The sequence below is a fragment of the Cebus imitator genome, unplaced genomic scaffold, assembly GCF_001604975.1.
Source record: "Cebus imitator isolate Cc_AM_T3 unplaced genomic scaffold, Cebus_imitator-1.0 Scaffold38, whole genome shotgun sequence".
Lineage (NCBI taxonomy): Eukaryota > Metazoa > Chordata > Mammalia > Primates > Cebidae > Cebus > Cebus imitator.
Window position 1 is genome coordinate 5479784 of NW_016107353.1, and position 72089 is coordinate 5551872.

At 42.4% G+C, this 72089-nt stretch overlaps 1 long non-coding RNA gene across 1 annotated transcript; it reads left to right on the forward strand.

The window, feature by feature from the left end:
- The first annotated feature begins 18543 nt into the window (after nucleotides 1-18543).
- Nucleotides 18544-33298, forward strand: LOC119470701. The gene is made up of 3 exons (XR_005199659.1): nucleotides 18544-18784; nucleotides 19050-19133; nucleotides 32076-33298. It is a non-coding gene; the product is annotated as an uncharacterized LOC119470701 (long non-coding RNA).
- Nucleotides 33299-72089: the final 38791 nt, after the last annotated feature.

Sequence of the window (72089 nt, forward strand, 5' to 3'; positions counted from 1 at the left end):
CATGTCATTGAAGATGTATTATATTGCTAGTCCAGAGGAAATTCAGTGTATTCCAGGAGAGAGAGAGGAAGATTAAGAGTCAAGGGTAACAGGTGGATAAACTGAATTTTATGTATCTTTAAATGTCTCCAGAAACTATTATAATAACATTTCACTTAAAATAGCCTCAGTGCTTGGACATTCTTAATTATGTCTCAAAGGTCTTTTAGCTGCTTAAAAAATATATTTTGAAATACTTCAGGCATAAAAAAGGCTATAAAGAGCAATGTAAGGAACTTATGAACCCTCCATTCACCTTAAGAAATACAACATTACCAAAACAAGTGAAGAGTCCTGTGGCTCTCATTTCTGATCATGACTTCTCCCCTCCCCAATATCTTCAAAGGAAATCCTTATCCGGAGTTTGCTGTTTATTATTCCTGAGCATTTCTTTATAGAAAACGTCTATTTGCACTTATCTCTAAGGGGTATATATATATATTGTTTTACACTTGTGCATGTTTTAAATAAATGGCATCATATTGTGTATCTGCAACTTGGTTTTCTTCCTCAATATTTTTGTGAGATTGATTTTTCCTGACACGTGTAACTTCAGTTTATTAATTTTTACTAATGTGTGGCATTCCATTATATGGATATAACATAATTTATTTATCTTCTCACCTATTGATATTTGCAGTATTTTTCAATTACAAACACTGACACAATAAACATTCTTGTACATGTTACCATGTACACATATGCAAGAAATTATTTATGGTACATACATACTTAGAGGTAAGATTGCTGAGTTGTTGACAAGTGAAAATGCTCAGCTTCAGTAAAGCTAAATTCACAAATTGTTCTTTGGTGTGGTTATTCCTATTTATCAGGTCTGGAAATGTCTCAGCAATTATCTCTGTAAACATTTCCTCTGTCCTTTCTTTCTGGAGCTCCGATTGAATACTGATCAGAACTTCTCAATATATCCTCTACATCTCTTGACTTCTCTTTTATTTTTTCTACCTCTTGAATATCTGAGCTGCATTTTAGCAATTTTTTAATTTCAATTTTTTGTTTCTGAGTCAGAGTCCTATTCTGTTCCCCAGGCTGGAGTGCCATGGCATAATCTACTTTGCTTAGTGCAACTTCTCTCTACTGGGTTCAAGCGATTCTCATGCCTCAGCCTCCTGAGTAGCTGAGTTTACAGGCATGCACCACCATGCCCGGCTAATTTTTACATCTTTAGTAGAGATGAGTTATGTCATGTTGGCCAGGCTGGTCTCAAACCCCTGACCTCATGTGATCCACCTGCCTCAGCCTCCCAAAGTGCTGGCATTACAGGCACGAGCCACTGTACCTGGCCTTCATTTCTGTTTTAATGTTTTATCACTTCTTCACCTTTTGGCTAGGAGCAAGTGTATTATCTATTTTACCATTTACTAATTCAACTAACTATTTCTTCAGTTGCACTTTATTTTAAATCATATATTTTAATTCTAATCTTTGATTTTTATGTTACAAAATACATCACACAGGTAGAGTATTCCAAAACTGGATTGCTTCAAGAGACGTTTATATTTTTAGGGTACAGATAGTTTATCAGTTATATGTTGTAATATCTTCTCCCAGTCTGTCACGTGTCCTTTTTAAACATGATTTCTTTTGCTCTTCAGAAGTTTTAAACTTTAATGTAGCCTAATTCATCAATCTCTTCCTTTATGATTTGTGCCTTTGGTATCTTGTATAAGTTTTTTTCTACACTGTAATCTTAAAGATATCATCCTAGAATTTTATCCAAAAAGCTTAAGTTTTTTACATTTTGTCTTTAATTCTATTGGAATTGATATTGATTTTGTAATGATATTGGTATTCAGTATTACTATTTTACATGAGGCTCACTGGTCCAGCATTAATTAGTTACAGGCATACCTCAGAGACATTGCAGACTTAGTTTCAGACTACTGCAATGAAGCACATAGCTCAATAATTCAAGTGATACAATTTTTTTGGTTTCCCAGTGCATATAAAAGTTATGTTTACCCTATATTATAGTCTATTAAATGTGTAGTAGCATAATGTCTATAAAACCAATGTACATACCTTAATTTTAAAATACTTTACTGCTAAAAGATGCTAATGATCACGTGAGCCCTCAGTGAGTAGTAATCTTTTTGTTGATGGAGGCTCTTGCTTTGATGTTGATGGCTGCTGGGTGGTGGCTGCTGAAGATTAGGATGGCTGTGGCAATTTCTTAAAATAAGACAACAGTGAAGTTCACCACATTGATTGACTCTTGCTTTCATGGAAGATTTCTCTGGAGCATAAGGTGCTGTTTGACAACATTTTACTCACAATAGACCTCCTTTCAAAACTGGAGTCAATGCTGTCAAACCCTGCCACTGCTTTGTCAACTAAGTTTATGTAATATTCTAAATCTTTTGTCGTCATTTCAACAGCGTTCACAGCATGTTCACAAGGAGTAGATTCCATCTCAAGGAACTACCTTCTTTGCTTATCCACAAGAAGCAACTCAACTCATTGTCTGTTAAAGTTTGAGCATGAGATCACAGAAATTCAGTCCCATCTTTAGTCTTCATTTCTAATTCTAGTTCTCTTGTTATTTCCATCACATCTGCAGTTACTTCCTCCACTAAAGTCTTGAACCCTTCAACGTTATCCATGAGGATTAGGATCAACTTCTTCCAAACTCCTGGTAATGTTGATATTTTGACTTCCTCCCATGAGTCACAAATATTCTTAATGGCATCTAGAATGGTGAATCCTTTCCAGAAGGTTTTCAATTCACTTTGCCCAGGTCCCTCAGGGGAATCACGATTTATGGCTGCTATAGGCTTACAAAATTTATAGGCAGCTATAGGCTTACAAAATTACAAGTCATGAAATAATGACTTGAAGGTCAAAATTACTCCTTGATTCATAAGTGGCAGAATAGATCTTATGTTAACAGGCATGAAAAAACATTCATTTTCTTGTACCTCTCCATCAGAGGCCTTGGGTGACTAGGTACATTGTCAATAAGCAGTAATATTTTGAAAGGAATCTTTTTTTTTCCTGAGCAGTGGGTCTCAACAGTGGGTTTAAAATATTCAGTAAAGCATCATGTAAATATATCTGCTGTCATATTTTGGTTTTACTTTTCAGTTTGTAGAGCACAGGGCCCTAAGATTTTCAAAATGGTAAAGAAGCATTGACTTCAGCTTAAAATCGTCAGCTGCATTAGCCCCTAACAAGAGTCAGCCTGTCCTTTGAAGCTCTGAAGTCAGATATTGACTTCTACTTAGCTATAAAAACCCTAGATGGCATTTTCTTTCAATGAATGGCTCTTTCATCTACATTGAAAATATGTTGTTTAGTGTGGCCACTTTCATCAATGATCTCACCCAGAGCTTCTGGATAACTTGCTGCGGCTTCTACATCAGCGCTTGCTGCTTCACTTTGAATATTCATGCTATGGAGATGGCTTCTTTCCTTATACCTTATTACCTCTGCTGGCTTCCAACTTTTCTGCCGCTTCCTCACCTTTCTCAGCCTTCACAGATTTGAAGAAAGTTATAGTCTTATTCTGGATTAAGCTTTGGCATCAGGGAATGTTGTGGCCGGTTTAATCTTCTATTCAAACCACTAAAAGTTTATATGAGCAATAAAGCTGTTTCGCTTTTTTATCATCTGTGTGTTCATTGGAATAACACTTTTATTTCCTTCAAGAACTTTTCCTTTGCATTTACAACTTGGCTGTTTCATGCAAAAGGCCTAGCTTTGGCATTTTTCAGCTTTCAACATGCCTTCCTCTCTAAGCTTAATTATTTCTAGCTTTTTATTTAATGTGAGACATGTGTGACTCTTCCTTTGTACTTAAACATGTAGAGGCCATTATAGGGTAATTAATTGGCCTAATTTCAATATTGTCATATCTCAGTAAATAGGCAGGCTTGGGGAGAGGGAGAGAGAAGGGAGAATGGTCAGTCAGAGAACACACAAGCTGTGTCCCATTTAAGTTCTCTGTCTTTCATAGGCACAGTTCATGGCATCACATCCCCCCAAAATGACATTAGTAACATCAGAGATGACTTATTACAGATCACCACAACAGATATAATAATAATAATAAAGGTTGAAATATTGCAAGAATTTTCAAAATGTGACACAGAGGCAAAGAGTGAGCACATGTTGCTCAACAATGGTGCCAATGAACTTGCTGGACACAAGGTTGCCGTAAACCTTAAATTTGTAAAAAAACCCTTGGTATCTGCAAAGCACAATATGGAGAAACACAATATAGTGAGATGTACCTATCAGAGTCAGTCTTTTCTTTATCAATCTTAAATGTCATTTCAGTGTATGTATGAGTATGTTTCTGGATGCTCTAGTCTATTCCATTCATTTATATTTCTATCCTGTGTCAATATCTCACTATCTCAATTACCATAGCTTCAAAATAAATCTTTGATATATAGATAGTAGTAGCAATCCCTTCGACTCCATCCTTTTTCTTCAAAAATATCTGGACCATCATTGAACTGTCACTCTTTCATATAAATTTTAGAATCAGCTTACCCGGAAAAACCATTATGGCTTTAAAAAATTGTAATTATGGCAAATAAAAAGAATAAACTGGGGACATGGGAGAGTTTTTGATATTAACTCTGTCTATCTATACATGAAAATCATACAGCTAATAGCTAATTATTTAAGTCTTTTTTTTTTTTTTTTTTTGAGATGAAGTCACGCTCTGTCGTCCACGCTGGAGTGCAGTGGTGCCATCTTGGCTCACTGCAACCTCCACCTCTCAGGTTTAAGCTATTCTTCTAGCTCAGCCTCCCCAGTAGCTGAGACCACAGACATGGGCTACCATGCCCATCTAATTTTTGTATTTTTAGCAGCGAAGGGGTATCACCATGTTGGCCAGGCTGGTCTCAAACTCCCGACCTCTGGTGACCTGCCCGCTCAGCCTCCCAAAGTGCAGGGATTGCAAACATGAGCCAAAGGGCCCGGCCTGTTTAAGTCTTTTTTTAATGTCTCAAAACATTTTATAATTTTCTACCCTAAATTAATGTACTTTTGCTGTTAGATTCATTCCTGGGTAACTAATACTTGCCATTACCAATAATATCTAAATAATGTGTTTTGTTCTATAGGAAGAAACCAATTTTTTGTACATTCATACAATCAGCAACTTGCAACTTGGATTTATTTTAAATATAAACAAATGAACTGTGAATATGACAGTTTTATCTCTTCGTTTACATTTAATTATTTATTTTTCTTTTCTTGCTGCACTGGCCAGAACAGAAAGTATCATGTTAAATAGAAGCAATGAATCTGGACCTCTTTGCTCTGTTCTTGATTTTAAAGGAAATATTTTGACATTTCACCAGGAAGAATCATTTTCTTTAAGTTTAGACCAATGGTTCTCAAACTTCTGTGTGTATCAGAATTTCCTTGAGCAGTCAGTCACAACAATCACAGACTGCAGGATCCCAGCCCCAGGATTCCTGATTCAGTAGGTCTAAGGTGGGATTGGAGAATTTTCGTTTCTAACACGTTTCCAGGTGCTACTGATGCTGCTGGCCCAGGACCACATTTTGAGACTCACTGGAATACACCTAATTTTTGTCAGAGACTGACTGCTGTTTTCAATTCTCTTATCTACGCTTCACTTCCCCCTTGGCAATAGAACTCTGATTTTTAGTTGAGAACATTGCAGCGCAGGGAAAAGACTACAATTCCCAGACTTACTTATAGTTAAGTGTTGCCATGTGATTAAGTTTTGGCCAAGAAAATTAAAGCCAAGTGTTGTGTGAGATGTCTGGGAAGACTCATTAAAAGAGAGATGTTCAGGTTATATATTGCTGTGAAGGAAACTGCATAATATCAGAGGCCTAAGACAAACATTTTAGTTTGTTCACAGTTTCATAGATCAGGATCAGAAAGGGTCTGGCTGGATGGTTTATCTGATCCACATGGTATCAGCTGAGATAGCTGGGGCTGGAGCATCCACTTCCAAGACGATTTCTTCACGCTTATGTCTGCCACCTGTATGTTCCTTGATCTCTTTTCATACGACTTCTCTTCCTCCAGGGTCTCTCTATGGGGCTTGGGCTTTTCTCACAGCATGGTGGTCTCAGAGTAGTCACCTTGAGCCTGGCTGCTGAAAGAAAGGAAGCAGTAGCCACGAGTACAGTTAAAGGAGATGCCTGGAATTGGTGCAGTGTCATTTCTGCCACATTTTATTGGTCAAAGCAGAAAATTCTTCTGTATTCATGGGAGTGGAGAAATAACTCCATTATTTGGTGGGAGAATGGAAAGGTCACATTGCAAAAGAACATTTGGGATGAGAGATATTGCTGTGGCCATAGTTGGAAAATAGAAACTGCCACAGGAGGGATGGGAAGCAGATGTACCATGGCTGTCTTGGACCATGAAATTGAAGCCAAGCACTGTGATGGCAAAGTAGAGAGAAGCCAAGGTCCCTGATGATGCAATGGAGTCACTATACCATCACTGGTGTTTGTCTTTGAATGACACATGCATGAGAGAGAAAGGATTTTTCCTCTTGATATTTGAAGGGGATTTCTGTTATGTGCAGATGATTCCAATCCTAATTAACACAACAGTCTTTTTAACATAAAACAGCTTTAACCTTTGTTAATTTTTTTCTAGAATCTATAGTGGTAATCATAATTTTTTTCTTTAATTGGTTAGTATAGAAAATAGTGTTAATACATTTTGTCAATTTTGTGTATGTGTGAGAGAGGGAGGAGAGAGAGAGATCTAAAACATTGCTGGCTGGCTTTGGTTTTCCAGTAGTGTGTGTGTGTGTGTGTGTGTGTGTGTGTGTGTGTGTGTGTGTGTAGACAGAATCTCCCTTTGTTGTCCAGGCTGGAGTGCAGTGGCACCATCTCAGCTCACTGCAACCTCCACCTCCCGGGTTTCAAACGATGTTCCTGCCTCAGCCTCCCAAGTAGCTGGTACTACAGGTGAGTGCCACCATACCTGGCTAATTTTTGCCCTTTTAGTAGAGACAGGGTCTCACCATGTTGGCCAGGCTGGTCTTGAACTCCTGGCCTCAGATGATCTGCCCACCTTGGCCTCCCAATATACTGGGATTACAGGTGTGAGCCACTGGGCCTGGCTGATTTTTTAGTATTTTGTCTTTAATTCTGTATCTCTGCTTATTAATGGGTTGATATGTGATTTTTCTTTCTCTTACTGTCCCAGCATGCTTTTGCTTTAAAGTTCTATTAGTCTGGTAAAATAAGTGGTCAGTATTTCTTCTTTTCTATTATCTGGAACTATTTATATAAATTGGAATTACTTGTTCCTTGACTGTTTAATAGAATGCACCACTAAAATGTCTGAGTCTTGGGTGAGAATGTATCTGCGTGGGTAAATTTTTATCCATTTCTTCAACTTATTTAATAATTATAGCAATATGCAGATGTTCTATTTCTTTTTGAGTCAGTTTAGATGTATGATATTTTCTCTTTGATCTAAGTTTTCAAACTTTAAAGTATGTAATTGTTCATACTAATCTTGATATTTAAAGCTATCTTTGATATCTATAGTTAAGAGTGATTTTTAAATTCAAATATTTATTATTTTCCTTCTTTCTTTTTTAAGAATATCAATCTAGTTATAAGGTGCTATTCTTTAAAATTTCAAAACATCAACTTTTGGCTTTTTTCTCTGTGAGTATTCTGTTGTTCTTTTCATAATTTCTTAAGAAATTTAACTCACTAATTTCCATTCTTTCTTATTTTCTAATATAAATGTTGAAGTCTGTAAAATCGCCACTAATATCACCTTTTCAGTGTTAAACATATTTGGATATGTAGTATTTTATTATAATTTAAGCTTATATTTTTTCCAATTTCCATCTTGCTTTATTCTTCAGTACATGGATTTTTTAAAAGTGTTTTTAAATTGTCAAAAATCTTGGGTTTGTCATTTCTTTACAAAAGCCACTCAGTTCCATTTTGGTCAGAATAGATAGCGTCTGTGATATGATAGCTTTCCAACTTACAGAGACTTGTTAATGACCTAATAATGTATGTTCATAAGTGTTCCGTATATGCTTGAACAGATGTACATTTGCCAATTGGAAGATTCAGAGTGCTAAATATGGCTACTGGAATAAAGGTTAATTACGTCATTTAAATCTACTGGTAGTTGATTGCTTAATCAATCATTTTAATATTGTTATGATTGATTGCATTAAAATCTTTCACTAAGTATGTCGATTTTTATTGTTTTCTTTTCATAGTTCTATCAATTTTTGCTTTATATGTTTGAAACTATATTATTAGATATAGATAGGAATTAAAACTTAATATTTAAGGATCTTAATCGTCAGTAAGCTTCTTGCATTAAAGTCTATCTTGTTCAATGTTAATATAGATACATGAGCTTTTTTTCTATTAGTATTTGCCTGAATTATTAACTTATCTTTTTTGACCTTTCTGCATTTTGACAATGTTCTCTTTTGACATTTATGCATCTTGTGTCTTTACGTGTAAGATGTGTCTTTTGTAAACAGTATAAAGCTGACTTTTTATTTTAATCATCTATATCCTTTAATTGGTAAGTTTTTAGCCTATTTACATTTATTATAATTATTTATTCATTTAGATTTATTTCTACCATTATATTTCATGTTTCATATTTGTCCTACTTTTAAAATTCTTTTTTCTTTATTTCCATTCTTTTAGACAGATCATTTTCTTAATTCAATTTTTTTCCTTATATACTAATTTGGAAGCTTAGTGTTCTATTTCAATTATTTGAGAGGTTAAACTTAAACTTTTAGCAGTATATTAATCTTAACAAAGCCCAAAGTTAATGCCTCCTTTTTTTTTTTTCAAACATTCAAGGATTTTTCCCTTTTGTCTTACATGATACTATATCCCATTAATTGAAATCTATTTTTATTCATTTTCATCAGCAAATATTACTGAGTGCTTGCTATATTCCAACACTGTGATAGTGGCACACAATACATCAGTAAACAAAATCTCCCAAAATAAGCGTTCTTAACCCACACCCTTATGAGGTCAGCCTATCGTTAAGAGTTCTAGGAGAACTTTTTTGTCCCTGCTCCACCCCAGCCCCAAAGTCCAGAAGCAAATAGAAAAATTTTCTTGTGATTTATCTTTATACATAAACTGACAGAAATAGAAGTAGAAATAAACATACAAATATATATACTATGTGTACATGCGCATATCCATGTATGCATATAAACACACACAGAAATAGAAGTAGAAATAAACATACAAATATATATATACCATGTGTACATATGCATATCCATGTATGCATATAAACACACACAGAAATAAAAGTAGAAATAAACATACAAATATATATATGTATATGTGTGCCTATTCATGTATGCATATAAACACACAGAGATTTTATAAAAATATATCCCCATGTAGTTTAAAGACTCCTATTTTTCACAAAGCTGATTATCAAAAATAAAATGAAAAAAAAAAAAACAGAAAAAGAAAAAAAAAGCATACCTTCTCCTCATTTCCATTCTCTACATCAGCCACATTCCTCTCTTTTCACAAATTCTTTTGGCATTTACCTCCATATTTATTTTAAAAACATGCTTACATTACTACTTCCTGATTTTTTTATTTTGGTCATTACAAGTACATTCCCAAGGTTGGCAAAAAGTTTAGCTTTTTGCTTTACCTCTTCCGTTATACCATTCACTCTCCTGCCCTCGTAAGGTTAATTCCAGGAATGACGATACGTGGTTTGTTTTGCACAGTTGTATACTAATACTGATGTGGACAATCTTTATTTCACATTTACTATTTTAAAATTATACAAACTCTATAGGTGAACAAAGTAACTTAAATTTTTTTGCCTTTTTTGAACTATTTTTTATTTTCCCTGCTAATAAACATAGTCTTGAGTTTTTAGTTGGTGTGGGTTTTGTTCATCTATACCTGAGTGCTTGGTAAGTCTTTTGTCTCTGGAAACACAAACCTGCCCATTTGGTGGTGTTAAAAGAAAAACTTTAGACAAATTCAATTTAGCAGAGTTTAGTTAAGCAAGAGCAATTCATGAATCAGGCAGTAGCTAGAATCAATAGAGGTTCAGAGAGCTCCACTCAGCAAAGTGGGCAGGCAGTGTTTATAGACAGAAAGAGGAAGTAACACAAGAGATAGCTTGCTTGGATTCAGCTCTGCATTTGCCTTATTTGAACATGGTCTTATTAGCTGGCAGCCTGTGTCTGTTATTTGTTACAAGAATACACTCTTGAGGTAGGTTGCCATTTGTATACACACTGAGGTTGCAGTTTGCTGTGTAAGAATTCAAAGTACAGAGGCAGCTTAGGCCAAAAATATCTTGAACTATTTTGTTGTCTGGGTATTAGACTTTCTGAACTAGCCCTCTGACTTTATCTTTTCAAGAATATTTTCCATCTTGTGTTTTACTCTATCCTGGGTGATTTTCAACTCTTATTACGTTCTGTTTTCTGAATGTTGTTTCTTTTTTTGTTTTTTTGTTTGTTTGTTTGTTTTTGGTTTAGCATTCCTAGCTTTTCGTGTGTGTGTGATATCTTTTCTTCTCTTATCCCTCTGAGAAAACAAAAGGTATTAATATCTTTCCATATCTCTGTGAGAATATTAATGATAGTTCTTAAAAAAAACTTTTTCTTCTTGCACAGTCCCCATTTTTTCTAAATTGCTTTACCACACTGTTTACATGATTTTTGTTTGGTTTATACGCATCATGATAGAGGCTTTCTTTGATATTTAATGGCCCTTGAGTGTCTGCTCATATTTTCTGTCTATGGGAACACCAGTGACCTGATTGGAAGCTCTGAGAGCGAGGATTTGGGTTGTGGCTGAGACATATCTTGGGGAACCCCTTAGCATCAGTAGCTTTGGATCTTTCCTCGTGTGTTTGTCAGAGGCCCCAGGAAGTTTTCCATTCTCCTGTCTGGGGTGTTTAGTGCTAGCTGCATATGTCCTGGGAACTGGTGAGAAAACGGGCTAAGGATATCAGCATTCAACTGATGGTCTGTTTTCAGAATTATGCACCTGTCCTCAGCAGGGCCTGATGTCTGGCAGTCTAGTGATTTTCTTATATCCTTCAGTAACTAAATCCCTGGTCATTTTACTGCATTTGGGAAGGGACAGTTACTTATGGTATGGGAGAAGAGACAAGGGGGAGGAGGGGTGGAAATGTGGAGATTAACTGCTTCTTAAAATGATCTGCAATCAATTATTTCACTTTTAACGTTAACTTTACCTCCATTTCCTAGAGGTTCCTCCTTCCAGTTCTAAGCTTTTGGGAGATATTGCAATTAAAAGTCTTGTTTTTTGGCTTTCCCCAGTACATTAGGATTCAGCCTTCTACAGATCTTCTAAGTCAGTTACTCTTCTTCCATATGTTTTTAAGCTTCCAATGTTTTACCATTACTGATTCTCTCCTGTACCTACTTATTCTTGTGAATTAAAAATGTTATTTGCTCCCATTTTAGTGGGATTTGAGAAAGGGATAACAGTAAATAATAAAATGATCTGCTGCATGCATCCAGAAGTAGTGTGTATTTTTTTATGATTCTTCTTCAGTGAGTAAGTATGGCCCTATGGTTCCAACAATAGTGCTCTCCAGAGGTCTTGGTTCAGGTCCCATAGAAAAAAGGAATTATTTCTTTTCCTCTTTATTATACTTTAAATCAAAACCTCTATTTGACCAATTGAAAAAATTCCTCTGGACAGCCAGGCATGGAGCACAGATTTATAAATTAGATTTCTTGTTCCTTTAGAGATTTCTTTTACTTTTTAACTTTGTATTTAAAAGGATGTCACTTATATTTTATTTTCTACAGCAAGACATTTAAGGGTATCTATTCAATCCTATGATTGAGGATGGAACTCCTCTTTGGATTTTTAGTCTCTCAGGACTGGCAATGTTTACTTAGGTAGACAACGTCATATTTATCCATTCATTTTATAAGCAGTATTCAACCCTATGTATACCCTGTGCTTGAAGGTATAAGGGGATATGTCCCTATTGTACATGTGCCCAAGAGGACTAGAGAACTGAGCAGAATAAAGCAGCTCTGAGCAGCGTCCCTAACTGAGCACAAGAGGGTCTGTCAACCCAAGAGGTTGGAGGGAACCACGAAGTAACATATAAGGAGGGGCACTCACAGGTGGGGGTCAAAGGAGGCTTGAAAACATGGCAGGAATTGGATCACTGGAAGGAGACATTTTAATTTCACACACACACGCACACACACAAAATGGAGAGTTAATGTTTCCTGAACCTGAAGCTGTTACGATCAGACAGTGTTTCACCAGAGAATTCTGAGAGCTTTATATATTGACCATGGAGACAAGGCGGGACAGGGAAACCAGCTGGGAACAACCACAATAGTCCATTGGCCAACTGTGGCTTTCACACTCTTTTTTTTTTCTTTTTCGGGGAAAGAGAATTTATAAAGTTCTCAACTATTTCAAATGTGTGTGTTGGTTTTTAAAAATTTGATTTAGGATTCCAATTTACTTCAATATCAGAGGACTCTTTGAAGTTGTCTTAGAAATATTATCTAGAGTCATTTGCTTGCCAAATATTTCTAAGTAGCAAGAACAACAAAATTAAATTCTTTGTAGTTAAAAGGCTTTTCTAGATGTGAAAAAGATTTGCTCATAACACCATTTAATTCTGCTTTCTGTCTGAGACCTCAGGCATCCTGAGACATTCAAATCCAATTTATTCTGGAAAATATTTTATATTTTGAAATTTCAGATAGCTACAGCCTATATTTCATTTTTTAATTATTCTTTTTAATTTTAACACAAGAAAATCAAAGAAGCCATCATTATTACAAATAAGAAAAATTTAAAAACCCAACAAATTTCCCCAAATATCACTAAAACAGTCTCAGAAATCTATGTAATAATCCATAAAGATTTCTGACAGGTATAAAGGATTTAAAATGCCAATTACATTTAATTCTCGTTAGTGAGTAGATACAAATACTGTGTTAAAAAATATCATTTAAAAAATATCCAGTACAAATTAGGTTGTCCTTTTACCTGCTTATACACATTTTTAAATTTGTTATCCTTTCTTAAAATGCTTTTTCACTCTCAATTTTCTTTTTAGTTATTGGGCTTTTTATTTCATATACTGTCTTCTCAGGCTTTCCCACTTTTCGAGAAAGTATTTTCATTTAACAATGTGGAGAAGATGATGGTGATAACACACAAGTTTAAACAGCACATCAGGCAATGCAAGCAAGAGAGAAGCCATCTTACAGGCAAAGCAGCTAGATCCACTGCATGGCACCCTACACCCTCCTGCCCAAACTTGTGTTCAAATGATAAGTTTTCACTGGCCCCAGCATGCAGATATTTTATAGCAAGTTTTCAATTAGGATACTGCATGTGGGGTAAAGATGGATGCAAGCCACTGAAGGGAGTATTTGCAGAGTGAGAAGTCGGGTAGTGAGTGGTATCTATACTGTGTTCTTTGCATCCACTGTCTTCTCTAAAAAAACGAGGTGAAAAAAATTTTAATTAACAAAATATATACAAACAAAACACAAAAACACAAAAAGGAAGACAAACCATTATATTCATTTTCTTATGGTTTGCATTCTGTCTTCTGATCAGACAACAAATCCCTTTGTGGAAATGACCTCATTTTACAATTCAGTCCAGCAAATGATGCTGGCCGCCCACATGGTGCCAGGCATGGCGCCAGGCACTGGAGGCAGGGAGCCACTTACAACGCAGACAGAGCACCAAGGCTGGGCTTGTAAGCTTGCACCAGAACGTGTTTGTTACCTCCCAGTTTCCATGTCTGGATGCCTTGTATCTGCCACCAGGTAACTGGGTTATTTCTCCACACCACTCCCCTCTCTGAACAAAAGCTTTCCCCAGCCATAACCAGGAAGAAAATAGCAATCTGGTCATATTCATGTTGATATACACCCCAAACGTGGTCCTCAAAATAAGAGCATAAATTGTTAGGTCATTATTAATGACGTATCGTTGTTTATAATGCTTATATATTTTAGAGCGAAATTTAAAGAAATAAAAACACGGAAGGGCAAATTGAGTATCTATCTCGGATTAAACTTCAACTGTAGTTCTAACCATTTCTTTACCTAACCCGATTTTTCTTACTTAGTAAAAACAACCTTTTAAGTGTCCAGCGCTACAAAGTCCTAGCTTTTCGGAGTTTCAGAAACTAGAGTCTCTTTCTTTCTCTGCTTCAGGACTTCTGATAGTTCTTGGGTCAAAAGCCTGTAGTTATTTACTTATACTTACTAGAGAAAAGGCATTCTATTATACTCTTTGCTGCCCTGAATAGACTCTGACGCATTTGTACTCGCCAGCTAGACTTTCAGAGGAAATCTGGCTTTAAGCTCCGAAGTGACCTTCCTCTTTCATTTTCTTTCATAGTTAGAAGAGGAGGCCAGGCTCTGTGACTCATGCCTGTAATCCCAGCACTTCGGGAGACCGAGGCAGGCCGGATCCGCTTGAGCTCAGGAGTTTGAGACCAGCCTGGGGAACATGGCCAAACCCCGCCTCTACTAAAAACACAAAATAAGCCGAGCGTGGTGGCGCACACCTGTAGTCCCAGCTATTGGGGAGGCTGAGGCAGGAGAATCCCTTGAACCTGGGAGGCGGAGGTTGCAGTGAGCCAAGATCGCGCCACTGCACTCCAGCCTGGGAGACACAGCAAGACTCCACCTCAAAAAAAAAAAAATTACAGGCGTGAGCGACTATGCCAAAAAAAAAAAAAGTTTAAAAACAAAACAAAACAGACTCCACAAAAAAAAAAAAAAAAAGGAAAGAGCAGGAAGACAATGGCAAGCGCCGATAAGCACTTACATACGCACTCAGGGCAAAGCTTTCTTGCAGTAGTCGGCGTATCTGTTACTCACCCAGACTGGCTTCTTCCCTTCCTTGCCCGTGTGACAAAGTCTCCCTCCCAGACTCTGAGACAGAGTCACCCAGGTTGGAGTATGGTGGCGCCATCTCAGCTCACTGCAACCTCCGCCTCCTGAGTTCAAGCCATTCTCCTGCCTCAGCCTCCTGAGTAGCTGGGTTTACAGAGGTGTGCCACCATGCCCGGCTAATTTTTGTATTTTTAGGTAAAGGCGGGGTTTCGCCATGTTAAGCAGACTGGTCTCGACCTCATGAGCTCAAGCGGATCTGGCCCGCCTCGGTCTCCCAAAGTGCAGGGATTACAGGCCTAAGCGCCGCCGCACCCGGCCCCTTCTTGCCTTTTAAAGCCCTTAAGTGCAGTATTTATTGAGGAGGCAATTTGTATATATATAGACTCCCCCAGACCAGTGCTCCCTAGAAATATGTCATGTCACATTTGTCATTTAAAACTTTCTAGTAACCTGATTTTAAAAGTTACCAAAAAAGTGGGGGGAGAGGGGATGGTAGGGGTCGAGCCAAGCGGGTGTGTAACTTGAGGTCAGGAGTTGGAGACCAGCCTGGCCAACAAAGAGAAACCCTGTCTCTACTAAAAATACAAAAATTCACCCGCCTGGTGGCTTGTTTTTAATCCCAGCTACTCAGGTACAGAAGGCTAAGGTGAAGGAATCACTTGAACCTGGGAGGTGGAGGTTGCAGTGTGCCGAGATCACCCCCCACTGCACTCCAGCCTGGGCGACTCTGTCTCAGAGTCGCAGAGTGAAACCCTGTCTCAAAAAAAAAAAAAAAAAAGTTAAAGACAAATTAATTTTAATAATATAACTTAAAATAACTTAATACACTCCAAATACTATCTTTCAATATGTAATCAATCTAAAAATATTTAGATATTTTAGATTTATTTCTCCTTACTAAATGTACACTTACAGCTCACCAAATGCAGATGCTCAATTTTTATGGGAAATAATTGAGTTAAAGTGTATGATTTTATAAAATTTACAGTTGTAAAACTATATTCACATACCTAAGGTGTTCCAAATATACTTACAATGTTTTCCATTAACTGAAAAATCATTCTTTAATATTTGCATCCATATGTACAAAACTGGTTCAGCTTTTTTCTTTTAATCTTAATTGCTTTAAAGTCAATTTAAAGCAAAAGTATCCGTTTCAAAACTATCAAAGTTAATTCACTAACTCTTGTGTGAACTCAGTATTATTAATATCGACTTCCAAATTGTATTGATAGATTGAAAAGCACCTATTTCTAAGTATCTACAATGAGTTCTTCATACTTTTTCTTGCAGTTTTAGTAGCCAATTTAAGTAATGCTATCCATTACAATTAAAATCTTCTGCATATTGACTCATATAAGAAAATGATAAAGATCATTATTATCGATTAAATTATGAAAAGTTTTCATTTCAACTTAAAATCTTGTATCTGTCCAGAGAAGCCACAGATGAGCATTACCTTTTTTTGGACTTTCAAGTTTAGCTCATTTATATGCAGTGTGATGTCAGTGTGAAAACTTAAATCGCACTGCCATTTTTTGTCTTTGATTTTTTAATATTTGGCAATTTTTCTTTATTTTCCAAAAGATATTGAATTGGAATTAGCAGTACAGTAAATCTTTGTAAAACTTTAATGACCCAACCGAAGAGCATGGTCAAAGAAGGCATGAGGTCATTGAACTCATTGTCTTCTATTTCTTTCAACAGTTCTATAAACTTGTAATGATTCATTGTACTTGCATTTATGCACTGAATGATTTTAACAATGTACCCAGGACACATTTCATGGAGTTTGCTTCAGAAAAGGAACATAAATGTTTTTAAGATGTATCATGCAGTGAAACAAAGAAATAAAGAAAACATCAATCCTTTTAAAAAAATTCCAATAAGCCTGATTTTTAGCTTAACTTAGATGGAAAACTGTTTGCTGTGTTAGAAGCTAATTTTTTAAAAATTAGCTGAAATTCTTCCATGGATATAAAATATTGAAAAATACTCATGCCATGAGTTCAATATTTTAGGTCATGAATAGACAATAATTATTAGTAAATTAATAAGTTATTAGGGACAAAATATATCCAAAGCACTAATAGGGCAGTATATTTTATATCTTATGATTTATCGAAAGCTAAAAACAACAACCACAAAACTTGCAGTTTTTCAGATTTTGAATCAGCTTATCTCTGTTGTAGTAAAAAAGATCTTGTATTTTATAAGCAATTTTTTGGTGTCTTAATTGAATTTCTTACTTTTGTGAGATATCTTTTTTGTCTTTATCTCATAATTTTCTTAAAAAATTGTATAACTGAAATAGTTTTTTTTATTACCCTTCTTTCTAAAAACTCTGTGTGTCTGTGTGTGTGTGTGTGAACCAAAGCAAAATAATATTTGGCCAAAATGACAAGCTGGGATCCTGTAAAAAATATTTAGTTCTTTTTTGAATGTTGAGAGAAAATTCATCAAATTCACTATGTAGTTGTCAAAAACATCTCAATATTTTTATACTTTATTACACTTAAACAAATTTTATACAACAGCTTTCTCGTTTTGCACATTAGCAAATTGCAATGCTATTCAATCTCTCTCTTTTTCCAGTCTCTCTCTTTCTCTCTCTCTTTTTTCTGTTCCCATTGTAGTACTAGCTTCTGCACCTCTATGCAATTCTGCATAAATAATATGCCTTCATTTTGAATTTTAAAATGTATACATACTGAGTTTTTAACTAGAAAAATAACTAACATATGTTATAATTACAGTAATAATATTTTCCTTTCATTACCTGCTATGATTTATAGAGGTGTCACTCTGACTTGTGCTGTCTGAATAAAATACTCAAACATATTGCAATGCTACATCGCTATATAGCCAAAAAATTATTTAAACTGAATCAATATGTGGGCATCAACTAGATTAATGATGAGTTTACATGTAATGTTAGAAGCGATGCATGTGCTCTACAGATACACCACAATATTGTAACATCTTATGTGAGAAATAAAGTGAAACGTTATCTTACAAAGGGATCAAGCTATGTTATCGGAAAAATATTTCGGCTTTTAAATATAAATTAATTACAATTATGTCCAATAAAAAATTAGTACCACCGTGGCACTAGACATATTTCAAGTGCTCAGTAGCCATATGGTAGCTAGCGTTTACCATAACGGATACTGCAGCCTCGAATTATGTGGTAACTGGACCTGCTAGACTCCTAGCTCAGTCCAAAAGCTCTTTTTCAAGGGATTTTGATTCCATTTCCTTGAGTGAATATTTAAAAACAAAGGAACAGATATTTTAAAAATATAATTAAACTATAATTTATTGTGACTACTCTAAATAAGGATGTAATAAAATCACAATGTAAACTAAGAATGAAATATCTCAACTTGCAGAAATTTAGCTTTCATACTTTCACATTTTTGTTTATAACATAGTATATTAAATAAGATTTCCATGTAAACCATTAAGCACAATGTCTGGAACATAAGAAGTCACATGCTTGTTTGTTTCTTCCCTATGTCATCTGATTGCTGATGATTTTGAGCCAAAAGAGGGTGGTGCTGTTGATCATTTGTTACTGCTGCTGGGGATGAGGGGGTTGATGCTGCCAAGGGTGACTGACGGTTGAGAGCCGAGACTGGATTTTCTAAGACAGCAGATGTGTCTCCACCCTCAACCCCTTCCCCAGCCTGTAAACCTATCTCTTGACTGCCAGGGTGTCTGCGGCTTGCTCACCACACAGGGTCAGCATCTCAAGCTGGTGTCCTCCTGCTGGGCCCCCTCTTCTCTGACCACACGTATAGAGAAAGCTGGCCACTGAGTGGAGGCCCTTGCTTAAGGGTAGGCTTGTGCGGAAGAGCAGACTAAGCCTTCATTAGATTTTTTTCAGATGTGAGAAAGGGAGATCTACCTCCTCTGCTCCCAATCCCTACGTATTAGAATGTCCTGCAGAGGATCAGGGGAGGGGCTGCATGGCTTTACTCCCCTGGTCCGAAGGATTACCTTGGGCCCTTACCTTAAGGAGAAGCCTTGAGTCCTTCTCCCGTGATCGCAGCAGTTTCTACCCTGGCTAGTTGTGCCTATTAAAGATTTTTATATGCTCTAGGTTACTTGTCTCTATGGGAAGCAAAATTAAGGATTTTTCAATATTTTGCATTTGGGGAGGATACCTTATCTCATCTTAAAATAGGTAAGCCTACTATTCAATTCTTGAATACTGGACTTGTAAACATTGTTGGGATACATTGTTATCATAAATGAAGAAAAGGAAGTTTTAAGAGTAAAAGTCGATATTTATTGAGAGCTTACCATATCCTAAATATCTCATGAATCCTCATAGCAACATTAGTTGAAGTTGTTTTTATCTGCAGTTTGGGATGATGAACCAAAGGCAGCAAGAAGATAAATAACTTTCCTAAGGACATACAACTAGTAAAGGGTGGAGTTAGGATTCAGACCTAGGCAGGCTTGACCCTAGATTTGATTTCTTTGTTCTCGTACACACATTTGATATGTATCTATATAAAATATCCCTAGCTGGGCATGGTGGCTCGTGCCTGTAATCCTACAAATTTGGGAGGCCAAGGTGGGTAGATTTCTTGAGCCCAGAAGTTCAAGACCAGCTTGGGCAACATGGCAAAACCCTGTCTCTCTAAAAATTAGCAGGGCAACATGGCAAAACCCTGTCTCTCTAAAAATTAGCAGGGCATCATGGAATGCATCTATAGTCTCAGCTACTCAGGAGGCTGAGATGGGAGGATCACTTGAGCCTCGGAGGTCGAGGCTGCAGCGAGCAGTGATCGTGGTGCCATGCTCCAACCTGAACAACAGAATGAGACTCTGTCTCAAAACAAAATCCCTATTATTATTATTATTTTTACTTTTAAGCCTTTCTGAACAGAAATCTTAAATATCTATACAATGATTTACTTATATTTACTTAGAATGCTGGTCCAATATTTTTGCTGTTACTGCTATTGTTTAATTAACTTTCTTCATTTAAGGTTTGAAAATTGTCTTGCCTCCTACTTTAGAAAGGACTCAAGATTAAGACATAGGGCAAGATAAGATAATTAGCAGTAAAGTTCTGCAGACTACAGCTGAAGGAACAGGAGAGAGTAGGCAATGAGGCACTGAAATTAAACTGATTGGCACACATGGGCAATAAACTGACTGTAAGCTTTCTGGCAGCCAAAGCAAAAGCTAAACATGTTGGACTGCACAGTTTTTTTTCCTGACAATAAGATGGATAAAATTCAGCTGCAGACAACAAGTAGGAATTGATTGCATGAGCCTTTAATAAAGGGAACTGAACAACAACATGGAAAATATCTAACCCTGGTTTTATGAGACACAGAAGAGTCATTCACATACTTGGTTGTCATATTGTTCTTAAATAAGAGCAGATGCCCTTGCATACTAACCTGATACTTGTTAAATTGTCTCTATAAGGCTGACAAAATCATAATGCTGTGCTTCCTTTAAGACCTGAAATCATGATTAGAACTTGAAGAATCTCTGATGAGTAATTTATGTGCAATTCTCTTCAAATATCAGATTCTTTAACAATCGCTGGTCACATGCTAAATACCTGTAAATAATGTGCAAATCCTCTAAACAATACAGATTTTTCCGGTGTTTATTAAAATGAGAGCTGTAAGCTTTAGATACAAGATAGCAAAGAAATGAATGTGTCATTGTGTATTGGAATGTTAAGACCTCAATTTATAACCCTGACCAGACAGACTGACCACTTCAGGTCATACACCCATGTGATATGTATCTACATAAAACACCCCTAGCTGGATGAAGTCGGAGTAATAGTTCAATTATATGCTAGGCACTGTTTGAAAATGTTATACACATTTTTCAGGTGAGAAAACAGAGGCTTAGAAAAATTAAAGGTTCTATCCAAGCAGCCTGACTTCAAAGCCACTGCTCTGAGAGCACGATACTGATACCCAGAGAGACTTAAGAACTCTAGTCCATACTACTTGGGAAAATGTGACTTTTGTCTGACAAGTCATTGGGCTTGACCTTCCCACCTGTGTACACCTCCTTAAAGAGAACTTCTCTGTTGTTTTTTTGTTTTGTTTTTTTTTCTGATGAAGGCAGTTATTGGATGCCATACATAAGTAAAAGTGTGGAAAAGTAATTTAAATAGCAGAATAACTCAATTTAACTAGTTGCGGAAGATTGTCTAAAACTGCCCTTTTAAATTTGGATGAATGATTACTTATTTCTATGATTTAATTATGGCATAATTAACAGTATTGATGTTCTTTCTGGCAATAGCTGAACTACAAATTCAATTGCTCCTTAAGACCTCTCTTGACCAAGACAATAGAACAATGCCCCTAGTTCAAAGGAGAAAGGCTGGCTTTCCTGTTTCCTATGGCAGAGGAACATGTACCCACAAAATTAGTTTTCTTAGTACTGGAAAGATTTAAAAAGAAGCAGTGCTAGGTCAATGCCCCATGCAAGGCCGTTTAAAATTGGTCCTGTATCTGCTATGAGAATCTGACTATTCTGACATTCCTGGTTTCCTAGAGATGCTAAAGAAAACAGGAGGCTAGCCTGGGTCTGTATGATGTATTAAATGATGCTACATTACCCAGGTGTCCTTGGTGATTTCACAATGTGGAGGAAACTTATTCTTTAATAAAGCTTTGTTCCTATACAAAGCATTTTGTAATAGTAGCAGTAGAAATAGAAAAGTGGACGTAGATAGGAAGTCAAATTACTGAACTGAGGGACCATCGTGATTGGGGGCTACAGAAAGAGGCAAAAAAGGAGAGGGATTTTAAATTTCAGCAGCTCAGATGATGCTGTAATCAGCAGAAGTAGGAAAGGTAAGAACCAGGTAGGTGTGGATGCTAGAGGGTAAGGAACCATGTATATAAATCTATTTGAAAGTGGATGGTTGGGTTCAGCAAAGGTCCTAAAAAATTAACAAACATCCTGCCTTCCTTGTTTGGGACCTATGCTGTCAGTTACTATTCCCCATTAATATTGACACAACGTCAGGAGTTCCCTAACAGTCTGATAAAGGTCTGAAGGAGGCAAAAGAGCTGACACTGCCATCTCAAAACTTGATCCAATTTATAGAACCAATACCAGGTCATTTATCCAACTATTATTCCATCCATTCATGTTCATTCATACGCAACTAACGTGTTTCTATGAGCCAGGCACTGTAGGCTAGATACTGGGGATGAAATGGTTAATAATGCAAGTTGCTTATAGTCTTATTGGAGAGACACATGAAAATGGGCAATAACACCAGTATGCAATGTTGGGGAATAGAAGACAGAAGATTATGCAAGCACATAGGAGAATCTAATTCAGCTCAGGTGAGTCAGAGAAACCTGCCTGGAAGAGGTGATGTCCAAGTGATGACCTGAAGGATGGAGAAGGGACGGCCAGGTAAAGTGGGGAGGTAGGAGCCTTCCAGGCAGAGCTGTAAGCAGTCAGCAAGGTTGGAGCATAAAGGGTGAGGTGAGGTGTGGTGAGAATTTGGGTGAAACAGGTAAACAGGCCAGATCATAAAGCACCCTTCCTTATTCAAGTGTTTGGACTTGATGCTAGGGGCAGTGTGTACTGTTTACTGTAGGATTAGAGCCATATCTCTGCCTTAAATTGGAAGGACGGTGTAGGCTTGGGTAGAGTTTCAAGGAGTATTTTCTTGTCTCATGATCATCTGGGACTAGAGTCAGAGCATCATCTTCGGATCATGTCAGTGGGAGCATCTCAGGAACTCAGAGTCAAGGGTGATAGAAACTTTGGCCCCAGCGTCATTTGGCACTCTAGTGTTTGACTCTCTCTACCTTCCACTGCCACTTGAGCATGCTTTTCAAGGAATAGCGATAACCTGTCTTTTGTAAACACTTGCTTCATACCAGACACAACGTAAGCTTCTTCTAAACAACTCTGTGTTGTAGGTATTATTATATCTATTTCACACATGAGGCAACTAGGCTCCAACACTTTGAGTACCTTGCTCCAGGAGGCACCGGTAGTAAGTGAGAGAGGGAAAATCTGAACCCAGGTAAACTGATCCTAGAGCCCACATTCAGGACTGCAGAAGGTATAAAAATGCAAGTAGTTGGCCGGGCACGGTGGCTCAAGCCTATAATCCCAGCATTTTGGGAGAATGAAGAGGGCAGATCACGAGGTCAGGACATCGAGGCTATCCTGGCTAACATGGTGAAACCCTGTCTCTACTAAAAATACAAAAAAATTAGCCGGGCATGGTGACACAAGCCTGTAGTCCTGGGTACTTGGGAGGCTGAGGCAGGAGAATCGCTTGAACCTGGGAGGCCGAGGTTGCAGTGAGTCGACGTTGCACCACTGCACTACAGCCTGGGCAACAGAGCAAGACTTCGTCTCAAAAAGAAATGCAAGTAGCATTCATTTCTCCAATCTGGATGTTATCATATTGCAAAGAAAAATCTGAGATAGAACTACAAGATTTTTTGTGTGTGGTTTTATATATATATATATATATATATATATATATATACACACCATGTGTTTTATATATATAAAACATTAAATATGCCATTTAACAATTTTTAACTGCAAAACTCAGTGGCATTAATGACATTCATACTGTTGTGCAGCTATTGCCACTATCTGTCTCCAAAACTTTTCCAGCAGCCCAAACAGAGACTTGGTACCTGTTAAGCAATAACTCCCTATTCTTCCTTCCCTAGCCCATGGTAACCTCTACTTTCTGTCTCTGTGAATTTGCCTACTCTAGATATTTCATGTAACTGGAATTGCACAATATTTATCCTTCTGTGTTTGGCTTCTTCGCCTGGCACGATGTTATTAAGGTCTATTCGCGTTGTAGCATGTATTACAACTTCCTTTAATTCACGTCTGAGTTCATTGTATGCACATACCACATTTTGTTTATTCATTCATCTGTTGATGGAGACTTGGGTATTTTCCACCTTTTGGCTATTCTAAACAATGCTGTAATGAACACTGGTGTACAAACATCTGCTTGAGTTCCTGCTTTCAAGTCTTTTGCATAACTACCTAGGAGTGGAATTGCTGGGTTAGATGGCGATTCTCTGTGTAGCTTTTTGAGGAATCACCAAACTTAATATTGGCAAAACCAAAAAACTTTGAAGATAGAAAGGATTCTGGAGAGAATTTTGTTAGCTCCTTTACTATACAATTGGGGAGATAATTAATTTTTAAATTAATTATAATTTTTTGAGCTCTGATTATATATAGTAGCCATATTATTTTTAGCCATATTATTAAATACTTTATGCTATTTAATCCTCTCCAAAACCCTATCATGTGTTCATTATCTTAGTTTTATAGATCAATAAACTGATGCTCAGAGAGGCTAGATAACATGACCAGCTTCTCACAAATGGCAGATGGAAGAGCTGAGCTTTGTACTCAGGCCTGTGACTATTGTCAAGTTAACTCAAGACCCTAAATGTAGATCTACTGTGGCATAGGGATACCTGGTCTTACATGTTTGAAATGGTTCTTAGTTTTGTCCATCTATAGATGGAGTACAAAATGGTATGTACTTGTGAAAGCATTTAATTAGTTCTTCAATTGTATTTGGCATTTTACTATTTTTATTTCTGGGTTTGTTTTTTTTTCATGTTACCTAGGTTCATATTTTTAAAATGCCCCTTCATTGTCAACAAACAACGGAACAGGCAGGAAACAAAACACTTTGCTGTTATTGGGTACTGGTGCTGGTTTTCCCTTTTTTGAATTTTCTCCACGGTGTTTCTCTGTATAGCTACTGTAATCTGACCTCTTAATTGGAATGCTGTTGGTAGTTGGGAGAACTCATCTGACTTTTACATCTTTTTGTCCTTCTTGGGTGTGCTTATCACTCATCTCTTGTCCAATTTTCTTTGTTATATTATAGATTGAATTTCCAAATGCCGCTTTGCAGTGCTGACAGCCTTTCTTTCCAAGGATTCCTTTCCTGTTTAAGACGTTTCACACACCATTGTTTAAGCACAGGCACAGTTAATCTTGAGCCAATGATAACATCTCCTGCAAGACTTCTGCTTCTCTTCTGCTTTATGGGTGTTTGATTCCATTCATTTGTTCTGTGTAATGTCCTCATTACATAATGTATTCTGTTGCGGCTTTCTTTTTTCTTTTGCTCTCTAGGCAATTTAGTTGGCCATTTTGGGGGTCATATTACTTTTTTTTCTGCTAAGGATTTTAAACTCTGTTCTCGGTGAGGCTGAGAATTAGTCTAGCATGTTTCTCAGTCTGCTTTTTTCATTTTTACTTGCATAATGAAAGCACACTCAAGAGGAGAAATAGCTCCTGCAGCGACTCCCCAGTGCCTTCACTCAGGGGCTGTACTTACTAATTTTTCCTCTCTATTGGGTTTCTAGGCTTTCAGGCTGGAACTTTCACTGCTGCTGAGTCACCTGCTGCCCTGAGCATCTTGCTGGTTATTCCATCTGAATAAAAAGAGTAGCTCACATTTATTTATTAATATATACAGGTGTCTATTTTATAAGGCACATTGAAATACATTATCTGATTTGAGTCTGACCTTTGGCTATTGTAAAACATGCTGCAATGAACACTGCTGTACAAATATCTGCTTGATATTTGACAATGTTTACTTAGTAGGTAAACATTATTATCTCTATTTTATAGATGAGGAACTAAGATGTAAGGAGGTGAAGTCATTTTCCCAAAACCATACAAACTAAGTGGCAGATGCAGGATGAAGACCTTATATTTTTCTCATATTTTCTTATTATTTTTTTTTTTAGTACTTGGCTATAGTCAAATTCTTTCTGGTTCCTAGTAATCAGATTGTAAGTTTTCAAAAAATATGCCTAAAGAAGCCAAGAGAAAATAAAAGGAAATAAATGTGGGAAAAAACAAAATTTAAATCTGATGAAGATTGATAATTTTCTAGCCCTAACTCTGAACCACATAGTTCTTCACTGATTTGTATTCACTTTCTTTTACTACATAAGAAATAACCAAGCTTAAAATAACACCCATTTATTAGCTCATAGGTCTGCGGGCCAGGCAGGTTTTGAATCTGGCATGGCATAGCTCAGTTCTTTGCTCAGGGTATCACAAGGCTAAAATCAAGCCTGTTAACCAGGCTGGCCTCTTCTCTGGAAGCTCTGAGGAAGACTCTCTTTCAAGCTTATTCTTATTCTTGGCAAAATTCAGTTCCTTGTGGTCGTAGGACTGAGATTCCTGTTTTCTTGCTGGCTGTCAGCTAGAGGCTGCTTTCAACTGCTAGAGCCACCCACATTTCTTATCAGGTGGCCCCTCCATCTTCAAGCTAGCAAGGGAGCCTCAAATCCCTCTCACACATCAAATCTCCAACTTCCCCTTCTGCAACAAGCCAGAAGAAACTGCCTGGTTTTGAAGAGCTCAGAGGATTAGGTCCAGCTCGCCCAGATAATTTATCTTAAGGCCAACTGTGCTGAATTAATATAACCTAATGATAGGAGGAAAATCCATCATATTTATAGTCCTGGGGATTATGCAGGGTTTGTATACCGGGGTCAGTGTGGGAAGCGGGGGCGGGGGGGCAGGGGTAGAGTGGCGGGGACATCTTAGAATTCTGTCTTCTGAAGAAAATACTATCTGAGGAACACAGGATCTGCTTTTGGCCACCATCTTAAGTAACACCACAGGCTGTAGTAACCGTACTATAAGGCCTGTAGGGATCCCTAAAACCTCTGTAACACTAATGTTGATTCCCTCTCCGAGTGTGGCTTCAGACAACCACACTGGACGTTCAGTTGCTCTCAGATGTCTAATAGACCATTCCTAACTCTAGCCCCAAGAATTCTTAGATCTCTCTTTCTCCATGCCGCCAAAGGTCCTTTGGCTCCCAAATCTTGAAAATTCTATTCCCATTCCTGACCCATCTCTTTCTGTTCCCAGCGGCTTGCCTCAGTAGCAAGCACTAACTGATAACAGTGGTCTCTGCTCCATGGGAAACTTGAGTATCTTCCTTTAGGGTCCTAGCCAGTATCAGGCCTGGGTCCTATCCCGCTTTCTATGTAGCATAAGATAATGCATTATCCTTGGGCTCGGCTCTGGAAGCTACTGTGATTTTCTCTCCATATCCTGGGCAGATTAACATTAATGAAAGTGTTGTCCTCTCAAGTGCCCACCACCCACTAGGCACCTCCCAGCCATTTTTCATTTCTGATGAGGGCCTCAGTGAATTCTCATTGAAACCTCACTGTAACCTCATTTGTTGAGCTGGGTGACAGACATCACAGGATCTGATCAATACCACAGTCTGGTGCTTCTGACCAGGATTCTCTCTAAATAATAAGGTAGCATGCCTGCCTCAAGGAAGGGATCTTTTAAAATGAAAGCTTTAACATGTTATATTATGTGCCCAACATTTTCTTCACCGACTTATCATATGCAAGGATTATGGCAATATAACCAGGGAAGTATTATTAGACACATTTTACCAACGAAGAAATCAAGGCTCAGGAAGTTCAAACCACTTGCCTAAGGATACAGAACGAGTGACAGGAGCAGCGCAGTTCCCACCTCTTCCTCTCCTGTGACTACTTGTTCTTAGAGAATCACACACACCCTACGAGAATGCCGAGAACACAGCGAGCGCAGTGTGAGGCTCTCACACTTGGGCGTCTCGGCGCTTGTGTCCCACGTTCTTTTAAAACCTTTGTTTTAGGAAACGTTCTGCAGCAGTCATTTCTTCACTCTGTATCCTGTTCCATCGCTGTGGCTGCCGCTTGCACGTCCCAACACAGTGCTGAAGGGTTTCACAGGGACTCAAACAGCAAAACAACTCTTAAAAAGTTTCCCATAAAATGCCATATGCAAACATCATGTGTGGTGTGCACATATTGGGCAGCAGCGCAGTGTCTGCTTCCTGTGTGGATGCATGGGTGGGTGCACTGGGGGCATGGGTATTTTCTGAGTAATATGGCTGTGTTTGGGGGTGGCTTTAGGTACCCAGGCAAACACGTTGGCCCGACACCCCTTACTCTTGGGTATAGAACAGATCTACAACAGAAAGGGGCTGTGGTAGGAGTGGATTCCTTTGCTCTGACCTTGGTAGACTCAGCACTGCCATTTCATTTTTCCTAAGAAAGGCTCTGCTGGCAAGTAAGTCTTAGTACCTGCCAAGAGCACTATTTCCTTCTAGGGGAATCTTCCCAGCCCCTGGCCTCTGCCAGGGCCTCAGGCAGAGTGGGGCTAGCCAGGCCCTGTATCCATTCTTCTCATCTTAGACAAGAAGGAGGAAATTGATCCAAGGGCAGCCGGTCCATGGACTGACCAGCAACCCATAAGGTGGCCAGGCATGGAATCTCTTTCCTATCAGAAGCAGTGTGTTTAACTAGGCCAATCGAGTTCTCATTCTTGGAAATTTAAATTGGAAATTACAGAGAGAACCAGGCAGCGGGCAGAAAGAGAAAACAGCAGATGCAAAAAGGGAGACCACATGAGAGTAAGGGGACCACATTCATGATGAGAGCTCGAAACTGGGAATGCCTGAGATGGGTGAGGAAGATGAGGCAGCCCCATGCTTAGAGTAGCCAGGGATCCTCCTGATACCTCAGCCCTCCTGATACCTCCCTCTGACACCTAGCTGGATTTCTGTCTCTACTATGGTATTACAGTGAGATTTTAGTCTCTTTAATTACATCAATTAGGATGCTTTTGGCTGCAAGTAACACAGAGCCCAACTAAAAGCAGTCTTCATAAGAAAAATAAGTCATCTCACTCCATAAGACAATCCTAAGCACTTCCCTGACTCCTTGGGTTGGCTAATTTAGTGGCTCAACAATGTCATGAAGGCCCCAGGTGTTTCCTGTGTCCTCCCATCACCCTCTGTTTTGCTTGTCCTTCTAGCCTACTTTCTCTCATGGTGTCAGAAGCCTGCAACAGTTCCAGACAATGACATCCAGAGATGAAAACGGGAAAAAAGGGAATGCACCTTTCCTGTGTCCCTTTTAAAGAGAAAGGAAAATACTCTTCCAGCTCCCCAGCAGGCTTCTCCCACATCTCATTGGTCAGAATTGCACCCTCTGCCCATTCCTAAATCAATCACTGGGGCCAGCAGGGAGGAATGCAGCCACCTGAAGCACAGGATAGCTCTATCCCTTACCCCAGTCAATGTCAGCCCTCTGTTAGCCAAGGAGAAAGCAAACAGCAGTGTCTGCTCCACTTACCACATCATCTACCAAACAATAGAGCTCCATTTGATAAGATGACCTGGTAACATCTGTTTCCTTCAATTCAGAGAGTTGGCTAATGCCTAGATCAGTCTTAGCAAGTTGAAGACCTGATCTTCAGTAGGTACTGTCAGAGAGTAGTTGAGAGCTGAGTGGGTATGTAAATATAATATTATATGGAGTCCTAAAGTTTCCGTCACTTTCTAATATTTTATAGGGCCCCAAACACAACAGAGACTCCAAGGGATGAACCTGCCACGCTGCTGCTAACTCTGGGCTTCCTGGTTCATTTCTTGCTTCCTTGGTCCTCCTAAGCAGTGATGGCATTCAGTCTTTCAATACAGGGCTCGCTTCTAGTCAATATAAAGGCTTTTCTGGAACAGTGGTTTTCAAAACTCCTTCATGTATCAGACAATCTCTTGGAGGGCTCCTTAAAAATTACTGGGCTCAAAAGGACAACATATGAAGGTTAGGGACTTCTTGAGCAGAAATGGGCAAACTTCAGTCCTTTTACTGTGATTCTGCTGTATTCTATAGATAATTTCATTAATTTGTAAATTTAGTGACAATTAGCTAGTGATCATTTAATGGGTGGCAATTCTAACAGTATAAATAGTTCTCAATGTCCTATGTCCCTAGCCTGCCATTTTTCAGCTGCATGTAAAATTGGGTAGGATGAGATATTTGATCATTATAAAGATTTAACTATTTTATGCTGAAGCGGCCACATTTTCATGGGATGAAACCAACTCGCACACAACAATGAAGGTAGTCGGCCACAGACTTGGAATGAGACCATATGTGGGGTGGAGATCCTTTTAGTTAGCCTAGTACTGCTGTACTGGCCTGTGTGTACATGGGGTCCTTCAACGGAGGCCTTGCAAGGCAAGTGGGCTGTGCCAAGTTTGTAGATGGGGCAGAGGAAACTAGAACAATGGGAAAGTAAGCTATTGATGTTAGGTCCAGCTATTGAAACAAGATAAGAATGAGGCTAGGGTCTTTAACTTCCCTAAGGCATACTTTTCCAGCTACCTTCTGCCCCATGTCCGGCACCTACATCCGTGATGATCTGTTTGATCCATTCTGGATTTACATATCTATATATATATGACAAGCAAAAAAAAAAAAAAAAAATTCTGAGCTCTACCCTCAAAGCTTCTGATCCAGTAGGCCTAGGAGGGGGCAGCTAATATGCATTTCCAGCTAGTTCCCAGGTGATGCTTCTGCTGCTAGTTTGGGCACCACACTTTGAGAACCACAGCTCTAGGGCTAGGGGTGGTGCTAATCTTCATTCCAAATGGAAGGGAAGCTGCTAAGGAGTCCACTTAAGTAATTTTTCCTGCTATAAAGATTTGTTTCCTTGTCACTTGCTGTCAACACCCCTTCACACAGCAGTGGCTAACTGGCTTAATGCTCAAAGTGGAGGCCTCTCAGTAAAGAGAGTGGACACTTCTTCACTCCTGGCAGGAAAGGGAAAGGAGAAAGGACCTCAATCTTTGGTTGGCAGAGCCTGACTAGGCAGCCGGGCACAGAACCCTACGGCTTTCCCACCTCTTTGTTTTCTCACCTATAAAACGAATAAAGGTGCTCGTCCTGCCAGTTTCACAGGTTGGGGTACATAGAGGAATGGTTGGTTGAAAGGGCCCTGCATAACGCAAAGCTCTTTAGGACTCGCAAACAGCCTTAATCGTACTAAGGGGCACATCAGGGCCGTAAGAAGGGCCCCTTGGGGGCAGGGCACAGGTGGTTGGGGGCTCCCTATGCTTGCCAGTCTCCTAAAGCAGGTGCCCACTTTCAGAAGTTCTTTCTGTACACCCCACCTGGGAGCCTCTGCTGGAGGCCTGCCTGAGCAGGGGGCACACGTGTGCGCTTGAGGATTGCTTCAGCGGAGAATGAAACTGCCGTTCCTTTCCGTCCGCGGTCCCCATCCCACGTAAGTGCCGTGGAACCCCGAGGTGATGAGCCGGGGGAAGCTGGCATCTCCTGCGCTCCAGTGCCGGCGCCTGGCAGAGCCCCGGACTCGGAGTTTTCTGCGGGCCCCGTCGCCGAGGGAGGGCCCGGGCTGCCCCGCAGAGCGTCTCCGCGGAGCCCTGGGGGCCGCTCCGCTCCTGCAAACATGATTCAGAACCGCGCGTCAGCCTTGGCTCCGGCGCCTGGCGCGAGCGAGCGGGGCTTGGCTGCCTCGGCCCCGTCTGAACCCTGCGGGCCGCGGGCCAGGGCGGGCCTAGAGCCGCCGCGCCAGGACCCTCTCCTGACGCCAGGACCCTGCAGACCCGGCCGCAGCCGCGCCGAGTGCCTCCCTCCGGGGCCTCGCGCCCACGGTCCACGCTTGCAACGCCAGGGCTGCACGGCGGGGTCCGCAGCTGGGTCTGAGCCTGGGACTCGGGGCTCCCTGCGCTCCGCGTGCCGCGCCCCGCGCCTTCATCCCAAGCGAAAGGGTACTGGGGCTTCACTGGCAAGGCCGGAGCCCCAGCCCCACTCTCCCCCACCCCTGCACTGCCCCTTTGAGCTGGGACAGGAGTCAGGGACAGGGGCCGAAGAAAGGAGATGTGCTGGCGCCCTCCAGGCTCCAGCCGCGTGAGGTTCCTGACGTGTGCAGCTGTGTGGCACACGGCTTCCAGCGTGTTCCTGGTAGGGGCTCCCTCTCTGTGAGTCGGTGGACAGGGATTTGCCTTGGAGGGTGGCACCTGGCTACAGAAGTATAAGACTTCGTGTCCGGTGAGCAGAGGGTCCTTTGGATAAGGAACTGAAGCTTCTGGGGGTCAGTCTGGAATCTTGGTTCCACCAATTATCAGCTGTCCAACTGGGAGAAATCCACTCCCCCTCTCTGTTTTCTTGGTTATAAATAACTATGGCTACCATTTGAGTGCTTATTATTTTCCATGTACTTTACATATGTTATTTTTATCTTTCCAACTATTTTGCAGGCCATATTCTGCTGATGGAGAAATGGGATTTCATCCAGGGAAAGTGACTTGCCAAGGTTACACCACTCGTAAGTGGAGACCTATGACTTGAACCTGTCTCTAACTCCCGAGACTGTACTGTCTCTGTGAGAACATGACACCATACAAAGAATTTTAAAACTGTAAGATGGTGACGGATACCATTCTCTTCTGATCTGTCCTCAGGCCAGGTCCTGAAGTTCAGGCTGAAACATGACCTTTCTCCCTCCCTCCTCTGCCACACTTCCCTAGGAGGGTCATAGCGCAAGAGGTAGGGTCTGGGACGGGGGACTCCTGGGTCAGCCTGGCCCCCATCCCCCACCTGGACCCTTTCCATCCTCATTTCTAGGCCACACTGCTCAATGCCCTTGAGTGAAACCAAAGGTGGTTTCACTGTTGTGTGGCCCTTCTCCTCCACTATCAGTTGCACAAAGTGGGAAGAAGTGGGAAGAAGACCAAGAAGGTCTGTACAGTAACTGGCGACCCCAGGGCCCAGTTTGGACCCTTAGGAGGACAGCCATGCCTCAACTTTCTCTTACATGTTTAGAATTCACCTTGCAGAGAAAATGGGTGGACTCTTGGGGAGAGGAGAGCCTGAGTGTCAGAGAAATTTGGGCGCCAGTCTGTTGTAAGATGGAATCTATTGATAACGCCACCACCAGTCTTGCTTGACCTCACAAGAGTTGTGGAAAGATTCAGAACAGATAATGGCCACACAAGTGCTCTGGGAAGTGTGAAGTGCCTAAGGTGGTATTATTCATGGAAGCCACAGCCGGCAACAGGAATACAAAGACGAATGCCATCTTGGAATCGCTCAGGCTAGCAGGGGAAATACAAATGGCTATACAAACAGTTAAAATATAAAACGCCATGCAAATGCTCTACCAATATGTCCACATGGTGTCGACTCATACTGATTCTGTAACAACAAAGAATATATACAGTTCGATCTGGGTAACCTCTATTACTATTGCAAGAATGCCTTTTCTTCACAGTAGCTCTAGCCCATCTGTCTCCCCTCTCCAGTTAGCCTCCTTCTTACCACTTGAGTGATCTATGGCAGGAATTTTTTTTTTCCTTCAGGGTGTATTTGTATTAGTTCCCTATTGCTGCTGTGATAGATAACCACACACGTAGTGGCTTACAACACACGTTTATCTTACAGTTCTGGATGTACGAAGTCCAAAATGTGTCTAAAATCAAGGTGTCAGCAGGACTGTTCCTTTAGGAGGCTCTGGGAGAAGATTCTGTTGCCTTGCCTTTTCCAGATTTTCAAGGCCACTTGCATTCCTTGGTCTGTGGCCCCGTCTCCATCTTCAAAGCTATCAGTGACCAGTTGAGTCTTTCTCCCATTGAATCACTGCCACCTCTGCTTTTGTGGACACATCTCCTTCTCTGCCTGACACTCTTTTCTCCCCATCTCAAGAAATATAAAGTGTTCAACTCTTCCTCTTCTTCAAATAGGTAACATAGCAACTTTTTCTATGAATGTAACAAATTTTGCAAAAAAAACCACTTTTCAGTTCCTAACTACCTCCCTAAAAAATCAGACTCCCTGGTGTCAGGGAAGAAGAAACAATGGGTGATACTAAATAGCCTCCACATAAAAGGAAAGGGAAAGGCTCCCTAGGTTGGGAAGCTCTAGTATGTGCTTCACTGGGATGTAGGTACAGCCCCTGGAAACATTAGTTGTTAACAATTGTCCACAGCTCTTCAGCTGCTCTACTTTATAATCCTTTGGTGCTGTAGACGTCCAAAACACTTTTTAAAGAAATCAATAAACAGTATTTTTTAGAACAATCTTAGGTTCACAGCAAAATTCAGCAGAAAGTAGAGTTCCCTGTCCCCACACCCTCCTCCCACTTGAAACATTTTTAAAGCATTAATAGAATTCTTGGCTCCTTTTCTTTCCCCAAAAGAAATTCCTGCATCATAAAAAATAAAATCGTGCTGCTCTGGTTCAAGTGGACTCATGGAGTCCCTCAACCTCTGTAAATCCTACTGCATGGTTTAAAACCTGTTTTGCAGTTAATTTCTCTGAGTGGAATAATGAGAATAACTCAAGTTAGAAAGTACCCTCTGGACCACAGAAGTAGGGAGGCTGTCATGTTGGAAATTCTCCAGGCTTCAGAAGCAAGAAACGTCAAAATATTCTCCCAGGAATTGGAAAAGAGCAGGCTCTTGTTCTGACACTTGGTTTCCCCACCTCTGCCATGTAGCATAGACTCTTCTAGGCCATACATCTGCTTATTTTAGTTACAGTAGTGAAAGGGCCAGTGGGCAACACGGTGAAAATTACATGGACCCAGAAATTGGGGACTGCATGGGGCAGCTGGGATCCATTCATTACATATTTATGGAGTCCCTATCATGGACGGGTTCGGATGTAGGGGACATGTTGATTAAGACCTAGTGTGGGCCTTTCGTGTTCTGGACCAGATAAGTGAACAAGCCGGTGAGGCTCTGTGTGGGCTACCCTGGAATACAGTGTTGCACGAGGTTGTGTGATAGGTGCAGGGAAGGCCTAGAAAACTTTGCAGGGAGAATGATTTCTAAGCCAACACCTAGAAGACACGCAAGAGTTCGCTGGTTAGAGAGAGAGGCTGAGCGAGGCTGGGCGAGGCTGGGATCGTGGAGCCGGACGTGCGCAGCCGGGACTTGGGGAAGAGCTGCAAGGAGCGTGGGGCATGGTGGAGAGCAGTCAGGGCCAGACGATGCTGGTGGGCCTGGAGGCCTTGGGAGCGCTGACTTTCTCCAAGAGCTGGGATGCCAGGACCGGGTCCCAAGCAGGGGCCCAACGTGACCTGGTTTGCTCTTCACTGACAAGCTCCATGGCCCTGGGCAATGTGCTTCTTCTGTGTTTTCTTCTTCTCATCGGTGCCTGGCAGAGCTCTGGGGTCGTTTTCTGCTCTGGGCCTGAAACTTCAAGCAGTAAGAGGACGCAGTCCACAGCGCCGCTACTGGGGCTCTGCGACATTCCCACGGCCGTCTCCCAGGCCCCGTCCGGGCCTCCGGGTAGGGGGACTTCTGTCTGCCAAGGATGAAGGTGACCTTGCTCAGGCTGCAGGAGATGGAGGAACGTGGCCCAGCGGAGGGGCCTTCGGCTGCGGGTGCGACAGGCAGCCGGAGGGGTGAGGGCAGGGCGAGCGCGGTCCGTGCTCCAGGCTCGCGGCCTCCCCGCCGGCCGGGGAATGAGTCCCCAGCTCCAGCCGCATCTCGCCGCCTCTATCGCATCTCTGGGGCCTCAGAGGGCAGCTGCCCGGCCCGGAGGCCTGAAATCCGCCCTTTGTTACCTCCCGGGACGTCAGAGCCACAGCTCACTAAGGGCGGCAGCCTCGGCAGCCGGAACCGCGGGCCAGGAGCGGGGCCGGCGACAACTTCGGGTCTGCGCAGGCGCAGGCCGGGGAAGCCGGGCGCGGCCGGGTTTCTGCGGCCCGCGGCTGCCCTCTCGTGGCCGCAAGGCGCCATGGCATGGCCGCTTCCACGCAGCGGAAGCCGGCGCTGGGCGGTAGGCGGCTGGGCAGGCCAGCCGGGACGCCCGCCAAACGCTGTGTTTTTCCAGGGCCGCGCGGGCCAGGGGAACCCTGCGTGTTTGCTTGGTGGGCGTGGTTTACTGGGAAACTAAACGGAAGATGTCCTGCAAATCGGCATGCACTGTATTGTTTAGGAGCGGACAGCCCGGAAAGTAAATACCAGGTGAGGGCAGTGCTGGGAACCACGGCCTGCGCCTCCCCTGGCCCTCCCCTGCCTTGGCCCTGACGTCGAGCGCGGCACCGCGGGCCTAAGAGCGCCGCGGCTCGGGGGAGAGGGAGGAGGAGGCAGGCGGGGGACCCAGAAATAGGAGCCAGCCAGGGCCAGCCTATCCACGCCTGCCACCCCGGGGGCTGCAAACGGGGGATACCACCCCTTCCGCCCACCCCACGGAGGCGTCCTACGCCCCGACGAGCCACCATTCCAGAAAGGCCAGCTTTCCCAGGGCGGGGGTGAGAGTGGAGGGGTTGCTCAGGGCCCACCCAAGCATAACTATCTGAAGGGCACACCCCACAAGGGAAGGTTTAGGTGAGAGGGGTAAGCGCACACTCTGGCGTGAGAATCATGGTCCCGCTCCACGCAGGGAGCCACAGTACATACGGTTCTCTTTAAATCCATCGTCACTGGCCGGGTGGGCCTGAGTCTTCTCTTGTCTCCTGATTCTGCGTTGTCCTTCAGCTTTTTGGACCCCACCCTGTTCTTGTCTCAAGAAGTCGCCTTGGAATGTTTCCTCTTGTCCGAGGTTTGAAGATGAGTCACGAAAAACATCACCCTGCCGTTGCGGAAGTGCATGTTGGCTGCTCGGCCATTCCACCTGTATGTCCCAGGATGGTTTGCTAAGGAGATGGCTTCTTCAGGGCTCCGCTCTTTTTCATGCTCTTCTCAGCTCCAGACTGCAGCCCATCGATGGACATTATCCTGTACCCCCCGGGGGAGGAGAGTGGGGGAGAGCTTCTGTGCCTGGATTCTTGGTGGAGGAGGGCAAGTGCAGAAATGAAGCCATGACTTTTGCAGAAGTCATGCGTTCTGTTCAAGGATAGTCCTTTCTGTAGTCTCCACACATCTCCTCTTGCTGCAGGCCCCTGGGATTTTACTGTGTGACGCGGTCGTATTGCATCTGCATAGATTATCAAAGCACCTCATGACTGTGGAGGAAGAAGTCCGGGACAGAACATGGGTCGGGAAGGCTCGCAGCATGGGCTTGGTCAGGTGACACAATGTCCCATGTTCTTCAAGAAGTGTCTAGACTGGGTGACTGATTCTATTGGAGATCTGGCACAGTGCTCTTGCCACACAGCGGGGCAAACTGAGCTCCAGAGAGAAGTGACCGGCCCAGGTCACTCAGCCAGCTGGTGACTGAGCTGGAATTCATTCCCAGGTCTCCTGACACCCAGTTCATTCATTTTTTGCATGTTTCCAAGGATTTACTGTATGCTAGGCACTGTTCTAGGTGCTGGGAATATACAAAGTGCCTGTATAGAGCTTGTGTCTTGTAGTATGTATGTGGGGAGATTGTGGATAAACAAATAAACAGATTTATCCAGAATGCCACATGGTTAAAAGTTTTGATGATACTCAGTCTCCTCTTGTTTTTGAAGGGAATGGGTTTGAGGCTTGGGAGGAGATGTTCACTCACACATTCGGTCATTAAATAAACATTAGAGAATGTCTCACTATGTGCCAGATGCTGTGCAGGGCACACAAATATGCAGGCAGAGTCTGCCTTCAAAAGCCGCCACCCAGCTGGGCAGATAAGGTATGCCTCTTAGCATCTTTACGTGGATCTCTGTAATTGTTATGCTGATTGTTTTTTTCTCCAGATCTCTCCCAAAAAAGGACACTTGTAGAAAACGATGATTCTGAAATGGTACAAAACCCTTTCCCAAAAGGGAGAGCCAACCGCTGCTACTGACTTATTGATGGCTATCACCCAGTGGCTTTGGGGAGGCAGCGGGCAGCCCAACCACTGCCTGTAATAAGGAGAGACAACTCAGCATCCGCCCTGCCGTGAATAATAGAACAAAAAGCTGCCGGCGCCTGCGGGATCAAAGCACATGAGCAATCACATAGTCTCTGGGTTAAATAGATCAGCAAAAGGGCTGGGCAGCCAGTGGATGCCATGGAACTTTTAGGGGGAGAAGTCTGAGTTGTGGAGGAAGCCTCAGCTGGATTTGAGTACCTTACAGGCTCTCTCCTGTTAGCCTTCTTTGGACATGGAATACTCCTCCCTCTATCCTTCCTCTTTACCACTGCTGTTCCCCAAGTCTAAAAAGATGGGGGCAGGGAGCGACACAGGAAGGGATGGGAAAAGAATACCAGACCAGGAGGCAGGAGACACTGGATCCGTGAGCGTAGACATGCTGAATGACTTCCGTGACCTCAGTCTCACCATCTGTAAAATGGGAAGGTTGATATATGGCCTCAAACCTTCTGCCCACTTTGATAAACTGTATTTCACCAATAAGAGGCAGAGATGACTTGTTGCTTTTCAGGTTCCTGTCCGATTACTTCTAGGTCAGGCAGAATGATTGCCCGGACAATTCTGGGTTCTCAAACTCAGTCTGTGAACCCCCATTTCTTGGGGGAGTTGGGATCGGGACAGGCAAGAAGGCTATCCTATTCCTGCCTCCTACTTGCTCCCACTTGCCACTGGGGAGATCAGTGGCAGCCTTGGAGTAATTTTGGGGGGTTGGGGGTTGAGTTATTATTGGGGTTTTTAATCTGCAAAGAATATGTTCAGATGTTAATGTTTATACCTTTAAATGTATAAATGTATAGAACATGCAGTTGTAGAGTAGAAGACCCTCGTGGTTGTGGTGCTGTGAGGCATTTTGCATATATTTATCTCACTCAAGACGAAATGTGGGGTCCTTGTGAAAGTGTGTGTGTGTGTGTCTGTGTGTGTGTGTGTGCGTGTGTGTGTGTGTGTGTGTGCACGCATGCCCTGAGTCAGCCTGAGTCCTGAGTCTTTTGTCTTTGCTCCTGAGTAAGCCACTGGGGGAGGTAAATATATAACTGGAGGAAGAAATGTATCAGGAAATAACTCCTTTACTCGTGGAAAGTCATTGAAAACCCTTGCTTTTGTATATGAGCACAGCACCCTATAGGCAGGTGAGGAGTCTTAGAACTGAGAGGAGAGCAAACCAGATTAGCACAAAAGCAACCTCCATGTTTGAAATAAACCCAGTGCACAGGTCCACACAGACAGAGCATGGAGGTGTGCTTGGCAGGGACACTGCACATACCTGTGTGATGGCAAGCCTGGACACGTGTACAGCTAAACATCCTCACAGATACATTTGAGTGGAGCGTGGACAACTGGTGTTACGGGTTAGACTGTGTCCTCCCACAAAACATATGCTCAAGTCTTATCTTCTAGTACATGTGACTGAAGCCTTATTTGGAAATAGGGTTTTTGTGGATGTAAAGCGGTTCAGAGTAAGTCAAGGGCTGCGCACGGTGGCTCACGCCTGAAATCCCAACACTTTGAGAGGCCAAGGCAGGCAGATCATGAGGTCAGGAGTTTGAGACCAGCCTCACTAACATGGTAAAATCTCGTCTCTACTAAAAATACAAAAATTAGCTGAGCATGGTGGTGCATGCCTGTAGTCCCAGCTACTCAGGAGGCTGATGCAGGAGGATTGCTTAAACCAGGGAGGCGGAGTTTGCACTCCAGCCTGGAGTGAGACTTTGAGAGTAAGTCATACTGGAATAGGGTGGAACAGCCCTAATTCAATGTGACTGGCGTCCTTGAAAGAAGAGAGGAGTTTGGACACAGAGACGGAAGGAAGACGGCTACCAGGAAATGGACGTAGAGATTGGAGTTATGTGGCCCACAAGCAAAGGAACTCCTGGGGCTCCCAGTAGCTGGAAGAAACAAGGATCCTTCCCCTAAAGGCTTTGGAGGAGGCGTGGCTCTGCAACACCTTGGTTTTGGACTTCTGGCTCCAGAAGTGTAAGAGAATACATTTCTGTTGTCTCCTACTCAGTTCATAGTGCTATAAGATGGTAGCCCTAAAAACTAAGATACCCGGGTAGGAAGGATGGACGGGTCAGGCCCACACCCAGGGTGCACAGGGCCTTTGGTAAAAGAACCCTCATTTCTGTGGGGAATCCATTGCCAGTGGTCTGGATGGCATGGCCACTGCCCCTCTTCAGGGATGTATGCAAGACCCTGGCCTGGCCAATGAGAACACCTCACGCCCTTGGTCACATTAATTGGGTCAGTGTGGTCATGATTTACATAAAATGTTTCAATGTTTTCTTAAAATATTTAAAATAAAAAAATGGTTTTTGGCCTGGCGTCGTGGCTCACACCTGTAATCCCAGCACTTTGGGAGGCTGAGGCGGGAGGATCACCTGAGGTCAGCCTGGCCAACACGGGGAAACCCCATCTCTACTAAAAATACAAAAATTAGCTGGGCGTGGTGGCAGGTGCCTGCAATCCCAGGCTACTCAGGAGGCTGAGGCAGGAGAATTGCTCGAACCCAGGAGGCAGAGGTGGCGGTGAGCTGCAATCACACCATTACACTCCAGCCTGGGGGACAAGAGCGAGATTTTGTCTCAAAAATAAATAAATAAATAAAATAAAAGTTATTTTTAAAAAGCTTTTTAAAATTTTAGTTGCCAATTGCTTTTTGTGAGCCTATAGAAATACAATTGACTTTTACATATTGGTTTTGTATCCTGTATGCTTGCTAAATTCATGCATTAATCATGTTCTTCTAGATTTCTTAGAATTTTCTACGTACACAAATCACAACATCTGAGAATATACACAACATTACTTCTTCTTTTCCAAAACTTGTGCTTTTCACCTCCTGTTCTTGCCTTGTTGCACTAGGTAGAACCTCAGTTGTATATATATTTAAATAGTAGACATCCGAGCCTTGTTTCCAACCTTGGGAAGACACTATTCAGTTTTTTGCTCTTGTCTGCTTCTAAGCTTCCAAAGCCTGTGCTGTTGTGGGGACCGTTGCTCTGCGGGCCAGCCATGGCATGAGTGTGCAGATGGGGCAGCAGCAGGCGCATTCTCCTGGGAAGCCGGGCCTGGTGGCAGGCACCTGTAACCCCTACTATTCGGGAGGCTGAGGTGGGAGGATGGCTTGAGCCTGGAAGTTCAAGTTCAGCCTAGGCCACACAGCAAGACACTATTTCTTAAAACAAAAAATAAAAAACAAAACCAACAACCTCCCCCCGCTGCCAAATTTTCCTGGGGAGGGTAAGACACACAATTAGGAAAGTAAACACTGAATTTATGTCAGCCTTGTCTGTATCTTAGTAGCCTCAGTTATGCATTCCTTCGATTCTCTCTTGGTAGAAGGTGGGGCCTGAAGAAATGATGATGTAAAGCCAGCTGAACTTCCTGAGCAGAGCCTCCCAGACACTGCAGAGTCAGGGAGTCCTCTGTGCTAGATCTTTATTCCCCTTCTTCCTTCCTTCCTTCCTTCCTTCTTCTTCTCTTTCTCTCTCTCTCTCTCTCTCTTTCTTTCTTTCTTTCTTTTTCTTTCTTTCTTTCTTCCTTTTTCTTTCTCCTCCTTTCTTTCTTTCTCTTTCCTCTCTCTCTCTCTCTCTCTCTCTCTCTCTCTCGGCATTTATGCTTTTGGGCAGTCCTTTCCTCTTCATGCCCTTATCTCCCCAGTTACACACTCATATACACATGAACACTCCAATACCCTCAAACCACCAGAAGTCATATCAGAGACTTGAGAGCCTTGGACCAGGAATTGACGGAGGCAAAGATGATGACCTAGGAATGATTGCTTGCCCTCACCTCAGGAGTTTACAATTACTGATAGAAACAAAAGTCCTTGTGGGGGCAGGGGGTGGGGGGCTGGGAGAAACTATTACAAATGCACCTGTCAGCACACACTGGGTTAATAATAGAAAAGGGAGTTTTCATACAAGGGAAGCATCTGGAAACTGGGAGGGTCCGACAAAGCTGTATAATCCAGCTTCTGTTGAGATGCAGGAGACCACCCCAGCTCCCAGTTCTTCCTTGATAAGCACCTTGAATTTGTGAGATGAAGTTTGAAGATGGGGAAGAGATGCCAATTATAGCCTATATTAATAAGGCTCTAAAGTAAATAGTTATAGCCTCATATTACCAAACATGAAGGGGATATTTTGGCTCATCTAAGAGGAAAGTCCAGAGCGTAGGTCTGGCTTTAGTGTGGCTGGGTAGTAGCCTAAGGCTCACATCCTACCAGATTAGCAACCAACCCCAAGAAGAACAAAGCTCCTTCCCCGATAGCTTTGGCAGAAAAGTCCTATAAGAAGATCTGATTATCTGGGTTTGGGTTACATGACCACCCCAACCCAATTACTGTGGCCAAGGGCATGAGGAATCCTGATTGGCCAGGCCAGGGTCTTCTGCACATCCCTGAAGAGGGGCAGTGGCCATGCCATGCAGGCCACTGGCAATGGATTCCCCACAGAAATGAGGGTTCTTTTACCAGAAGAAGTGGGGAGATCAGGTCTGGACAGAAAACACAATTGCAGCCTATGACACCATCTAAGCCTTAACTCCATGTGGGACTCTATGAAGCAAATGACTTTCCTCATTATCTATGCTTCTTCATCTGAAAGAGGAGTCATAGTTTTGATTTACGTCATATTTACATAATGCATAGCATGAAGCGGACGGTCAAGAATGCACTCTGAGATGTTTGGGGGTATGCTATTCAACTGGAGCCCATGGCACAGACTTTCTTTGTAGGAAGCCACAGAGTAAGAGGCTTCATTCCCTGAATCCTAATACCCAGTAGCCAACTGGGGTAACAGATTACTGTCCTTGGAAAGGCACAGAGCTGACCACAAAGAGCAGGCAGGCTGGGCACGGTGGTTCACGCCTATAATCTTAGCACTTTGGGAGGCTGAGGCAGGTGGATCATGAGGTCAAGAGATCGAGACTGTCCTGGCCAACATGGTGAAACCCCGTCTCTACTAAAAATACAAAAATTAGTTGGTTGTGGTGGCGGACACCTGTAGTCCCAGCTACTTGGGAGGCTGAGGCAGGAGAATTGCTTGAACCTGGGAGGCAGAGATTGCAGTGAGCCCAGATAGCTCCACTGCACTCCAGCCTGGTGACACAGCAAGACACTGTCTGAAAAAAAGAAAAAAAAAAAGCAGGCAGTAGAGATTGTCAAGCCCTCTCCTTCTTTCTCCCTGCATGGAATGCCATGATCCATGCTCATAGCTCAGAGAATGGTCCCTGAGGACACAAAGACAGGTGCCAAGTAGGTGGGTCTTGGGACATGCTCTATATGGCCTTCTTTTCCCCACCTACCCCCATCCCAACACAAGCACAAATAAGATTACAGAAAGCCACAGAAGGCAGCATTCAGAAATTTAAAAGATAAAAGTGCACGGGGTAATTAAATAGCATTCTGCTGAAAAATGAGCTCTCAGAGCTCATAATCGAGGCTATGCTTTAGTGGAGGGCCTCTTCCTGGCTCCCTTTGCAACCCCAGGAGGTCAGCAGCTTTAACCCTTTGGGAGGGCTGTGCTAGGGAAAGGCAGGCTTTGGCTTTGGGAGGACTATCTGAGGAGTGGTGGGAAAGGCCGACGATGGAATGAGGCGCTGGGGTTAGAGGAGCCCCTTGTTTAAGCCGAGGATGGAGGAGAGAGGTAGGCCCTGTGATTGCCAAGCGCCCATCAGCTCTGAGATTCTGATTCTACCATTAGGATTTTTCAGATTCAACCATCAGAGACCTGCTGACAGTGTGCTGTCTATCTCATCAGCCCTGGACTCACACCGTGCAATCAACATACAAATAACGAGGATATAGCAAATAGTGTATTCAGCATTCAGTGTGTGCCCAGTAGTATTTTAAATGCTTTACATATGAAAACTAATTTGATCCTCACAGCAGCCACAGAAAGTAAGTTCTGTTATTGTCTTAATTTGACAAGGAAACTGAGGCAGAGTTGAAGTAACTTACCCAAGTTCATATGCTAGTGAGGAAAGGAGCAGGATTCAGACCCAGGGACGGGAGAGAGAGTATGATATGCATATTTAAGTCTAAAAGTATGATAACGCAATCCCTGCTCACTTGAAGTCACCATCCTGGGGAGAGCAAGGTGTCTGAAGATTTGAAAACAAAGGGACATTATATGAGACTCAGAGTGGAAGGGCGTCGGGCCCTCCTGTCAGTCCCCTGCCTCTAAGGCCCAGCCTTTCTCGGCCTCCTTTGGTAATGGCTGAGGACGGATGTTGATGTTGCCCTTGGAACCATTACTCACGATCATGCCGCACGCCCCTGCTCCCGCAAACCCACCTCCCTTTCCCCTTTTCTCCCTTTCTCTGGTTATTCTAATTATTTGGGAATTTACAGAATAATCCGTCACCAAGTCCTCCAGAACAAATTGAATGTCAGGTTTATAAAACAACCTAATAAAGCAGATGGCATTACCCGCTGGTAAATCTCTTCCCTGTTTCCTGCCCCACCCCCTCCCCACTTCAGTGTCACAGAAAGCTGACAGATTATCCATTTACAGGCAGATTAATCCTGAACAGTATAAACATGGGGAGAAAATTACACTTTCTTGTCTCCATAATTGATAAGAAGGATGCATTAATCTATAAAGCCCAGAGGAAAGGCCCATCTGTCTGCCCAGACAGTTGTGGGGATGTCTGGGAAAGAAGGAGACACGTCCATCTCTCTGTCTGTGTGTCTGCCTTTTTGTCAGAAACCACTTTTTCAGAAGCTGCCCTCTCCCTCCCTGCCCCAGAAACTGGGCACCTGCAATCTTAGCCCCTAGGCCCTACTTGGGAGCTAGCAAGCAAGGTTCAAAGCCCCATATCACAGGATTCCAGGCCAGGGACAGAGACTATGCCTCTCTCCAGCTTTTGTCTTATTTATTTATTTATTTATTTATTTATTTTTGAGACAGAGTTTTGCTCTTGTTGCCCAGGGTGCCGTGCAATAGAGGGATCTCAGCTCACTGCAACTGCCGCCTCCCAGGTTCAAGCAATTCTCCTGCCTCAGCCTCCCAAGTAGCTGGGATTACAGGCATGCACCACCACGCCTGGCTAATTTTGTATATTTAGTAGAGATGGGGTTTCTCCATGTTGGTCAGCCTGGTCTCGAACTCCTGACCTCAGGTGATCCGCCTGCCTTGGCCTCCCAAAGTACTAGGATTACAGGTGTGAGCCGCTGCACCTGGCCTTTCATCTTCTTTCCAGAGTTATGTCCGTTGCAGAGACGTCCACCAGACCAGCTCTGCAGTGATTCCTAAGCTTGCCTTTGGTTTCCTCAGACCAGCCCTTGAGGAGATTCCAAGCAAAATTTGTTCAATAAGATTCTCATTGAAGTCCCTACCTGCTCTCTCCTATGGCTTTATAATGTTTTGTAAATTTACACTTTTCCCTCCCTGTTCCCCCTGCTTCTGGCTCCTTCTCTATTAGAGGCAGCTGCGAGGGATTAATTACCTCCTTGAGGCCTGTCAGAGCTGTCAGAAAACGTCCCAAGAGCCGATTCCTGCCTGTGGAGGGGTGCGATGGAGCCAGGTTTCTGGTAGACCCTGTTCCAGAATTGCCTGTCTCCTCCCAGCTCAGAGGTAATACTGACAGGGACACACAAACACTGACCCACCTAAGGCTCCTCCAGTCACTGTGCTTGGGATGGCTTGAGGAGGAGATGAAGGGAGTGTGGCGGGTGAGTGGATTTATCTAGAGTGGGAGAGAGAGCCAGGGAAAGTCCTGGAAGAGCCCCACCTGGCCAGAAGAACCTTGCTCACCAGAAGGATCCCAGTGAGAGAAATAGCAAATAAAAATGACAATGGGGGAGGAAGGCAGGCAGAGGAGACCACTGGGAAATGCTGAGGGGCCAGGAAAAAGGGACGATGAGAGATGGAATAAAGAAATACAGATGTCTATGGCAAGAGCTCACGGTTCCCACCTCCAGCATGGATGGGCATGTCTTGGGGTCTCGGGATCTCTGTTCCCTTATCCTCTACTGCGTTGTTTCCTCCAGAGGAGAGAGGGGGTGCTGGCCTCCTAACAAGTGAGGCACATTCCTGATGCACCCCCCAACTATTTTGTGTGGAGGTGCGCTGAATGCCTAGGGTCTGGGTAAATAGCAGGAATCTCACAGGTGGATTGTATTTTACCAAACACTTTGCACCCACCCTCCCCCGAGACAGCAGACTCCCTGTGCTTAGGCTTTTTCAAAGAGGAGGACTGTGGGAGGAAACACCGTGGACTGAAGTGTGGGCTCCCAGGGCCACTTGTCTCTGCTGGGAATTGGTGGACGCAGGAGGACTTCCAACAAATATTCCAGTCTTCGTCTTGCAAATCCCAGCTCTTTGTACCAATGGCACGTGCTACTCCAGGCTGAAGTTTGAGGATGGCTCTAACCAGGTTGTCCAGACTGTAACTCTTAGAGCACTGCTGGTGCTTGGGCTGCTCTTTGGGTTCCATAGCTGAGTAAGTTTAGAAGATGTTGGGTTAACAAAGGCAAACAGTGTTTCTTTCTCTGACTTACTTTTGTGGTATTTTTTGCTTTCCATCTCTTCTCTACTTTGGCTAATTTTTCTCCACTTCTCTCTGGGTTTTATTGTTTGCTTGTTTGTTTTTCCTTTTGCTCTCTACATGCTACAGCATTGCTTGTGGGTTTGATACAATCTCAATGAGAACATAAATACCAACTCATTTTGGTTTCATGCTTTTCTTTTAAAAAATAAATGATTAAGTTCTACATATGTATATATTTTAAACTGACAATTATAATTTTAAAGAAGAAAAAAGATTAGTGACTCTGATTCTAGGGTCTTATAAGCTTGGATGTAATATCGTTCCATTTTCATTTACTCATTTTAATAAAAATTATTACAACATGAATTGTAATGATATGTAAATTATCTAGAGAAACCAACAAAGCACTCAATTTTAGCCCCTTAAATGTAGTAATTAATTCTGGAGGAACATCTAAGGTTTGGAGGGTTAATTTTAATAGGTGTAATAAAATGAGATTTTTTTACTATTATTTGAGAATCTCAAACTGCTTCAATCAATTAACTTGTTCTGTCTAAAGAAGCAGCTTTTGTGCTCTTCTAACAGTGAAAGCTGAGTTTCTTGGTTCTATTACATCATCTTCACAGAGCCACAACCAGCATTGGCCTCCCACACGCTGTCCAAAGAGCAGGTTGTTGGTTTTTTTGTTCCTTTAAATTTGAAAAGCCTGTGTTAGACATCCTCAAAAGACACAAGAAAAGTAAGAAATGCTATTTTTGTCCTTAAAAATACAAGGCAGAGTTAGAAAATGTGCCTGTCCCGAAGATGTCATTAAGAACTTAGCAAAACAAAACCAGCTGTTAAAAAAAAAAAAAAGTGATGTGACATGAGAGAGAACTGGAGAATGAGGAACTGGATTTTGTATTTGTCGTATCTTATAGTTTTTCTCACATTGTCCCCTGTGCCTAGACTGCCTGTCCCATACTCTATGTCTCACACATTCTTGGCATCCCTCCCCCTTCACCTCCTTGGTAGAAGTGACTGCTCCTCTTTGGGCCCTCACTGTACCTGCTCCATGCTTCTATTAACATCTTCTTGCATTTTAATATTACTCCATGTTCGTAGATTTAAGATTCAAGAAGCTCAGTAAACCACAAACAGGATAAACTCAAGGAAAACCTCACCTATACTAGTCAAAACGATGAAAATCAAAGCAAAGAAAGACTGTTTAAAGCTGCTAGAGGAAATGCTACGCATTACATATGGGGAACGCAAGTTCTGAAGGCTGTAGATTTCCTCTTGTCCCATGAAGGTCAGAAGACAGGATCAACATCTTTAAAGTGCTAAAACAAGGAACTGTCCACTCAGAATTCTACATCCAGCAGAAATATCCTGCAGGTGTGAAGTCAAAATAAAGCTACTCTCAGATGCAGGAAAACCGAGCCAATTTGTTACCAGAATACATTTTCAGTAATTAATGATAAAACATATTCATCAGAGGCTAAAACACAATGATAACAAAAGAAAGTTGGGTTTTCAGGAATTGAAGGAAGAGCAACAGAAGTGGTAAATATGTGGGTAAACATAAGACATTTTAAAAAAGTTTTAAAAACACATATGACCATTGGAAGCAAAATTTATAACATTAGCTGGTGGAGGTTTTAATGTGTGAGGATACAATCAAATGACAATGATAACATATAGATCATTTCAAGGGAGTATTAAAGGACTTTTATGTGGTTGCAAAGCTTTTATATTTTACTTGAATGTGAAAGTACACACACACACACACACACACACACACACACACACACACACACACACACATATAAATCTCTAAAGTAACCACTAAAAAATAATACAAACAGATTTGGCCACAATGCTCATGATAATTTTAAACAGAGTACTAAAAATGATTTAAGTAATCCACAAGAAGGTTGGAAAGGGGGCATAGGGGAGCACAAATAGAGGGAGGCTGGGCGCAGTGGTTCATGCCTGTAATCCCAGCACTTTGGTAGTCCAAGGGAGGAGGATCGCTTGAGCCCAGGAGTTTGAGACCAGCCTGGTCAACGTAGTGAGACTCCATCTCTGCAAAAAATTAAAAAAATAATTAGCCAGGCAAGATGGCACATGCTTGTAGTCCCAGCTACTCAGGAGGCTGAGGAGGGACGATCACTTGAGCCCAGGAGTTTGAGGCTATAGTGACCTGTGACGGTGACATTTCACTTCAGTCCAGGTGACAGAGCAAGACCCTGTCTCAAAAAAATAAAAAAAAGTAGAAGGGACAAGTGGAAATCAAAGAGTAAAGTGGTAGAACGAAATCCAACAATATGAATAAGTACATTAAATGCTAAACCCTTCAATTAAAAGACCAGGATTGACAGAGTGAATAAAAAAGCAAGTCATTACTATATGCTGCCATCAAATGACACACTTTAAATGCAAAGGCACAGATAAAGTAAATATATACCATGCAAATAATAAGCATGAGAAGGCTAGAATGGCTATTTTTTAATCAGCTAAAATAGGTTTCAAGACAAAGAGTATCACTGGAGATAAAGAGAGACATTTCATAATGATAAAAGGGACAATGCATTCAGAAGACATAGCAATTATAAATGTATATGAACCTAGTAACAGAGCCATTCCAATCCTGGAAATAAAAACAATAAAAAGGAATGAACTTTGATACATAACCTAGATGAATCTGAAATCATTATATTTAGTGAAAAAAGCCAGGCAAAAAATAGCACAAAACATAATTTCATTTAGATAAAATTCTGGAAAATGCACACTAATTTATAATGACAGAAAGTAGATCAGTTGTTGCTTAGAAATGGAGATGGAGCCAGGCATGTTTGAAAAACACAAATACGTTTTTGGAAGTGATGGAAATGTTTTTTGTCTTTATTGTGGCGATTTTTTTTGAATGTACAATGGTCAAAACTCAGCAAATACTACATTTTAAATATGGAGTTTTGGTGTACTTCAGTTGTAACTCAATAAGAATGGGGAAAAATAAACACCTAAAAAAATTAACGTGCACTTACCGACACTTCTAACTTTAACCTAATACTGCAGGATTTTTCCTCTTATTTTTCCTTTCCTTCTTTATTTGTATCTTGTTCTTCCAAGATATCTGATTCTCTCCAAAAGTTTCTTCGCCTCCCTGGTTCTCAAAAACATCAGCATATATAGTCATTTGCCAGAATAGTTTGGGAATTGCTATTGCATATTGTTACCAAAACAAAACAGAGTTCAAATTATCTTTGCAGTTCTTATTTTATTTAGAATATGTGCCCCTGAGGATGTACAGTTCAAATACTATGCCAAAAGTTACTTGGATTGATGTTCCGCTTCTGTATAGACACCTTGTCAACTACCAAAGCTATATAGGTCAATTTATTTGTTTCTGTTTATACAGCTTTAGGGCCTTTTCCTCATGTTTAACGATTTTATTTTCATGTATAGTAAAATATTTAGTGGGTCATAAAGTAAAACAAAACTAAAAGCATATTTAGAGAACTGTTCCCCTTTCTTAGCATTTTCTTCTTGTTTCAACTCACTCCCTGCCAGAATCCAATTTCCCTGGCTTCTGGTTTAACTTTCCTATGTTTCTTTTGCAAAAATAGGCATATACTCTTATTTTACTTTCTTTCATACAAAAATATAACATACGATGATTTTTACTTTAAAATATCTTGGCAATCACTTCACATCAATTTCTGGAGATATTTCTAATTTATATAGCTCCAGATTATACCATTGAATGGATATGCAATGACTTATTCTACTAATCTATCATTCATATAAGCATAACAGATTGCTCCCAATGTTTTATCCTTATAAATAATACTACAAGTTGAGAATCTTAATTAAAACATCTGAAATTCAAAATGCTCCAAAATCCAAAACTTTCTGAGGTCAACATGATGCCACAAGTGGAAAATCTCACACCAGACTTTGTATCATATGTCACAGTCAAAACACAGTCAAAACCTTGTTTCATGCACAAAATTATTAGAAATATTAAGCTACCTTCAGGCTACATGTATATAGTATATGTAAAACATAAATGAATTTTGTTTTTAGACTTGAGTCTGACACCCAAGATAGTTCATTATTTCTATGCAAATATTACAAAATCCAAAAAATATCTGAAATTGGAAACACTTCTTTCCCAAGCATTTCAGCTAAGGGATATTCAACGTGTAACATGAATGATTTTGTACATATTTTGTTTCATATTTTAGGACATGGATCTTCAAAGCAAATTATTATTATTTATTGGATGAAAGGTTAAATCCATACATAGTTGTGTTAGATACTGCCAAATCTTAGATATTGTGTTAAATATTGTCAAATCCCTTCTGTAGAGTTCTACCATTTTGCATTCCCACCAGCATTGAAATTGAGTGCAATTTTTCCATATCCTGTCGACAGAATGGTTTGTGAAGCTTTTGAAATTTTGCCAATCTTGCAATTACAAGATGGTATCTATGTGGTTTTAATTAGCATTTCTCTTATTTTGATGGTCTTGTTGTATATTTAAGGATGATTTGTATATTATTTTTTGTTCCCTTGATTTTTATGGGTTGCTTGTGTTATAGGGATGTTAACCCTTTATCTGTGACATACATTGCTAATTGCTAATATTTTCTTAGTGTATAGTGTGTCTTTTGACTGTGTTTATGTTTTCAGCTATGTAAAAGTTTTTTTTAATGTAGTTGTACTAATCAATATTGTCTTTTATTGATTCTGAATTGTGAGTCATAATGAGACTTTTTAACAAGCCAGATTATAAGATAACTCACCTGTGTCTTAGTTTGTTTGTGTTACCGTAAAGGAATACCAAGGCTGGGTAATTTATAAAGAAAAGAAGTTTATTTCACTCATGATTCTGCAGGCTTTTTAGAAGTATGATGCCAGCATCTACTTCTGGTGAGAGCTTCAGGCTGTGTCCACTCATGGCAGAAGGCAGAGGTGAGCCAGCCTGTGCAGAAATCACATGATGAGAATGGCGGCAAGAGAGAGAAGCAGCAAGAGAGGGGGAAGGTGTCAGGCTCTTGTTAACAACCAGTGTCTCAGGAACTAATAGAGTGGTAACTCACTCATTACAGTGAGAAGGCATCAAGCCTGATGAGAGATCTGCCCCCGTGACTCAAACACTTCCCAGTAGGCCCCTGCTCCAACATTGAGGATCAGATTTTAACATGAAATTTGGAGGGGTCAAATATCCAAACCATAGCAGCCCGTTTTCCTTTAATCTTGTGTGGTTTCATGTATGTATCACACATCTAATCTATTTGCAGTTTATTCTTGTATAGGGTGTGAGGTATGGTTCCAATTTTATCCTTTTCCAAATAGTTATCCAATTGCCTTAGCATGATTTATTTTAAAGTTCGTCTTTTCTCCAGTGATTTGATATGATACCTTTTTCATATAATACGTTTCTTGTGGACTCAGTCTATTTCTCTATCTCCTGCTTTATTAGTCTGCCTATTAGTGCAGCAGTACCACAGTTTCAATTTAGACAGAGCCTCTGTGTTTTAATTGATGCACTAAATCCCCGTATGGCTATTCTAATTCTACTAATTGAGGAGTTATTTCTGCTATGTTACTTTACATTTTCTTTTTATTCTACATTTATTTTTTATTTTTTTCTTTATGGTTTCTATTGGATAGATCAAATTTTCTTATGCTTATTTAAAAGTTTTATCTTCTACTTTTATTATTATGGTGACTACCTTTAATCCAAAACCTATAATTATATTTATTTGTCTTGATAATGTCTACAATTTTGGTTGTGAGGGTTTATAGATATCCTTTTCCTTTTTTTTTTCTTTTTGTTAGCTGGATATGCTTTCTTATTATGTTTTGTTGGATCGTTGCTTTTTCTTTACACAATAATTTTTACCAAGTAATTTGACCATTCTTCCATCATATTTATCTCTCAGCACTGTCCTGAATTTATTTCTCTTTTTATGGGGTACTCTTCCAAAAGTGTTTTCAAAGTGGGATTTTTGTGTGGCAAACTTTCTGAGGCCTCATATTCCTGGAATATGTTGATGGCATTCTTGCATGTAAGTGACAATTTGGCTGGATAAGATATTACAGATTCAGTGTTCTTTTTCCTTTAATACTTTGAACATATTTATTTCTCAATGTTTTCCTATGTGCAATGTACTCTTCAGACATCTGATAAATTATGATTCTTCACTTTTTTAGGTGACTGTTTTATGTTTTTGACAACTTTTAGAATTTTCTTCTGATTTTTTTTTTTTTTTTTGAGGCAGGGTCTTGCTCTGTTGCCCAGGCTGGAGTGTGGTGGCTCAATTTTGGCTCACTGCAACCTCCGCCTCCCAGGTTTAAGTGATTCTCGTGCCTCTACCTCCCAGGTAGCTGGGATTACAGGCGTGTGCTACCACACCTAGCTAACTTTTTGTACTTTTAGTAGAGATGGGATTTTGCTATGTTGGCCAGGCTGATCTCGAACTTCTGTCTTCAAGCAATCTGCCTACCTCAGCCTCCCAAAGTTTTGGGACTACAGGCATAAGCCACTGCTCCTAGGCTTCTTCTAATGGTTTAATATTCTTAGTTTCACTGAAATATTCTAGGTGTGGGTTTTTCTTTATTCTACTTGGCACCGTGTAAGTCCTTTCAACTTGAGGGCTTTTGTCTTTTATTCTTATTTCTTTAAATGTTTCCTCCCCTCCATGTTTTTCCTTACCTCCTAGGAATCTCATTGTTTGGATATCAGCACCTCAGTTTACTTATAACCATATCGTAAGTAAATGTAAGCCACAACATTCTTAGCCTTGCTTTCATATTTTCTATCTGTTCACCTGCTGTTGCTGCCCTATGGGAGAACATCTCAACATGATCTTTCAGCTTAGAAATTCTGCTTTCAGGGATGTTCCATCTAGTTATTTATTCCTTCTGTTTGTTTCAAATCATTCATATACAATATTTCTATTTGGTTTTTATAATTTATTCTACCTGTGCCATATTTTAGTATCATCTCTTTTGTTAAGACTATTTATTACACTTATTTAAAATCTTGGTGCATCTGTCTCAATTATCCTGGTCATGGGATGCGTATTGTTCAGTTTGCTGCCTTTCTTTTAAAGTGGTTTTATTCCTTGAGGTCAAATTAATTTGGCCTGTAAACTTATGTTCCCTTGGGGCTGTCAGTTATTCTGGGCAGTAATGTGTAGTGAAGGAGCATCTGAAATCTTTGTCTGTTACTTCCTGCTGAATTTAAATAAGAGGGGAGGGAATGAGCTCCAAGCCAGAGAACTCCTGGTTCTACAGAAACCCTCTTGATATGTTTCAGCAACCTACTATCTCTCTTCCCAATTTAGGATCCCTTTTAGAAGCTACAGTCGTACTGTGCCATCCTCCATCCAGCATTTTCCTTTCAAAGAAGCAGACTTGGGAGGTGGCCATCCCCTTAGCAGATCCAGCAGCCTTCAGGGTTAAAGGGGCAGCAGGGGGTGCAGGATGGCTGAACGAATACCCCAGTGCAGATGAAAGTCCATTTCTGATCCCATTAGCTCTTATCCTAATACAGCTTTTGGTTTTCTGTGATTATATTCTTGGAATCTCTGAGGACTTGGCTATGGTGCTGCTTGTTCTAGATAGACAGTGGTCACCTTGCATGTGTGTGTGTGTGTGTGTGTGTAGAGGGGGTACAAGACCACAGCTTTACAGCAACTACTATTCCACTGGGACTTCTCCTTTTCTATTCCCATTCATCCACCCACCCATTCCCTCCACACACACTGGTTCTCAGTTTTCGGAAGCCTTTGGTCTTCCTGGAACGTCTCACCGTTTTATCTTTGGATCATCAGATCCATGGCATGTTTTCTCTCCTGTGGTTTCCCCAAGATTAATTTTGGAGGTGGGCGCCAATAGCCTATGCTCACTGTCCATCTTGTCAGAAAACAATGGCTCATTCTTTTTTGGGGTAGATGCTCAGTCTTTGAAATGTCTTCTCCCTCTCCCCGCTCCTCTTCATTGTGGTAGTGAGTTTACAAGACCTCGTGCAGCTGTGGAGAGAAGGATATCTTGAATTTACATCATTTCAAATTTCCCAGCATTCTCCTGCAGAATGGCTGGTCTGGGCTCGTGCCTGGCCACGTGACCCCCGGAGGTCTGGCTGTTTGGGGCATTATGCTGGTACCATTGTCATAGTTTATGGCCTGGCCTGTGGCTCTAGATGGAAAGCAGCTAGAGCCCTTTCATCAGACATCATGTTTCAGCTGGTCCGCTGGCCCACCAGGCACCAGGGCATGGGGTGGATCTACACCATCCCTGCAGGCCATCAGTAGATGTAGCAGGGAAACGAGTACAGCCTCATGCTCGCTTATGTAGCCAGCACCCTCACAATGGCTGCTTGTATGCTCTGTGCCATGTTGGATGTGCCTGTGTGCTGGACTTTTGTTAGGCTGAAGCTTCCAGCCTTCCCTAACCTACAACTGATAGCATAGTGCCATCCTTCTAATATTCTTGATCACCCCGTGTCTATATAGAGTCTTCCATAGTGTTTCCTTTAACTAAAACCTATAGAGTTCTGTACAAACTTCTATTATGACCTCTCTCCCTTTGCATCCTAAGTATTTATGCTTCTGTGTCCCCAGCTAGAGAGTGAGCTCCCTTAGGGTGGATACTGCGTAATATTTTTTCTTACACTTCTCAGCATCTGGCCTAAGGCTTGGCATAAAATAAGCACCAGATACATGTGTGTTGAACCAAATTGAATAATACAAGTAAAAAAGAGATAAGAGCTTTAAAAGAAGTGTTTGGAGGAGAAAAAGTTTATTTATGGTTTGGGGATATGGAACAGTTTCTTAAGAAGGTAATAGTGGAGGGTTTAGACTGATGGAAAGAGAACACGCAGGGTGAGGGGAACACCGTGAGCAAAGGCACAAAGATGGGAAAGTGCAGGATGTTCATTTGTTCCCCTTCAGGGCAGGAATTATTCCTTGGGCATCTTTTGCAAACCCTCTGAATAGTTCCTGGAACGTAAGTGGTGCTGGGAGTAAACTCACTGAAGGATAAAATCCCTCTCTCCTCCTGCACCCCTCAGAAGTGGGGGTGCCCAGTGGTCATAGAAGACATTAATTCAGAAAGAAACAGGTCTTTCTTTGGTACAGACACATCCAAGATTATAATATTTCCCGCCCTATATCAGTCACGGTCACTGCAGGAAATAAATGACATACTCAGATAAGTCCGCTTAGGAGAATTTAAGGGAGTGCAATTTACAAAGGTGTGGCTATGAAAGGAAACCAACAAATGGGGTAAGGCACCTTGGGGAGAGCAAAGTTCCATCCCTGGGCATGCAGGGACCAGGGAAGGAGGAGTTACTCTGCACGAGACGGGGGCTGTCCAGTCCTTAGACGCATTGCCAAACTGTGTGTGCATGTGTGTATGTATGTGTGCACGCATGTGTACACATGCATGCATGCAGTGGGTGATCAGTCCTTTAACTTCCTTCTTCCTCTGGAGTCCCTGGCAAACCCATCTGGAAGCCTCCAGGGACACAGAGCAGGGTGGGGAAGGGAGGAGAGATCGGCAGATGCAGAATATCTAGGACACATGCAATGCCTCGTTCAAATCTCACAACAGCCCAAGGAGGATGACTTTAGTATTAACAACCATGTATTAGTGGTGAGGAAGATAAGGCCTAAAAGGTTGATTTACTCAGGATGAAAATGCCGCCACTCACTAGGAAGACTTTGATTTTCACTCCACATAGGATCAATTGTTCTGTGTGTATGTGCAAATGTGTGGTGGCAGGGGGGCAGGGGCAGATGATGAAGACAGTGGGACACGCAGCAAACTGGAGCTCTCATGGGCCACCCCAAAATGGATTCCCTGGAGGCGGCTGCGGTCATCTGGGCCAGGCATTGTGGGTCAGAAACTTAACCCTGGGACTTGGACACAGGAGAAACATTAGGGCCTCAGCCCCAGGAAAAGGAGACAGAGGTGAGGAACTGTGAGCCAGAGCAGGGACTCTCACACTCTTGGTCTCAAGAGCACTTTACGGTCTTAAAAATTATTAAGGACTCCAAAGAGCTTTTGTTAATTGGGTTGAATTTCAAACACAGTATTTCCTGTATTAGACATAAAGATAAAAAAACATTTAAATATTGATTTTCAATTAATTTAAAAATAACAGGCCAAGGCAGGAGGATCACGGGAGGCCAGGAGTTCGAGACCAGCCTGGGCAACATAGTGAGACCTGGTCTACACAAAAAAGGAAAAAGCTAGTCATGGTGGAGCATGTCTGTAGTCCCAGGTAGTCAGGAGTCTGAGGCAGGAGAATCTCTTGGGCCCCAGAGTTTGAGTTTGCAGTGAGCCATGATCTTGCCAGTGAACTTCAGCTTGGGTGATGGATAGAGCAATACCGTCGCTAAAAAACAAAATAGTAAAATTGCTGGGCACAGTGGCTTATGCCTCTAATCCAGCACTTTGGGAGGCTGAGGTGAAAGAATCATGTGAACCCAGGAATTCGAGACAAGCCTGGGCAACATGGTGAGACCTCATCTTTACAAAAATTACAAAAATTAGCTGGGCCTGGTGGTGTGCACCTATAGTCCCAGCTACTCGGGAAGTTGAGGTGGGAGAATTGCTTGAGCCCAGGAAGCTAAGACTGCAGTGGCTGGTGATTGCACCATTGCACTCCAGCCTGGGCGACAGTGAAATGCTGTCTCAAAAATAAAATAAAATAATAAATGTATTACATATTAATATAAATAACGTATTTTTATGAAAAGTAACACTTTCCAAAACAAAAGAACATCAGAGAGATGAATGGCATTGTTGTACATCTTTACAAACCTCTCTAATGTCTGGCAGAATTTTCCCACCACCTGCTTTTACAATCAATCTGTTGGAGTATGTTGTTTTGGTTGAAATATGGGAAGAAAATCTGGCCTCATCCAGATATGTAGCTTCAAAAGGTAGGAGTTTTTAATAGTTGTTTCAGATAATTGCGGCTATTCATCTTTGATATTACACTTAAACTCAATAAGTAGTGGTTTCTTAAAGATTATTTATAATGTGGAACTTGAAACCCTATTGATGAACCTTTTACACGTTATTTTATGTACCATATGAAATGCATGAAAATACACTGGTGGTTCTACAGCTTCCAACAATCCTTTTATCCATGCATAATCTTATAAATCATGCATTGGACATTTGGAAACTATTAATTCACTGAATTATGTAGATTTTCCAAATGTTGACACATTTCATTATACAATTTTTTTTTTAAAGCCAAAACAGATTTGTTACTATTACCACTGACCTCATCAGGAAAGATTTTAAGTATTGGTAAGCTATCAAGTTGATGGTGGTGAACACACATTTTCCAAAATTCTAATTTTCATATGAGATCTCAAATTTCATCGTCAGCCACAAATCTGTCATTTGTTTTCCTTAAAGTGACAGGCTCACTTTGTTCATTTTCAAGACCATTTCTACCAAAAACAGAAATCCTAATAACCGTAGCGTGTCCATTGTTTTTTTCAAATAAGAATGGTGTTCTGTGAAAGAGTGGCTGGCTCAGCCCAAAGCACGAACAATCGCACAAGTGTTTCCTCCGTGAGACGAGCATCACGTATCAGCAGAAATGCCGTGTATATTCTTCCAAGGGTGTCACACGGAATATTAAAAACATGTGTACTCAAGGGTTGAGATGGAATAAAATTAGTGATTTCTACTGCTTCATAAAGAATATTCATAAGTAAAAATGGCTGGTGAGGAGAAAATAAAATGACTATTATTAGACTTCGCACCCTCGCTTGGTTGATGTGGGTGTCAACAGTTTCACCCACCAATGCCTTTGCACCCCCAGCGCAAATGTTAGCACCCTGAAAAGGACAAATCATATCTTAATATTATTATAAACATATTTTGACCTCGTGGTCCCTTAAAGTGACTCGGGGAACCCCAGGAGTCTGCAGCCACACTGAGAATATCAGGAGTAGATGGCATGAGGCTGGGGATGGCAGGGCCCACCTGCTGGAGGAGCTGCTTCCAGCTTTTGCTGCCCACACAGACCACAGCATGCAGGGGCATGGGCCAGTGTTCTGTTTGGGGGTGCTGTGAGTGCCAGGGGCCAGGCCACTCATCTGAAGCCTATGCAGGTTGGAGGACACAGCCTCAGTGGAGGGTGGGGGCTGAAAATGAAGGGGAGATTGTCTGGGGCAGCAGTTGCTAGAAGAGGAACCCAGGATGGACACTGGGTTGGGGGCTATTTTCTTAGAAGATGCTCTGGAGGCGGCAGGCTGCAGGTATGCTGAGGTGGCTCAGGTGCCAGCCCCACCCACCTGGTCCAGGGCCTTCACCCCTCAGCCTCTTGGAGCTTTCATTTCCTCATTTAGGTACATAGAAAGGGGGACCCTGAGTGAAGGACGTCATCTCCCAATCTAGGCTTGTGGATCTGAAGAGGAGACAGGAATTAGTTTTAGGATCTGGATTTGGTTCTATTTTCATTTAAAATCTTACATATATATTCCAGTTGACCTTGAACCACACAGGTTTGAACTGCACACGTCCACTTATTCAAGGACTTTTCCCACCTCTGCCACCCTGAGACAGCAAGACCAATCCCTTCTCTTCCTCCTCCTCCTCTGCCTACTCAGCATGAAGACAGGATGCAGACCTCTATGACGATCCACCTCCACCTAATGAATAGTAAATGCATTTTCTCTTCCTCATGATTTTCTTAGTAACATTTTCTTTTCTTTAGCTTAATTTAAGAATGCAGTATGTCATACATATAACGTACAAAATATGCGTTAATAGACTAATGGTAAGGCTTCTAGTCAACAGTAGACTATTAGTAGTTAAGTTTCTGAGGAGTCAAAAGGTATATGTGGATTTTTTTATTTCAATAAGTTTTTGGGGAACAGGTGGTGTTTGGGTACATGAATAAGTTCTCTAGTGGTGGTTTCTGAGACTTTGCTGCATGCATCACCCAAGCAGTGTACGCTGTACCCAATGCGTAGTCTTTTCTATGGATTTTGAATTGTGGGGGGGGAGGTTGGTGCCCCAAACCCCTCATTGTTCAAGGGTCAACTGTACTTGTTTATAAGCAGAATCTTCAAACACACAACCCTAATTGATTCTTAAGTCTGATGACTCACAGTTCCCACCTGCAAGCCTATGTTTGGTCTATTCCTTCCTGCTTCCCACCCAAAATTCCTGACTCCCTCCACTTCCACCCCCATGTCAATCTACTTCCCTCCCCTGCTTTAAACTTGGCTGAGAATTCACATCTTCCAGAACTCTTTCTCCATGACTCTTTCCCTCTGTCCTCCCTTATAGAAGCCTCTCTCTGATTAATCACTAATTCCCTTAGTGTTCATAACACGTGAAGTGGCCATCTTTGAACACCACTATGTGCTAGGTACTATGCTGCCCACCTTACGTGCGTTGCTTCTAATTCTCTTAACTTTTTTTTTCTTTTTAATTAGAGACAAGGTCTTGAACTCCTCATTCAAGGTCTTGCCTAGACAGGTCTTCAACTCCTGGGCTCAAGTGATCCTCCCGCCTCGGTCCCCCAAAGTGTTTGGATTACAGGTGTGAGCCACTTCACCGAGCCCTTCTAATCCTCGTAAGAGTTACTCTTCTCTCCCCCTCTCTTCCTCTGGCTCTAACATCCAATCGATCAGCAAGCCCTGTTGATTCTTCCTCCAATACATAACTTACATTTATTCTCTCTATCTCCACGACCACCACCCTATCTCCACCACCCTAATCCAAGCCACTGTCCTCTCCTGCCTCTGCCACAGCACGGCCTCTTTCGAGTCTCTCTTCCAGCCTCCCACCCACTAGAATTTAAGCTCTATGGGGGCAGACCCTGTATGTCATGTTCAGCACTCTGTCTCCGGAGCCTAGCACAATGCCTGGCTCATGGGATCTGCTCAATGTTTACTTTTGAATGAATGAACAAACGGAAGAAGTGAAAAAATGAAGGAATGATAGCTATTATACAGATCAATGAGGCTTATTAAGTAATGGGCTCCTGATCTCATGGCCTCACTGTGGGAAGGGGCACACTGAGATTCTAGCCATGGCATGATACTTAGCAACACAAGTTTTTATTAAACATTGTAACAAAACACATACAATTTGCCATCTTCACCATTTAGAAGTATATAGTTCTGTGGCATTAAATACATTGACACTGTTGTGTAGCCATCACCACTATCCATCTCTAGAACTCTTTTCATCTTGCAAAACTGTGTCTTTATACTCATTAAACAGTAACTCCCCAACCCCTCCTCGCTGCAGCCACTGGTAACCACCATTCGACTTTGTCTTTATGAATTTGCTGCTCCAGGTACCACATCTAAGCAGTATACAGCGCCATGCCGCATTTATCCTTTTGGGACTGGCTTGATATAATGCCCTGTTCATCTCTACTGTAGTATATGTGATAATTTCATCACTTTGTCTGGTTGAATAATATTCCATTGTATGTATATGCTCCATTTAGTTTATCTATTCATCCATCCATGGTTCCATCTTTTGGCTGTTGGGAATAAGCAACACACATTTCGCATCAGACAGAGCTGAGTTTACATCCCAGCTTTGTTAACTTTCTAACTTGGGTAAGATGCCTAAGTTTCAGGAGTCTCAGTTTTCTTAGATGTAAACCACAACGGTCTGATCTGCCCTTTACGAGTTCCGTAGGCATGCGAAGTGGCTGATGGGCATGGCTGACAATTAGTAAGTGCTCGAAGCATGCTAGGAAGCTTCTAGGTCACACACATGTCACTTACCAGTCAGGGCTCTGCATTGTTAGTTGCTCTGTGTGAAATCTCAGGCAGTTCTATTTCCAGAGCTAATGCTAGATTCTCAAGGTCTCAGTTCCAAGAACTTGACCCTAATAAGCAGCCAGGAACTCTTACTTGATTGCTTGACTTGGAGATAGTTGTATGTGAGTGTGTCAAAGTATGAGTGTGCATGCACACATGCGTGCTCTGTAGGGAGCGCTGAAGAGGGTGTGAGGGTCTGTGGGTCGTAGGCAGGACAAGTGGCATATGAATCCGTGGGAGTGGGGACTGGGGGGGTGCAGGTGGGTGTTTTGTGCCCACTTGCTCTGCATTCGCTTGCACCCCATCCCCTTAGGGCTGCACGTGCTGCACTCTCAGTAGGGCTGGGAATGTGTGCGGAGTGTGAGCTGGGAGTTAGTGAACAAAGTAGGAGCACATACAGTCGCAGATTCTTTGTTCTGTTCAATGACCTCCCCAACCCCCTCTCTACGCAGACCCTAAAGAGTTGTTTTCTGTGCCAGCCTGGCCTGCCTATTCCCGCAGCCCAACAGAAGGACCGTCCTTACTTGGCTTTTGCAAACCCCGGCCTGGTGACTATGTGAGTCGCCTTCCAGCGTCTCTCCCACCCCTTGCAGTTGCCACTTTGCCTTGGCAGGTGTGAAATATTAATTGCCTCACTGGGGACTGGGCTCTTTCTGTCTGTGGTGTCTGACCAGAATATCATTCTCTCCTGCAAATATAATTACTGGGTAGGGGAGGCGGGAGGAGTGTACAGTGGGTTGGGGGGGGTGGGCTGCCACATGGGGATGGGGAGCGCATGTGGGAGGGGTGATGAGAAGGGACTGCGCCTTTTTTTCTTAATCGCCTCTCGCCTGTCTGTTAATTAGGAGCCGTGCTTTGCTACATGCTGTGATATTTTGGTTAATTATAAAGAGAAAAGGACAAATTTGTCACGTCTTTTGTTTTCGTTCCACCACGTCTCCTGGTGACAGTGGTGTGAAGGCTGATGGACTGCTCAGGCAGCAGCGCCAGATGCTCACACACACCCTCTGCCAGGGGCAGGTGGGGAGGGGTTCTCGGAGCCAGGAGGCAGCCAGGGGGCCACCAGGCAGGCTGGGGCACATGGGGCCTGTCTGGGCTGGGTTCACAAGGGGTCAGATGGAGAGATTCACATTCTTGAATGTGAATGTGAAGTGGATGCCAGAAAGGAGCCCCCAGCCCCACTGGAAGGAGAAGAAGGGGGAAGATGTTCATTTATCTGCTGTCCAGTTGGGTGGTTGGCCTGACGTAGACAACCCAGGGATCAAGGCTGAACTTGCCGACAGCAATCAGAGCAGACAGGTAGGCTGTGACCCCTCCTGGGATCTCAAGGCAGTGGGGGGGCATGTTTGCATTGCAGAGTGGGACTGAGTAAAATACCCTGTAGGGTTCTATGAGCCTGTCACAGAACAGGCCACCTGGGGAAGTGAAAGGATGTGCTAGGTCTCCCTGCTACCATTCACTGGCTAAAGCCTATTTCAGGCTCCAGCTTATACATTACACCCCATCCCCCAACACACACACGCGCACACACACACATGTGCACACACACACGCACACACACACTGGGTTAGGAGTCCCCTTCTCTGTGCTCTGAGGCTTGCTGAGCTTCTATCATGTGATGGTTAATTTTATGTGTTAACTTGGCTAGTCTACGATACCCAGTTGTTTAGTCAAATACAAGTCTAGATATTGCATGAAGATTATTTTTATTTTTATTTTTATTTTTTGAGGCAGAGTCTCTCTCTGTTGCCTACCCTGGAGTGCAGTGATGCGATCTTGGCTTATGGCAACTTCCACCTCCTGGGTTCAAGCGATTCTCCTGCCTCAGTCTCCCATGTAGCTGGGATTACAGGTGTGCACCACCACACCTGACTAATTTTTAGTAGAGGCAGGGTTTCACCATGTTGGTCAGGCTGGTCTCGAACTCCTGACCTCAGGTGATCCACCTGCCTCGGCCTCTCAAGGTGCTGGGATTACAAGTATAAGCCACCGCACCTGGCCTATGAAGATTATTTTTAGATTGACAACCAATAGACTGAATAAAGCAGATTACCCTCCGTAATGTGGGTGGGCCTCATCTGTTGAAGGTCTTAAGAGCAAAGACTGAGGTTTCCTGAAGAAGGAATTCTGGATCAATACTGAAACACAGAAGTCGTACCTGAGTTTCTGACTCCTGGCCTGGCCTACAGAGTTGAGACTTGTCAGCCCTGACAATTGCATGGGCAAGTTTCTTAAGATCTATCCATCTGTATTTATTCCATGTCTCTGATGAACCCCAGCGGATCCATATCCCATTGCATCTGGTTGTGGACTTCCCGGCTTTCCTGACCATCTCCTTATGTGAGGACAGAAATGAAACCGGGTCCTGTGTCCCACTGCATCCCCTGGGCCTCATGTAGGGCCTGCTCGTAATAGGCCTTAATATGTATTTGTTGCAAATGGAATGAATTCATCTGGGAAACACGAAAGACCTACATCCCGGCACCAATCAAATAACCATCCAAGGCAGCACAGGCAGTTCCTGACTTATAAATAGGTTTAGTTCCAAAAATTCATTTGAGTTAGTTGTCTGAAGCTTTTTCCCATAACAACAAGGATATCAGTGCTGGCAAGGTTCCTGGGCTGGCTGCCAGAAACCTATTTAACCCATAGTATAGATTAAACATTGTGCATTTGCCATGAAAAATATTAGAAAACAATACTCCTGCAAGGCTAGTAATTAGAAGAGAAGTATGATAGTATTGAACAAAAATAGGTAAAATTTTTCATTTAGAATATTGGAGTTTGGAAGAAAAATGGTTGCAAAAGGATCAACAAGTAGAGAGACTCATGGAAAATTGGAATGGAATTTCTGAGTGTTTTCCAGGGTTTTAGAAGTCGATGAGACTGATTCTCTATTTGATCTAAGTTCTCCTCAGAACTTACAGCTGCTCTTCCCACCCCCTTTTTGCTGGAGAAAGAGGCCTGTTCTTATTGGTCTGTTAAGGGTGTTAGTTTGTTCACACATGTAACAAAAAGTCTAAAGACATGGTGGGGCGTTTGGACAGGAGAGAGAGCAGGAAGAAAACCAGCACAGACAAGGATGTATGTTTACGTGGGAATGAGATTGTCCAAGGTGAAATTAACTGAGCCATGAGGGGTCACTGCTGAGAAGGAGAGTGGGACCGAGGCCTGGATGCCCAGGCTCTGAAGGGAGCTTAGGGAATGTGGAGGAGACGCTGGGTTAGACAGTTTTCCAGATCAGTCACCAGGAGGCACTGCTGCACTGTTTTAGCTCAGGGCTGGGGGTGAGCAACTTTTGAGGGGTTGTTGGGGCAAGCAGCCGGCAGGGTGTGTGGTGGATGTTTCCAAGTTTGGGGTTAATCCTGCAAAAGATTCTCTGCTTTTTGAGATCCAAATGAGTAGTGTGGGCAACAAATGCTCAGAGGGCCGTCCAAGTGAGTGTGGTGTGTGGGAGAGCTACTGAGGCGAGCCTGGGGCTGGCCTCAAAAGGCTGGCAGAGTGGGGTCAACAGGAGGGCAGCTAAGAGGGAGGCCCACAGCTAAGAGGGCCAGGAGGAGCTCAGCTCCAGAGGACACGAGAGCCTGGTGTGTTGGGGAAGGGGAAATAACTTCAAGTGCTGACTTTGTGAAATAAACAGCATAAACAATGATGTTAGGGTGGGGAGGGTATTTTTTTTTTTTTTATTTTGTTGAAGAGGGAGCAAAACAATGAGTTCTTTTTTAAAAACCAAAAACTTATTTTGAAATAATTTTAGATTTACAGAAAGTTGCAAAGACAGACTTCCAATGTACCCTTCATCCAGTTTCCCCTGAGGTTACCATCTTGCAGAACCATGATACATTTATCAAAACGAAGAAATGAACATTGGCGCAATACCATTATTAAACTCTAGACTTTATGCTAATTTCTCTCATTTTTCTTTATGTTACTCCCACTGATTTTTTTTTTTTCCTGTTCCAGGATGTAATTCAGGATATCGTGTTACATTTAGTCATCCTTCACCTCCTCTGGTCTGTGACAGTTCTCAGCCTTCCCTTGTTTTTCACGATCTTCACAGTTTAGAGGAGCACCAATCAGATAGTTTGTAGATTGTCCCTGTTTGGGTTTGTCCGATGTCTTATGATTTGAGTGAGGTGATGAGGTGAAGAATATGACAGAGGTGAAGTGCCCTTCTCATTCTGTCATATCAGGAGGCACATGACATCCATGTGCCATGACTGCAGAAGCCACCTCTGCATGGTTCTCTCTTGGGATAGATTCAGCCTAATTTTCCAGAATAATCTAAAATTCCTGCCTGAGATGTACTTTATTACCTCGATAAACTAGAAAATATTTCTTGCTCCAGAAAAGCTGCATATTTCAGCCATAAAAAAGAATGAGATCCTGTCCTCTTCAGGGACATGGATGAAGCTGGCAGCCATCATTCTCAGCAAACTAACATAAGAACAGAAAACCAAACATTGCATGCTCTCATACGTGGGAGTTGAACAATGAGAACACATGGACACTGGGAGGGGAACACCACACACCGGGGCCTGTTGCGGGGTGGAGGCCAAGGAGAGGGAGTGCATTAGGACAAATACCTAATGCATGTGGGCCTTAAAACCTAGATGCTGGGTTGATAGGTGCAGCAAACCACCATGTCATATGTATACCTCTGTACAAAACCTACACATTCTGTACATGTATCCCAGAGCTTAAAATTTAAAGGAAAAAGAAAGACAAGCTGCCGACTTTACCATGTCTGGATTCTCTACTGAAAAGTTACTATTTTCCTTTTCCTTATTCCGTTTGTTTAGACGCCAGTCACTAAGTCCAGTCCATCCTCGGGGGGGGGGGTGGAAATTAAACTCCCACTTTTGGAGGAAAAAGTGGTAAAGAATTTATGGAGATATGTTAAAACCACCAAGGAGTTAATATCTATTTTGAGAGAAGATGCTTTGAGCCTATGTAAATATCCTGCTTTTGTGGGTTCATTATTAGGAAAGTTGATTTTGCTGTGACAAGACAGAGGACGTATTTCCGAGGGAGTGAGAGAGACAGGATGAGAGACATAGGTGAGAGCCAGAGAAGTTAACTTTTTTTTTGCCTATGGCCTATCACCTAGCAACTTGTTCCCAGAGTTGGGACTAGAACTGAGTGTTGAGAACCTGGCAAGGCCCTGAAGACAGGAAGCTATGGGGCTGGTGGGACAGGCGGGGTGCAGGTATGGAAGGAGTAAGGTGTGATTAGCATTGGTTCCTAGGGATGAATTCCTGGCCGTCATTTGCAGGGGAAGGATCAGGAACATGGTCAGCTCCAAGGATTCGGGCTGCCTTGTCCCATAGCTTTCCCTGCTGTGCTATGGGACTGACAGGGCTGAAGGAGGGGCCTGTGGCTTTTCTGAGGGCCTTACTTCTGATCTGTAGTGGGTGCCTGCCTCCTGCCAACTCAAGGACTGCAAGCAGCTTCCTCTTCAGGGCTGCAGCTCGATACAGCCCAACTTGCTGGTCCGCTGATGCGGGGTCTGTTCTTGATCGACTCCCCCTCCCGCATCTCTTCCCTAGATTTGAAGCGTCCGTCAACAGCTGGGATTCACTTGAGAACTGCTGGTGTGTGAATAGTGGCAATAGACTGTGATGGGGAGCTGATATACCAGTGTTGGGACCTTTGAGGTTCTTCCTCTCCTGTTTTGTTTTTCCATACCTTGGCTTTAAACACAGTCGCTGGAATTAGGAAGCTGTTTGTTTTTGCAGAGGTAGGTTTGGATCGGCTACAAGGTGACCCATGAGCTTGTTAGGAATCTCTTTTGCTGGAATCACTAGTTGCTTTAGGCACACAGCAGGTGGTACCGCATATATGTACATGTGTGCATGTGTGCATTGTGTGTCCGCGTGTGAGTGCGTGTGTGCATGCCTGTGTGTGTGTGCGAAGGGAACCGTGTATTGTCTCAGTATCTTCAGCTTCTCTTTGATCTATTTTATTTCATTGATCCGACCTGGCTCCATTTGACCTCTTCCAAGAAGCCTTTCTTGATGAACTTTACATCGGCCTAATCGTAACAGCTAATTTAACTGCAGTTCTATCCTGTCCTGTAAGTATTACCAAACTGTTTCGAATGTGAACATTCAGACTCCCCACCTACAGTGTGAGCTCATGTCTTTCTAATTCTGTTATTTACAGGCAGACTGAAGGATGAATATGCATGGTGCTTTTTTAAAAAAGTCTTTTTTGACTGCTAGTGACTTATAAGTCCATTCATCTTCTGGGAGGGTTGAAGATCTGGGTCATGCTGCCAGGAATCTAGGGTTACGCTGCCCGTCCTTTGCCTGTGTATGTGTTGTGAGCATGGGAGGTGCCTGGAGAAAAGTGTTTCTTAGTCTAACCACATGGCCAGGCCTCTGTACTGTAGCTTCTTTATTTCACAAAAGACAACAGAAGTTCAAAGAATTCTCCTTATCTGAGTCAATGCTCTATCCCCAGTCTCTGCAGAGGAAGGGGACCTGGGCCTGGAATAATGACACCGTGGATAGGCATCTTCCATCTGTCAAGAAGGAGGAAAGAAACACTGTTTCCACGCAGGTCTTTCTCTCTCTCTCTTTTTTTTTTTTTTTTTTTTTTTTGCCTTCTTATTTGCATTCAGTGAGGAGGTGACACATTCTAGAACATAACCTCCCTTTTTCATTCCAGGAATCTAATTGTTATTTCTGTGTTTGTGAAAGATAAAGGATTAGAAAGAACGCTTTGCATTAAGACACCATTTGTAAATGCTTTATAATTATTTATGAAATTATCCTGCATTTTATAGCATGGGAGATAATAACTTAAATTGATGTATTAAACATGCATGATCATTATTTTAACAATATTAAATGCACCTCTGTAGAATAATCATTTCATAAATACGAAGAAAGCATTCAGAAGTGGCACCTTAATTTAAGATATTACAGGATTCGTGACATGCAAATCCACGACCCTTTTTCTGGAAGACAGATGGAGTTTCTTATCTGGCTGCAGTGTTCCTCTTTCTTCAAGTGAAAATGAATTCTTAAATTAAAAAATATATTATGGAGGTAATTTTGGCAATGGGAACAGAGATAAGAAGCAGAATTTCCCGGGACCAGAACAAACTGGACAAACCTTATCTTCGCTTGTCTCCATTCCTCCATGCCCAGGGTACTGGAAGAGTCATCCAGTCTCTGGGTATCCTGCAGGGCTTTGGGGCAGATGTACGAGCTGACCAATGCAGGAGACAGTTACGTTATTTTCCTCTAATGTCAAGGCTTTGGGGCTGTTTTGAGCCGGGGAAACCTCAAACCAGAAGACCCATTTTGCATTGCAGAAGATCTCTGCAATGAGGGAGCGAATCCAGAGGAGATTTAAAATTCAGCAAAAAAGGAGTGGGGAGAAAGGGGAGGAGGGAAACCGTGAATCCCAATCCCTCATCTGGGTGAAGACCGGCAGGTAAGCCGGTCTCCCCAGCAGTGCAGCTCCACCGGCTTCTGCTGATGGTGCCCTCTGCTGGTCACTGTCAGATTCAACACGTTGCGTTCTAAGAGTATAACCAGTGGCTGTGTAATCTCCACCAGGAAGGTGGCGCTTTCTAAGGTTTTGGCTCTGTGCTGAGTGTTTGATGAGTAGGATCCTGTTTAATTCTCACACCAATCACTGGATAAGAAAACTGAGTTCCATAGAGTTTAAGCGCAGGTTTGACCTTCTTAACTAATAGGCTGTCTGGAGTCAGCAGGCTAGAGAGCTGACCTGTGTGGCCATGTTATCCACCCACTCCAGGCTCAGGAATGAATGAAAATCTATTCTGTATGTACAGGCCACACTCCAGAGTCCTAATGATCCTGTGTGAAGTGCAACTTAGTCTCTCACTTAAATCCAGGAATATCTCAAGTGCATGTCCTTTGGGGCAGCATGGGCCTTAGAAATGGATGTAATTTATTCTGAGCATTTAACACTGGCCTCTCTGGGTTCAAGTACTGGAAGCCATGCTGATTCTTCTTATTTTTCTCAGGCCTTATACCCAAACACCATCAGGAAAGCCGGTCAGCTCTACCAGGATCCAGCTTTCGCTTCTCCCTACACTGTGACCATCTTGGCCTGTGGGGCCATCCTTGCTAATGGCTGCTCTTCCAGCCTCTGTGTTCTCCCTCTCTTCCCACATCGTCTATTCTGAACACAGCAGCCACAGTGACCCCGTTAGGACATAAATTGGATCATGTCCCTCTCTCCATCTCATTCCAGGTAAAAAAAACATCAAATGACCCGACAATGGTCTGAGAGCCTCTATACAACGTGGCCTCGCTGACTACTTTGCCACTTTTCTCCCCTTTGCCTGCTCTTTGCTCACTGTGTTCCAGCCCCATGGACCTCCCTGGTGTGGGGGCGTCAGGGGGCTCTTTGAATATGCAAGTCAAGCTCTTCCTCTGAACCCGGGCACTGGTGGAGGACTCTGCTGGAATGCCCTTCGCCCAGGTATCCTCACCACTTGTTCCTTCTCCTCCCTCACACTTCTGCTCAAATGCCACCTTCTTAGTGAGGCCTATCCTGATCATCCTATTTAAAATTACATCCCCTGCCCTTCATTACCAACATTCCTTGTCCATTTCATGTTTCTTCACAGCACTTGTCATTTTCTAGTACATCATGTGATGCGCTTATTTATCATGTGTATTGTTTACTCCCTCCACTAGAATGTAAGGTCCCTGAGGGCAAATCTCTTTTTTTCTTCTTCTTCTTTTTTTTTTTTTTTTGTTTTAGAGACAGGGTCTCATGTTATCACCAGGGCTGCATGACGGTGGTATGACCATAACTCACTGTGGCCTAGACTTCCTGGTCTCAGGGGATCTTTCCACTTCTATCAGCTGGGACTACAGGTGCAAGCCACTATGCCTGGCTAATTTTTAAAAATCTTTTTGGAGACTGGGGTCTCATTACGTTGTCCAGGCTGGTCCCGAACTCTAGAACTCAAGTGATCCTCCTGTCTCTGCCTCCCAAAGCACTGGGATTACAAGGCATGAACCACCACACCTAGCAATGGTGACGTTTTGGTCTGCTTTGTAACCTGCTACCTCCTAGCACCTGAAAATGCCTGGAACATTGTGGGTATTTAACAAATCCTTGTTAAATGCACCAATGATGGGCTGCTCCCTTGTCCCCAGCTGGTGGCAGATCAGGTGACCAACTGTCCTGGTTTTCCCTGTATTAACCTGGTTTTAGCACTGAAAAGTACAGCCTCTTGGGACACAACTGGGATTGTTGGTCACATGAGTGACAGGCAGGAAGAACACTAAGAAGGGACATCTGTGCTCAGGAGCCAGTGAGTCTTTTCTCTCTGCCTTGAGTCTGGAAGCGGCACCTGTCTTCCCCTGCATCATCAGAGGATAGGGTGCGGGTAGGAGAGTGGCTCCATCTCAGAAAAGGCCTTTTGAGTTATTGAAATTGCAGCTTATTATGAAGAAGAAAGTGAGTTTCTATTTCCCTGTAAGTGGCACAGGAGTAGAAAAATGATAGTGTAATGATGTTCCAGTGGAACAATTATTTTCCAGAGATGAAGCAACATAAAGTATCACTTTGATTATGCGCTGCCTTCTTAGCCCACCCTCTCTGGCCTAGTTTAGTAGCCAATAAATCTTTGAGCCTCCCTGACCTGTGGCTGCTGTCTCTGCAGGGACTCACTGTCTGGGCCAATCCTCTCCTCATCTGCTCAACCCCTGCTTCTCCTAACTATGGTTTAAGATGACGAATCCAGGCCAGGGCTGAGGGCAGAGGTGAGAGGAGACGGATGCAGAGGGAGAGTGGGCTGCTGAAAGGCTCAGGCAGTAAACTGGGTATAAGGTGGAGGCCTGTGATGGAGCTGGGCGGGGCTGTGTGGGAGAAACAGAGAGGTCAGGCAGTAACCTGAGTGTGGGGTGGAGGCCTGTGATGGAGCTGGGCGGGGCTGTGTGGGAGAAACAGAGAGAAGAGCAGGGATCAGAAAGAGATTTTCAAGGCAGCCTCATTAGGATTGTCTGAGCATGAAAACGAAGAAGGGTCAGTTAGAAAGTGAGGGTGGGTCTGAAGGAGCTGGGGGCCAGAAGGGAATCATCTGTGTTGCCCCCTTGAGGGGTACACATGAAGACCTCTCTATTAACACTATTATTTTAATTTCACTGTTAAATCAGGTTGTTTGGTCCCTGAGTCTGCTGTTTTAGTTTGCATAGGCTGCAACAACAAAATACCTCGGACTTGAAGTGGCTTAAACAACAGAAATTTATTTCTCACAGTTCTGAAGGCTGGGAAGTCCAAGGTCAAGCTGTCAACCTGTCTGGTTCCTGGCGAGGGCTCTCTTCTTGCCTGGCAGACAGCAGCCTTCCTGCTGTATCCTTAGGTGGCAAAGAGAGACCTCTGGTATCTCTTTCTCTTCTTGTACAGGCATTGCCCCTATAGGAGTAGGGCCACATCTTATGACCTAATTTAACTTTTATTGCCTCCTCACAGGTCCTGCCTCTTAATACATTATATTTGGAAGGACATGAACTTTTAGTCCATAGCACTACATCTATAGATTGAATGTTTGTGTCCCCCCCAAATTCATATGTTGATGAATACTGTATGATAGTATTAGAAAACAGAGGTCTTTGGGAGGTGATTAGGTCATGAGGGCAGAGCCTTCATGAATGGGATCAGTGTCCTTATAAAAGAGACCAGAGGAGCTCCCTCATCCCTTCTGCCATGTGAGGTTACAGTGGAGTAGGAAGTGGCCCTCATCATACAGCAAATCTGCTGACATCTTGCTCTTGGACTTCCCAGCCTCCAGAACGGTGAGGAATAAATTCTGTTGTTAAGCCACGCAGGCTGTGGTATTCGGTGATAGCAGCCAGAAGAGACTAAGATAACTGCCCCATTGGAGTTGTTCCTTCTTGGGCTTCCTCTTGCCCCCTGGGCCCAGAAATCTAGTTTGAGATCGGCTGTCTTTCAGCCTGAGGATTAGATCTTGTTTCCAGATATTTAAATTGGTGGCAAGTGTGGTCCTCAGACCAGCAGCATCAGCTTCACCTGGGAACTTGTCACAAATACAAATTCTCAGTCTCACCCCCACCATTCCCAGGCCCCCTGAATCAGGGATTGGGCTGGGATCTGCAATCTGGGTTTTAGAAAACCCTCCAGGCAGAGTTTGAGAACAACTGCTTGAATAAA